At 44.8% G+C, this 72,089-nt stretch overlaps 1 protein-coding gene across 1 annotated transcript; it reads left to right on the top strand.

Annotated features, from left to right (window-relative positions):
* Positions 1-19,341: 19,341 nt before the first annotated feature.
* LY86 (lymphocyte antigen 86) lies at positions 19,342-46,494 on the top strand. Its single transcript, XM_009478431.2, has 5 exons — positions 19,342-19,549; positions 33,507-33,593; positions 35,049-35,177; positions 42,898-42,950; positions 45,896-46,494. Exons 1-5 carry the CDS (start codon positions 19,429-19,431, stop codon positions 45,989-45,991), a joined length of 486 nt encoding a protein of 161 aa, XP_009476706.1. The 5' UTR covers positions 19,342-19,428; the 3' UTR covers positions 45,992-46,494.
* Positions 46,495-72,089: the final 25,595 nt, after the last annotated feature.

The raw sequence follows: 72,089 nt of genomic DNA, 5'->3' as shown, positions 1-72,089 counted from the left end.
AAACATTGCTTCTACTATTAATAGGCTGATGGAGGTCATCATTATCAAAAGGAAACATGTGTGTCAGTTCAAACAAGCTGTTTCTTATACTTGCTTGGTTAACAAGGAAGCCATCTGAGTATGTCAGATTAAGATTACTGTTACATGCTGTCATGGGGAGTCCCTGAAAGCAACCTATGAGCTTAATGACACACAGTATATGATAGCGTTCAGAGCACAGCTTTTACCATTCCCGTGTCTTTGAACAGCACTTGACAACCTTGAATATTCTGAGCAGGCACACAGTAGGGCTATATTAAAAAGGAATTATTAATTATTGATTTTTTTTTTTCCTCTGGCATTGGGCGTCAAGATAAATGCCAGAAATTCATCTATCCTGTTGAAACTGACCTGGAAAAGGTGATTCATCAAGTTCAAGTGCATAGAAAAGGAAACAGAGACAAACAAGTGAGAAACTTTTCCATCTTATCAAAAAAGTAGCTAGTCTTTGTCAACTTTGGAGCAGATGCTTCAAAAAAGCTTCTGCAACTGGTGTTAGCGCAGACACAGTTAGCCACACTGTTCTACACTCCCATCACAGATCCATTCACTCCTGAATGCCATCCTAATATGGAGACCACAAAAAGTTTGGCAAAGAGGACTTTGGGGACTCAAAAAGGACTTTGCAAGTGCTTACGCAGTGCCCAGGAAATTTGCTGATCCAAAACCTGGCAGTTGTCTGGCTTCCCACAGAATGCAGGCCATAATCTTTTGACCAGGAATTCCTGGGTCAAACTCAGTAACTTGTGGCATCTTTCCACTAAGCTGGCATACGCTGCAATGTTCCCAGCTCACAGCAGCTTCTGCAAAGAAATTTCACAATTAACATACCTTTGCATGAGTTCTCAAACAGAAATCCTGAACTTTCTTTCTTTACTAACTGCTAACAAGAGAGTGCCCTGCAGCAATTGTTTCTCTCATTCACTCCAAATTAACAGAAAAAACCCCATGTTGCCTCCAGAGTTCAGCTCTGGATTTTAAGGCCAGCATGACTTTGTCCAGAACTGGATGAGTTCCAGGGCTAAAGGCAAGGAGAGTGCCAGCACTTGTGATTGCACTGAAGCTCAGCTGCAGGATACAGTCTTTCTGGCACCTCCAGTGCTACTGGATCCACTTTACAAAGTGAAAGCTGGAGGACATTTTAATGACTTATTCAAGCCATAGTCAGGTTGCTCACAGTTCTCTGCTGACAATGCGACATATTCCTCTGAACTAGATCTTCATCTTACCAACATTTTTCCAGAAAATTTGGAAGAACAGACCTCTTTGGAAGAGTCATAGCCCAAAGAGGTTGTACAGTTCTTGTCCTTAGAGGTTTTAAGGACCCAACTAGACAAAGCCCTGAGTAACTTGGTCTAACCTCATTTCCTACCCTACTTTGAGCAAGAGGTGGGACTAGAAATGTCCCAAGATCATTTCCAACCTGAATTATCCTATGATCTTTTGAAAACGTGGAAGACTTGCAAACAAACAGTCCCCTGTAATTGTTTTTCCCATGGAATAGGAGATGAGATTTTTTTTCAAAAATGAAATTCAAGAAAAATTAGATTTGTCCTGTACCCTATTCAGATATGCTGGTATGGACTAAACAGCATTGGGATGATCCAAATCACGGATCCTCATTTCAACCTCTTGAGACCCAAGCCAAGTTCTCTGTTTCATTTTAATTGTTGGCATAGTGGTTATTTGCTGTCTGTTTAAGCCTGGTGTCCCAAAATTTTAGGGAAAAAAAAAAGGAGAGAGTTCTTCAATGACATCTGTTGGTGAAAAGAGAGAAGAGCCCTCCCTCACAAGTCCCTTAGTAAGACTTGCTAGAGGAAGAAGCTTTCCATGAGCATCTGTTGAGGAGCACAGGGAAATACCTGGAAAGCACTGGGCTGAAGTAGGCCTAATTTTCATGTGTGTTTTGTACTGTTTCAGGCTCTTCATTAAAGCAGAAGATGTTTTCAGCTGGGAATGGGTCTAACAGCCATTTTCATATACAGGGAAATGCAGGTAGTCAGAGACAAAGTTCATTATGCATGAGGTGTGGAGTGGCAGCCTGCAAAGTTGTGGCAAAGCTGCTCGTGGTATGGACAGTCCTGAGGGAGTTTTGTTTCTGAAAGGGAGCACAAAGATGCTTGCTTGGAAGTCTTTCTGGTGCATTAAAGAGACAGTACAGATTGTGTAAGACACTTGCTCGAACTCTTGCACAAAATCATGGAACCGCAGAATAATTTAAGTACAAAAGGACCTCTGGAGGTCATCTAGTCCAACTTTCAAAGTTGAATACCTCCAAAGGTGAGATCCCACATTGTTTCTGGGCAACCTCTTCCAGTGTTTGACTACCTTGCCTGTGAAGTTTTTCTTCCTTATATCTAGCTGGAATTTCTCATGATGCAACTTGTGTCTGTTGCCTTCATCCTCCCTCTGCTTCTCCTTGTACACCATATGCTCCAGCCCCCTACATCTCTTAGTAGACTCACTCCAACTTGCCAATATCCCTCCTGTGCTAGGGACAGTACAACAGACATGGCCTAGCAAGTGCCACACAAAGGAGAATAACCACCCCCCTTGACCTGATGGATAAGATCCTGCTAACACAGCTCAATCTGCAGTTGGTCTTCAGCATGACCAGAGAGCTGCCAGAGATGGAAGTAGCCAAGCAGATCTGCATGGACTTGTAAAAGGAAGATAAACAGAGGGATTTCCTCCCCCCACAACTCCATATTTCTTTGGGGTTCTTTACCAGCACCTTTGCCTGCCCAACCACCACCCTGGAAGCAGTGGAGAACAATGGGACAATGGGAGGGCTCAGACCAGTTTACACTGAGGTCTGAAACACATTTAATGGCTCTCACAGTTCAGGCTTCCTTAAGAGATGGACAAGCAAAGACATCAGCCAGCAGATTGACTGACATACAGCATCCATGTCTGGTGAGAAAAGTGACTAATGGACGACACGGACAGGTGGAGCATCTACTTTTTAAGTAAAATGTAAAATCTGCTATATTTACTCTTTTGTGCAATATCTGAACTTACTTAACTCACAGCTAAAGTACTGTAAAATCACAGTGTGAAAAACTGGGAAATGTCAGCGATGCTGCTGAGAAAATCTACCCTGAATCAAAATTTAGACACCCTGCCTCAAATAGCAGTTTCCATTGTAAGTGCCCTCCCTTCACCAGGTTTCTCTAGAATGGTAATAATCCTTCTTTTGTCTCCTAGAGCATAATACAAGTTCATTCATTTGCTCTCCACTTTGGCAACTAACCAAGTGTTATTAAAAATGACTGGTTTTTTTCTTTCTTCAGGTACAGTTTCTGTCACTTGTATTTGTAGTAAGTAATGTTTTGCCTTATGACTAGTCTGGTTTATTTCTAGGACAGAAGTGGCAAATTTTGGCCCATAATATCTGTGTGTATCAGAAAGAGAGAGTGGAAGAGAGACAGCAAGAAGTGATTAGAGTACCATGTATTCTCAGTAACCACCCACATATGCCTGCACCCCCACAGAAGTCTCACTCTACAAAAAGTTATTAATTATATTTTAAAGATCTACAGGTTAATCGAGCTGTTTTTGGAAGAACTGGATACAGAATCAGTTTCATTCTGTCATTACAATTGGTCAAATTAAAAATCCAATTATATTAAAAAAAGTCTACTGAGAAGCCCAATAAAGGCTATGATGGAGTCTAGGACACCCTCATACTTTTTTCCATGCTGCCTGCTTTTCTTGCATTTCATGAATATTGGCATCAAGTTCCCATACACCTAACTTCCAGATGATATCCTCCTTTTACAAGCCAGCCTGTCCTTCAGCAGTTTGCAGTGAGCACTTTGTATCATAAGGTACCAGCCCCAAAAAACCATGAAGACTTTACTCAAGTTCAAAGAGAAAAAAACAAACCACAAACCAAAACCTTCCAAAACCTACTTTAAAAAGCAGAGATGAAGCACAAAGAGGTTTAAAGGAGTCCAAAAGGTTGATTTTCCCAGACATATAAGCAAAGCTTCTGGCAGGACGGAGATTAAAGTTTCCGGTCACAAAAAGTCCATCCCAGCCTCGGATGGTCTGTTGCATAAGGGCATGCTGTACCAGACAAACTGCAATATTGAGAGCAGCATAAACTAGTAGCATAGTAGTAACATACTACTGCGTAACGTAGACCAAGCAGAGATGGAAAAGTGAAAAGAAGAGGAGCTTATCTCATTTTCCACCCTCAGAAGAGTTGTGGAGCCTAGTTCTAAACTACCAACCTTTCTCCTCTGCAGCTGACTTTCCACACAACTACGAAATTTGATATATTCACAGCTTCTCTCCTTTGCTCTAGCTCTGAAGCACCAGATGACCAGCCAGCGGTAAATGAAGAGCAGGCGCACTTTGCAGCCCATCCCTGTGGTCTGGGCAGCAGAGGGAAGCTTCTGAGCACGCAGGGAAGCAGACGACTTCGAGGTACACATGGCCCCCTTTCCATCTCTTGTCTCTAACAGTTAAAATAACCTTTGTTATGGGCAGACCCCCAGAGCGTGACTTCAGCACCGCCAAGGGAGAGGGCTGAAGAAGCTTGGATGGTTCCAGGACCTCTTTGGTTATATTATTTTCTCTCTAGCGAAACACACTGTGCCCTATAGCACTAGTTATCAGTGAGACATTGTTCACCATGAAAGCCGTGCAGTCCAGAAAATCCAGGAGTGCAACACAAACTGGTTTACAGTAACATGCAACATCGTAACATGAAAACACCTTCCCGCTGGCTTTTCCCCAGTCAGCGGGTGAAGTAAGAGGCACTGCCACCAGCACATCTGCACGATTCAGCATACAGCTGGGACTTTCTGCTGCCACTCCACTGCCGTGATACAGCAACATCCTCCCTCTCAGCTGGCAGCTGCTGGGTAAACTGTCTTTATAGACCCCTGCTGTCAGCCTGGGTACTCTGTCCTAGCCCGTTTTCTTCAGTTGGCTCAGCAATAAAATTCCTAATGATGCTGGTGCCTGAATCATCATTGGACACTGAGACAAACGGCTTGGGTCTCCCCCTGCAGAACTATTGCTCCAGGCTCTTTGCGGTCTCAAGCAGGCATTAACACTGGCATGTGTCCCTTGCACACTGTGACCTGCTTCCACAAGGATGTTTTGCAGCAAGATAAATTGGTCTCCCTACGTACTCTGCTGCAAGTAGTCACTCTTCCTGGCACATAAGAGGGAGTCTCTGAGTCCAGCAAAGCCTCCCTCCTGGAGGTGTGGCACTGCAGGAAGGAAAGCCAGCCTGAGCAAATGGGAAGAGACGGCTGCACTTGCTATTTCACCAAAAGAGCCCCTTCCCCAAGCAGCGCTGATTCCAGGGATATTTAAGTAGAATCAAGGTGAAATAAAGAGTATTATTATATTAATCCATATATGTATTCCTCCCCCTTCTACCAACTTTACCTCCTCAACGTCAGCAATTAGCACGTCTGACAAGAGATGCAACAAGGAAACAATTTCAGGTTGAGTGCATCACATACTGACTCGCTGCCACAAAGCTCTACACTTCAACAGAATTCCTGGTGAACGACAATGAAATATTCATCAGCTCATATTTGTAAATGGCCCAGCAACATACTGAGTAAATGACCTCCAACGAAGCGCCTCGCATTAAAATGGAACAGCATCCAGCTGAAGCAAGGGAGCTACAAACTACGCATGTTTTGTCAGCACAGACAAGCAGCAAACACAAACAGAAAGAAATCTAGTTGGACTCATCATCCTGACAGTGAGAAACAAATGAGGAGCCAGCCTTTTTCTCTTCAGAGGGACCCACTGGTGGTACTGCCTGTGGCAGGAGCGAGTTGGGCAACCTGGGCTAAATTTTACTCCCTGCCCTCTCCCACCATCAGAAAATAAACCAGGCAAGACAGGAGGGCGAGCTGTTTTGCTCTCCCCCATATGTTGGCCCTGATTGCTCACACCAGTCCCCCCCATCCCTGGCACCTACGCTGCAAAGCACCACGCCACTAGCCTTCACAGCTTGGTCCCCAAGATGGCAAATGTAAGCCTGTACCTTCCAGAGCAAACAGGGAGCCTGGCCTCCCCAAATAGGTGCCTGGCACTGGGCAGAAATTTCCCCAGTTTGCATTTTTTGCCTTGCCTGTGCATTTCGATGTAAGCCCCTGTAGAGAGCAAGCTGGGCTTGCGAGGGGGGCAGGCTGTGGAAATGGGGGTGCTACCAAGTGCTGCTCTTTGTCTGCGTGGTGTTACCCAGTGCTGATTTAAGGAGCAGAAGGGTGGATTTTGTGTCCTGCTTTCAGCTCTCATCATTATTCAGGGGGCGTGATTTCCAGGGAGGTTGCCAGCGCTGCACTGCACCGCTTGTGACGGTTAATCCTCGTGCGGGAAAGCTCCACAACGGAAATTGTGAGAGGAATGCAAAATAAATTAGGAAAACCCAGCAAGCCATCGTCAGCCTCCACAAAACGCAGAGGCACCCAGGCCTGGCCTCTCCCAGACCTTTTCCAGGGCACTTTCTTGAAATCAATCTTAAAAAACCCATCAGTTGTTGTCCCGGCGCCTGGGAGAAAGGTGAGCTCCCACCGCCAGAACCAGGTGAGCGATGCAGACCTTTTTTTATCATTTGTTTTTTAATTGAACGCCCTGTGATCAGGCAGATCTAGATGCAGGTCCATAGCTCTGCAGGCGAGGAGCACCCACCGCGGCCGGGAACCTGAACAAACAGCACCATCAGGTGGCTCGCCTGGAAATAGATGTGCGGAGCCACCCGGGGCATCTCCAGCTGGACCCGGCCATCCCTCTGCTCTCCTTTCACCCCTCCGAGCAAGCAGGAGGGCCCACAGCCTCTCCCAGGAAAACCCGAGTCCAAAATCGTAAGAGAAAGCTTCAGCGGCAGCAAGGCACGTCTCCAAGCAAAGCCTTAAGGGAAAACTTCCAATGCGCTTCTTCCCTCCTTGCTATGCAAGGATTTTAGGTCTTGTCCTTTTCATTGCGGACAGCTATATCTATCTCAGCTTTAACTACATGGTTTAACTGACTCGTTAACAGGCTACCTGCTCTGTCATCCAGAGTGCCAGTCTGAGCAGAGTACAAGTCTCGATTCCCTCCCTCAGCCTCTTCAAATTTTGGGGGCACTGGCAAATTGATGTTTTCACCTTGAAAACTATCCCCAGTGTACAAACCCCCTTTGAGCTGGCATCCGCCTCCCCCTGCCTGTGTAGGGAAGAAGGAGGATACCCCGTTCAGCCTCAAGCAGGTGCTCTTTCACCAAAGACTGCCTTTGAAATAACTTGGTTCCTCCAGCATCTTTACTGCCTCTGCTTTCTCTTGCTGGTTACATACTTAGTTAGCGCAAACTGGGAGCAGAAGCATTTGCCACTGATGAGCCAAAGCCCCTTCCATCCCCCGAGAGTCACAGAGCAGATACAGTCCCAACACACATAAAGATAACGGATAGGAATTCAGCTCCCAGACTCCAAACCTTGGGCGTGTCACAACCTCTGCCCTCAGTCTCATGCCTGTCATCCTTACCTATCCTCATAAAGAGTGGAGAGCACTGGCTAAGACAATCTGAAGGAAAACAAAATACTTTTTTGCCTGCAGTGCTGCAGGGACTACAGCCAAACCGCACTATTGGCATGACTACCAAGGGAGGAACCTATCCCATCAGTCCCAGTTGCTTTTCTCATACCTGGATTTTAAAAGACTTTTTCTTCAGGGTATTCTCCACTCCAGTGAATAATTAGGTATTTCTAATTGTCTCCTAGGAGAACTTAGGTCATCTAAATAGAAAAGCATATAAATAAGTATTTATATTTAGTTGTTTGTATATTTATTTGTTTATACATAGGTATATTTACTCACAGAAGATAAATATTACATGTCTTACATTTATATGATATAGAAATAAATACACAAATAAACACATCTACAGTCATGTTTACAAATTTAAAGGAAAACTATTCAAACGTGGTTACTCAATTCCTCTAGGAGACATCACAGCTCAGAGTTTCAGCCTCGAGTGCTCAGAGTTAGATCTTACAGCAGCAACCCTGAAAATCGGGACCTTCCATACTTATGTTTGTGCTTATGCATATAGAAGGGTTGATTTACATATTTAATTTCAGGCCTCTCATTTTCAAAATCTGTGGCCTGATCAGGAAATCCCATGTTTCCAGTTATACTGCCCCAAGGGGCACTTCTGTACAAGGCACATCATCCAGTCACCTTGAAGTGATGTTAAAGCATTGCAAGCTGTTGACAGCCCATCTCAAAAATCTCTGCCATCTGTAATAAAGAGACCTCCCAATTCCCAGCTATGCTCAATGCAATAAAATTTCTGAACATCCCACATAAAGATGGTAACGGAGCACCTAACACAAAAGAAGAAAAAAAAAAAAAAAAAGAGGAAATAAGATTATATTTCCCATCATGGCATCTGCATTAAGCTCCATAGCTGCTTATTTCTACTATAATTGTGCCAGAGTCATTCTGAATTTCGTTTTCTTTATGCACCTCGCTCTGAAGCTGAGATATTTTGGGAAAAACAATGCACAAAACGGCACTTAAATACACAGCAACGTCTCACCAGTTGCTACTAATGAAGTCAGAGAAGGTCAGGTGGGCACAGAAGTATGAATTGTCCCTACATTTGTACATTTTTTGAGTGACTAAACAGCACCCAGGAGAACAGAAGTCTTCCTAGGGCAGTAGGAACACAGAAAACTAAGAAGAAGGAATGTCTTTTTTCCTGCCACCTTAATTCTCTTTGCCTTCAAGCCCTTGCCTTTTATTTTTCTGTAAAAGGAGAACGTAGTGCTAAGGAAAGTCAGCTTGCAACAGCATTGGTTCATGGGAAAACCTGCAGAAGCCACCTCCAAGCACTTCTGTAAGTACATTTTTTCTATGCTGGGCTGTCAGTTGTGCTGCTCTATTCTAAGCGTAGAGCCATGGAGCAAGATGCTTGGGGTGGATTTGTTGGCAGATCAGTAGGGACTCATAGTATTCCTGCCAAATTCATTTTCTCATGTGACCTGATCTTGACTTGGAACATGGATTTCCTACAGAGACAAGTTTGAGCAGTGCCAGGAATTTGAAGGCCAGGTGGTCTGCAAAGCTTCTCTCCAGGCTCTGAGATCCTATTTCCTCACGTCATTCTTTCCAGCCAGCACAGAGCTTGGGCTGGGGTGCTCACAGCAAACTGAGTCCTCAAAACCAATGCAACTGCTCCTTCCCACCATCACCAATCCTCTGGAAGAGATTGCGACAGAAGTGGGAGGAAAGATGAGCACGTTTCTACTAGGAAACCGATTCAGACAGGCTTTGACCAAGACTGCTAGTGAAACTTTTCTCTGCCAGAGGAAACTCTAAAAAAATCCCACTTTTTCATCTCAGCAACATCCAAATTGGGCTTAGCTAGTCCAAACTGTTGTGCTCTTGCTAATTCAGAAAGCCTGTATTTGACTACCTAGAAGGGAAAGCTATCACACAAAAACAGACAGATAGACTTTTCTGAAGAAAGCTATCCGTAGCCACACTGGTCTCTTGGGACAAGAAGGTCCATACATTAATTTTAGATCTCTGGCAATCTGCATACTAGAAATACCTTGTGGCTCTGATCCATACTGACTTCTATTAAGGAAACAGAAGCTAGAATGAGCTGGAAGCTCTCCCAGATGATGCTCACTGAATCTCCATTGAGAAAAAGCAGCCTACCCTAATATATTACTTGCCCCATCCCTAAAAAACTCTTATTAAAGAAAGCAAGTTTGGCTTCCTGAAGAGGCACAATAGTATTGTCAGCATTGTAATGTGATATCAAGCCAGGACCTGGACCAAAGGTGGTGCTTTTCTCACTGTTTTGTCTCGGCAGCAACCAGGAGCAATGCACAGATTACAGTTGTCTGCTGCTGGACTTCTTAATCTTCTCATACCACTAAGGAAGGAACCCTGCTGTCCCACCCCTGACACAGAGCAGGGAGTAGCAGGTAGCAGTCTCATCCTAAAACGGCTCCTGTCATTCTCCCTAGAAATGCTAGAGAAGTGGCAATGGCCCTTCATACATATAATCCCATATCTATAATTGCTGCCTTGTTGGCAAATTCCCGTCACAGATTGCACTCAGCTCTATCCCACCCTCACATCAGATGCAATCCACACCAACCTGTGCCTGCTGGAGCGCCTGGCTGAGGTAGTGGGGTAGAGAACAGCTCACTGCACTGGCACCCTTGGGAGACTGAGCAGAGAACTCAGATTTCAGCAAGTCTGAACCCCCCCCCGCTTCCGCTGAAGCCATCCCTGTACCGACTCTGACCCCTGAGGGCCTGAGGAAGGGATGGATGTAGTACATCCTTCCCCCCCACCTAGGAAGGAGAAGCCTGTACCACGCTCTGCTCCCTCCTGTCAGACTTCGATTCGGTTGCAGCAGCCAAGCTCTCCCTGCACAATTATAATAATGCTCAACACAGAGGGAGTGGTATCTTCCATCGAAGCAGCATTTGAAACAACAGCACAAGTCACTGAGTAAGTGACCTCCCTGCATTCCTGTCATTGGCATCATGCTGATGACAAGGGGACACTCAGAAACCCCGTGTTTCTACAGTCTGAGAACAGTGGGATAAACTCAGGAATAGCTTCACTGAGAGCAATTGCAAACTCCCTTAGCAGACACGCTTCTGCTGGAAGAACGTCAGCAGCAGCTATGAAATTCATTTGCATCAGACTCACCACTTTTTGGCAGTAGGCTGACCAGTCTGAAATTCACTCCTAAAATCCATCAGAATCCAATTTAAACTTAGTCTTCCTTCAGCTGTAGTTCCTTTGCCTCCTTTTTTCCATACATCCAAACAAATCCAACCTCACCACCCATCTGTCAGAAAGGAGAAGAGAAATATAGGTTAGGGAATGCTCAGGTACCAAAAGGGAGCAAATGGCAAAGTAGGTCAATGAAATCCAAAATTCTTGCCTAAGTTAAGCCCTGCTTTCTTGCCTGGAAGGGCCAAGCTGCTTGTTCACAATGTCTGTTGCTGGTAAGAGAACCCCGCTTTCAATTACTCTCCCTTTTACAGTGGTCTCAGTGAACAGACACTTCTTTACACACCTGCCAGCACGTGACTACAAGAACATTTTTCAAGTTTCATGTCAGGCCTGTGTGGAAGTCAACCGGATCATTTCAGGTGAGAAAGACTCTCAGTGCTAGGTGATCCAGAAGCACAAGGGCAGCTACTTTGGACATTCATCCCTGCTTGTGGATAATTATTCAATCCAAAACCCTGCTGAGTTACCAAGTTCCCCAACACAATACTTGGATGACTACAAGATTTCGCACCATTCCACTGTGTGCATTTAGCTATAGATACTTGATATCTATATGTAGTGCTTCCTGCCCTGTTGAGTCACCTGTAAACAGAATTTGTCTGTAGGGCCAGAAACTCTGTTCCTGACACCAAACATTACCCAGTCCTTTGCTGAGTCTGCTTCATCACAAGGTCCTAGGGCTTATGTTGAAAGGAGCACCTGGACACCGCTGAGCATTCCCCAGGCAGCAAACTGAGCTTATTCTACAGAAAAAGCCACGTCCCCATGAACACAGAGGAAACTCCATTAGCCAGGATAGAGTAACACCCATTTCCACCAGAATTACAAAAGCTGTCACCATGCCTCAGTTCAACTGTCCTGGTGTGCTGTGCCTTACTGCCTGACCAGCACCGATCTGCATCGATCCAAAGTTGCACACCAGCACCACAATGTTGGCAAACAAATTCAGTCCATCCAGGAGGACCATGGGGTTTTAATAGAGGCCATTGATCCCTGTGATCCTGATTGAACACCAATTTAAACATATTGCCTGGCCAAAGAACTGTTTACAAGCGCGGCCATGGAGTAACACAGGACTCCTGACATAATGAGACCTGACAAGTTCATGCTAGGCCAGAGACTGTTTCCTTAGCTAATTAAAGGTTGCTCACCAAAGCAGTTCCTCACCATATTGCTGCCACTGCCATGCACTGAGAGGCAGTCCACCGAAGGGACAGCAGAGCAGCGTGAAACACCCTTTCTCACCCCTTTGAAGCTTGAGGTTTCAAAGCTTCTCCCATTCTGAGCTTCATCTGAACAGAAGGAGGCCACCCCCATGGCAGCTCAGAGTCTGTTAGCCCAGGAGAAGTTCCTATACAAAAGTCCTTGCTTTGAAATCCAGCCTTGCAAGAAGTAAAAAAGTTCCTCAACCTGTACAGGCTATTCTGGAAGGGGAGCTTTCTGCTAACTGCAGTGCTTGCTCCTAGTGCTGAGAAAACTCCCCTGCTGGTATGTACACCACATATTACCAGCATTTCCATAAAAAGCTCTGGACTCAGTGAAGTGGTATTTTCTGAGAAGAACAGTATTCACTAGAAAATTCCTACCCACCTCAAAACCCGACTGCTGCAGTAATAACTGTGCACAGCTATTGAGATCGGTTGATGGAACTGAGGAGGGGAGATGCAGAAGCAGAAGAATGCTTTTCTCTTTGCACCAAAGCTGGTTTTGTTGCTTCCACCCCTACTACGGTCTGAGAGACCACATGACTCCAAGGCCAGAATTTCTTTTCAGCCTTAGGCTTGTGTACATATGCATCATGAGCATGCAATGCAAACCAGAAATAAATGTATGCATGTATCATTGCCTCTGCTCTGAGTGGTGCTAATTCTGCTTTCCTTCTTCCCATTCCCTTACTCAAAAGTGCACACTACGGACGGGTTGACAAACACAGCAACGCTCATCCAAGAGTAACATCTCAAACTCTCGGTCACTCCCTCCATACGTGGACACATGTCACCTTAACCACAAGTACAGCTACCCTCTTCAGAGGGCAACAGAACAAACTCATCCTACATTTTCTTCCTGCGTGCAAACAAATGGCAGACAAATAGTATATAAAAATCACCTTCCTGCTCCAAACCTACCATGATCGAATGGTTCTGTGTCTCTGATATACAGAAAGAAGGTGCCAAAGAGAAGAGGCCATACAGGAAACAACCCAGTTCTTTCCTTGCAAATGAGCACAGATTTTGTGTCACTACAGAAGAGTGTCTGGCACAGCAGAACAACTGAGGGCAATAAAAACATATAGTGATAAATTAAAGCTGGAAACCAGACAACTGCTCTTGCCTGGGTACCACCCATTGACTTCATACCTATGTTTCAAATGCAGCTGCTGCTGCCAGTAGAAGTCTACAACCCCCAAAACCAGAATCTTTCCATCTTGTCTTCCAGCACTTTATAAATAAGTTAAATGGAGTTTTAACAAATAATCTATGTTTTTATATGAAGATGCTATATAATCACAGCACAAAAATTTCATACAAGTCTTTGAATCATTGGACATTATAAGTGTAAGAATTCAGATATTAAAATCTAGGAGTATTCATAGAATGTTTTTTGGGACCTTTAGAGGTCATCTAGTCCAACCCCCCTGCAATAAGAAGGGACATCTTCAACTAGATCAGGTTGCTTAGAGCCCCATTTAACCTGACCTTGAATGTTTCCAGGGATGGCGGATCTACAGCCTCTCTGAGCAACCTGTTCCAGCGTTTCACCACCACCCTTATCGTAAAAAATTTCTTCCTTTTATCTAGTCTGAATGTATGTTGTTGTATACCAACATGTGTATGTTGGTGCAAATGCACACCCTCTCACTTGGTAGCAGATGAACCGTGAACCTTTAGTCCATCTCACAGGCTGTAGACGCCAGATGGAGTCCTGAAAAGTTGTAAGAACATGCAAACTTAGGTAGTTTTCTGAACATTTATTATAAATGATAAAAAGGAGAAAGTTTTTTCCTTTTCACCATACCACAGATCACTCCCTTTTCCTGAAAGCTTTAATTTTAAAAAGAGCAATTCAAATTAGCAAGGTAGCTAAGATAGTAGTCTGCTACTATTTGAGGTGTCAAAGTAATTAAAACCTGACCTGTATAAAACCATGTAGGCTCATGCTACATACAAATAGCACTAGTGTTTCACAAGGAGCAGGTACTCCTGAGCAGCAGTCCAACCCCGGACAGCCACAGAGGGTTTGTGCTGAGTGCATGCCAGGGCTCAGCAAAGCTCAGCTTTACGGTGCTCAGAGAAAGCACACAACAGCAGCCCTGTCTGAAAATCCTGCTTGCATCAAATTTTGTCACTTTGCAGCAGTCTAACCCCAGCTCTCAGTTTGGTCCTGGAGCACTTGCAGGTACAAGGGGCAATTGCAAGAGCTGGGTGCCTGCCAGGAAGGTGCTGCGTTGGCAGCCGACAGGGCTGGTGGGTCCCAGAAACTTTCCCACCCCACGGAAGGGAGAAGCCTCAGGGGCTTGAGGACCTGCTGGTCTCTGCTCCTGCAGCATTTACGCTGTGCACGAGCCCTGTCAGGCGCACTGCTGACAGCGCAGCGCACCCCCAGCACTGCAGAAATCTCAGAAAACAAAACTCACCTTCTCTCAGGTGCAGCTGGAAAGGGGTGGTGGTGGCCCATTAGCATGTATTGCATTTCTAGGGATTCTTGGGTTTTAACTAAAATATTAAATACACTATTACAAGCACAGTAGAAAAAGTTGACTTTAATGGAGAGCGAAGATATCTCCTCTAAAAAGTCTCATCTATTTGCTGAGCAGTTTTCACTCGCTAGAGATCCATGCTGAGAAATACGAAGCAGAAACCTTTTGTTCAGAAAGAATTGCAAGAAAAAGGAAGATAAATCAGTGAAGATTTTAGTGTGAAGCTTTCCCTGTGGAAATGTTTCATTGTACAATACAGGTGCACACAAAGATGCCAAAGGCAAGAAAAAAAAGATTTTGACTTGAAAGAAAGAACTTAAACTTTGGTTAGGACTCACCTTATACTGGACTTGCACAATAGAGGGGAAAAAAAAACAAAAAAAAATCTTTAAATAAAAGAAACTTAAGAGGAAGCCCCATTACTGAGATCAGGTGAAGCACTATCCAGGTCTACGTTTGAAAAAGTTTTGCAAACACAACTACTTGGCTAGGAGCATAGGAAAACCAACATACCCGTAGCTATTTTGGCAAAAGCCATAGTGTAGGTGCCATCATATAAACGCGAGTGAGAAGCCCCGCTGGAGCACAGGGCCTCATGACTAGCTACACCTCTGCAGGGAACCCAGAGAGTAATTAAACCAATTCAAGAGCAAGGATGCTGTGTGAGCATAAAACAGAGCATGAAAAACACATAGCTTTGTTGCTCTGGTATGTAGGCTGCGCCTCAGATATGAAACTACTTGCATTAATTGGAGGTAGGTAGAAGAATCAAGGCTAAAGTAGAATAATTTGCCTTAGTAAGTGTGTGAAAAAGAAAAAAAGTATGCCAGTATGAACCAGATAATTGTAGGGCAGTTTTGGGATGTAGTCTTAGGAGGCTGCCTGTGCCTCGGCAACTGTATCAGTAATACCCCATAAGGCCAACATTGCCTGAGTAAAGGTGTTGGAAACATCAAATTTGAGGACAGATGTAGCAGAATTGATACAAATGGGGCGGGTGAATTGCTTGCTTGCAAAGCATTAAGGTAAAGAAAGGGAGATGGTAAAGTTAGGAAAAAAAGGATGGGTCCTGCAACAGAAAAAAAGGGAAAGAAGATACAAAATAAGGAAAAGAAAAAAAGATCTTCTGAGTGCAGGCACCTACAAATAGCACTGAAACTACCTGTGCATCCAAGCCCATCAGGACACTGAAGGAAACCCTTGCGGACAGCCCACACAACTCTCCATCAGGTCCATGCCTGAAAGACTCAGTGTGGGTGAGTAAAGAGGGACAGGCTTGCACTCTGGCACCAAGTAGTGTGGGTGGAAAGCGTGGCAGAATTATAGTAAAATAGTTGGGTGTGATTTATAAGATCTGAGAACAAGAATTAGTTTTATATTTGGTTGTAACTGTGCAAAATGATACAATTGTAAATTAATGGTAACTGTGTATAGTATATCTATAATCAGGCTACTTAATAGTATGTTGTTTAATCAATAGATGTTGTTGTCTATTAAATCAGTTATGACTCAATATTGACTGCAGTCTAAAAGGGGAGAACAGGACCCTGAAGTAACAAGGAACAAAAACCCAAAATCAAACCAAAAAACCTTCTTTATTGCTGGCTATTGGTTATAGGTATGAGGGGCTAGGAGTATAAGCTACTTGGGCATGTGCGTGTGATTTGCTGATACAGTTATATCAGCAGTCTTGTATCAGCCAACCCAAGGAGTTACAGACATTGATGTAAGATTTGTCTGCTTACTAGTTTGCTAGCTTTTACTCTTCCCAATTATATTACAGATATAATAATCTTCTTGATAAGGAACAAGAGGCTTTTCCACTCTTTAATACTGCAGAAGCATCCAAACAAGGTGAAGAGTGCTCTAGATATATGAAGTCACTACCCCTCTTTAAGTAAATAGCTTTCTTTACAGGCATTTTTGAGCTGCTTGTATCCACGGTCAAAGCCTTCAACCAGACAGATAAAGAAACAGGCTTGTTGGCCAGCTAAGCAACAGAATTCCCACTGCCAGCACTGATACCACTTCGTTTAGATGTAGTTTCTCATCCCACAGGCTTCGGCTGTTTGAAGGGAAAGCAGTTCTCAGAACAGATGGAGTTGGTAATAAAGCTCTTTCTAGGAGATACAAGGATTACACAGGGAATGAAACGGTGAAACAGTGTCTGGAGTACACATTGTAAACTTGAAACACTCCAAGTAAAATTCCCTTCCCACTGAGAACAACATGGTGGGGCAAAGTGGAAGTGACAGCACAGCTTTCCAAAACATTAGCTATCATGGCTGTTTCCCCTCAGAACATTGGCTACCCAAAAACTACTTGAGACACACGTTCCAACCTCACACCCACACACAAAAAAAAAAAAAAAAAACCAACCCAAAACCTTGTGACTTGTCATTTTGAGTCAGTGTCAGGAGCACTGCCAAAAAAAAAGGATGAAGTAGCTGTCTCAAAAGAGCAAGAGCAAGAGAAAGTCTATGCACCAGACGGGGAAACAGTGCAGGCACTTGTCTGTGTATAGCAGAGCTCCTGAGCTCATCTACAAAGTCATATTTGGTTTTTGCTAGGAGACCTACCCCAGCCATCCTGTGCTCGGTGAAGCAGGAAGACTTGTATCCCAGAAGTCCAGTGTTGTTCCACTTTCCCAGGCTGTCTGCTTGTGCTTAGACTGAAATCTCTGCAAGGCAAGGCCCAGACTCCTGGATACCTGCAGGCTAGCTACAACAGGGCTTCTGCAAAGACAAAAGACTGCTTTGAGTCAGCATTTCAAAAGCCACGAGCAGTGGCAACACTGTCCAAGAGGTTGGGGTGGGCAGAGGGGAGGTAAAGAACAAGCCCAGTGTCCAAGTAAACCATTCTAGTCCAGACCAAGGCTCCATTTAACCCAGTAACCTGTTCCCAGCAGCGTAGACAAGCACGCATGCAGAGAAGAGTAAGAGCAGGGCAAGCATGTATGGTATTTCTCCTATGTATTTTCCCAGCTTCTAATGACTTTCATCTCAGGAGAGGTCCTGAGCCTCATTTGGTTTATTTAGTGATCCCCAGTGGGTCTCTCTTTGAAGCATTTGCCCTACCATTTGATTTACTTTGTTCATGGTTATTGAGCATTAAGCTGACATTTTAAATGAAGGACCATGATGATGTCATTCCTAAAAAAAAAAAAAAAATCTGGAGGTTATGTTCTCACAGTCGTGATCTGAAACACTTTGCATTTTGTAACAAATTGCTATATCCAGTTTTGACTGTCTTTGTAGACCTTAGTGGGAAGGGACTTTTACTGTACGTGATTCTAGTTTAAATGTATTACAGCAATCCTAGACATCGTCTCTCCTCACTGTTCCCTTTGCCACTGCACTTGCTTTCATCAACTATCAGCTGGGTACAAAGTCCAGTCAAACCAGACAGATCTATAACCCAAATCTCTTTACGTGCCTCATACACATTTCATACCTAAGGATAGTTGCCTGGATTCTCACCCTGGCCCTGGACATATAATTTACCATTATGATAGTATCAAAAAACACGAAGCAGGCCTGAGCCTCATTATTCAAAGCAAGGCATCTTGGATTGCATTGAATTGGCTTTTAAATTTAATACATCATGGCTGAAATCATGGCCCCCTTTTTAATCTATGGGATTACTTTTATTACCTTCGTTCAGGCAGGGATTTTGCCTGAAGAACATCTCTACTGGTTAGCATTATTTCATAATTATCTTGTTAGGTGCTCTCCTATTTGCTAAGTACATAGGCTTTCCCCTCTTCAACTTTCCTCAGTGGCAGAGCAAATGATACTCGCAGCCTTCAGAGCAAGAAAGACTGAGATGGCCAAAGTGATCTTTTATCCAACTGTCATGCTACAGAGCCAATTTCTCCTCGTCTCCAGCTCAGAGAAGTCTATTGCAGATATTTGCTTTAGGGTTGAATTTAGCTTGTAGCTTTTTTCCAGTTGGTGCTCTGTCCAGGAAAGACCTTTTTGGCAACTGCAGTTTGAAATTCTATTCCAATCCTGGATCTTAAATTGAATTGGAGAAGTTTACTGGAGCTGCAGCAACCCTCCCTCCTTTCCTTACTGATCATTCCCTGCCATCTGCAACAGCCACTAATTTTCGCATAAAGCACAGCTTTAAAAAAAAGCTAGTACAAATAACAAGTGCACAGTGTCACTAGGGGGGAGTTAAATAACCAGGAAGACAGAAGGAAAAGAATTAAGTCTAGGGTTACCTGGGTGGGTATACTGTTAAATAGTGCATTCCTAAGAACCATTGAACAAAATGAACAAAAATGCAGTATTTAGCATAGTCAAGCAGAAAGGATTCATTCCTAAAAGTTTCAAGGCTTGCTTATTTGGTGTCAGCTCCATCAGACACACCTCCCTCCCCTCTAGCAGACAGATTTGTTACTAAGAACATAGAAACAAAACTGTCCGCCTTGCAAAATTTGGTCTGACTTTGTGCGATTAAGATGGGGTGATTTGGATGACAATGTTTTGCGGCCAGAAGGGCTAAATAAGCCTGTCTAAAGTCTTGACCCAGATGCTTTGGCTTCAAGAGAAGAAACTGGCAGTGAGAGAAAGACTAAACAGTTTGCTGCATTGCTCCAGCAGGCACTGAGGCAGGACTATGCCGTGCAGTGAGTAGGTGTGATTAGCTCATTTGTCATTAGTTTAAACTAACATGAAGCAGAAAGCAGAAGTCTAAGCACACAGAAATAACACCCTCCAATTCTGATTAGCCTCTTGTTTATACCATGCTGTGGTAAGCTAAGGCTGCATTGGCTCACGTAACCCTTCTACAGGCGCAAATGTAGTAAACTCCTGTCTCCCTTGGAGAAAGGAAGGAACACCTCCCTCCACAGAGGGTTAGCAAGAGACAGAGAAGTAATCCTGCAAACTACCACCACCACCATGAAGACATCAAATGTTCTTGTTCTCATCTTCGTCCTGCTTTACATCAATGCCAGCACAGAATGGCCTACGCACACAGTCTGCAAAGACGACAACTTGGAAATACATTACAAAAGCTGCGGTGAGATTTTTTAAATTTCCGTTTTCCTTTTAGCTGGGCAGCAAAGTTGTTCTTATGCAGCGAGAGAGGCTTATAAGCCAGGCAATGAATGGAAGGGTTCATTCCCAAGCCAGCACTGGGTTTCTCAGCTAGACTATTTTTAGTCTTTCAAATATAGCTGGTTTGGTTGACACACACACAAATCTAACTGTATTTTGATAGAAGATAATAAAGAGGAAATAATGTAACCTAATTCAGAATAATAAACAGCTGTGAAAAATCCAGATCAGCATGAAAGAGATGACTAGGATTTTCATCTTGCAGTTAGGTTAAAAAAAAAAAAAAAAAAGAAAAGAAAACCCTAGATCTTTATCTTTTCTACCCCTGGGACGACACAGACTCTTCAATGCACTGATCTGCTGTTTTCCTAATGTGTGGTGAGGCTGTGGTGATATGCTTTCTGTCCTCCCACTTGGAGTGACAAGGGACCCAGCATGATGACAGTGGGAAGGATTGGTGTTCTCCACTATTGCCGCTGTGCTTAGCTAGACTTCAGCAGCAGCACTTAACAGAGGCATTTCCCAGGGACCGTAGGGTTTTGTTTGTTCTTTAAATCTGTAGAGAAGAAGAAAAGGAGCAAGCAGCACTGGAATGACTGAAAATGAATTCACTGAATGGTGCCTGCTTTCCACCTCTTGCTTTGCTGGCCTTGTGCCTCTCCTATTGTGCTGATCTGCTTTACAACTGGGACAAAGGGAATTAGATTCACAGACGCCTCATTCATTTTCCGCACGTGATGTGAAAAGCGATTCATGGCAAATGAGCACCCTAGAGTTTGTTTTTCTAATTCATCCTGATACAAAGGGTTTCCTGGGGGGGGCCTTTTCTCCCCTGTAACTTTCATGCGGTTTTGCACACCCATTAAAATAAAGCCAGTGAGGTACAAGAGAAGTAAATAAATATTTGTAATGCTATTCTTTACCGGCCTGCTCCTTGGAGACTAAAGTCAGGCTTCACATACTATAAATGGGTATACTGCATTAGGAAAATATTTAATTAGATATTGAATACAAGCTTTGGTATTACCTTTATTTTAGTAAGAATTCATTGTACCAGTTAATTCTGTTCTCTCAACAGGTCTCAGTTAGCAAGAGATGCCTTGACACAGAGGCACAGGCTGCAGTTTGAGTCAATTCAAATGATGATTAAATTTGTCTGCTGGGCCCCATGTCAGTCAGGCATTGCTTCTTACTATGCACACCACTGGCCTAGCTAACAAAATGCATTTGTTTACAGCTTATATGTAATTTATTTTGGTTTTCCACACACAGAAAGGTAAGAGGTACATTCATTCAGGAGGAATTCACAGCTTGAGAAGCACAAGCCAGGTGTCAGGTCAGGTCCCAACACTGAGAGTGGTTTTCTGTTCTCCCAGGCACAGCTATGGGAGATGAGAAGATTACACAGACATGGAAACAATGCAAGAATTAAATCAGATTCCTTGTTTGAAGCCCGATTCCTCGCTCCCTTACAGCTCTGGCAGATTCAGTTGTGGCAACACTCACAGCTGCTGTCACAATGTTCTGCCCTGCCTTTTTCCAGAGGCTACCACACCTGTAGTGTCAGATCAGGATGTACTGTCTGCTGACCCAGCTCATAGTCTGGTAGCTTGCATAAAGCAGAAAAGTATAAGACGTTTTGGGCTCAGCCCAGAAATCTACAGGCGGGGAGCATAAATCCAAATACACTAGTCCACATCCCCTTCAGAGAAGGCACTGGTCTTACTGACCTCAGCGGCAAGCTCACAACAGCACCAAAGGTGCCGATCACCCTTTCAGGAGAGGGGAAGCTTTGTCTCCACTTCATTTCACTGTAAACCACAACTAGATAAGCAGAATATATCTTCGCTCTTTAGCTGTGTCCCACCAATTGTTCTCTCCCAGGAGGGAACAGACATGCTAGTGCCTAGGTTTGACAAGACCCTTTCCCAACAAACCTTCTCATGACAACTTTGTAATGTCAGCAAGCACAGAGTCAATGCTAGGCAACTTCCCAAAGTTTTTAGCTATGTCAAGGGAAGACTGCCCTGCCTGTCCCTCCAGTCTGAGAAATCCCCATGGTATTTCCTGCTCCACTGAAGATTCCAGAGGATGACACATTTTTGGGATACAGTGGCCACAGTGAGGTATCCAGCATGAAATCTTGGAGAAAGGTTCCCCTGTTGGCTTCAAGAGGGTCAGGGTTTCACCTCTATTGTTGTTACTATGAACTCTAGGATGTTATCAGGGTTGAATCAAGTAAAATTTGAAGAAGTTGAGAGAATTTTAGCCAAGTATTTCACAACTTTATTTCTGGAGTTGAATGCCCTCTATTAGCAGATTAAGAGAGTTCAGTCTGAGCATTTAAGAAGGAGCTAAGTGTTCATTTTTACTTCGCAGTTTCAGATCCTTTCCTATAATGCAGTAAAAATCTGACTAAAGCCAAAAATATGAGCTAATATAACTGTGATAAATGTAGCAGAGAAGCTTAGGTGGATAATGGAAGACAGAGAAAGCATAGCAACCTCCTGTACCCAGGAGCAAGTCCCAATTCCCTGTAGCAAGCACTTGTTCTAGCTGCATCCTACCCCTATGATGCATAAGATACAGGCATGCATCAAGCCCCCAGCCTCACTCCATGTTCTGGATCCTTTAAAAGGATCCCCATTCCCACCCAGACATGTCAGACTAAATGTTCAGTGACCAGGACCCCGAGGGATGCATCAAAAGAAGAGGGTGGACAAGATCCCATTGATCAATATCATGCACTTGTAAAAAAAGCCATTTAAAAGAACTCAGACAAAAATTCTCAGCAGCAAGTCCACAGTGAGAAACTGAGGCTGAGAGATGGGTGGTCTAAAAGTAAAGTAAATAGACAGTATGCTGCCTCCTCTATATAACCGCAGGAGACATAACACTGAGACAGTCTATAAATAGCAAGACATTTCCCATCAGTGCCACTCTTCCTCCCAGCAACAAGTGACAAAATGAAGGAAGATCTCAAATATGACCACAAATCACTTTAGAAACCTGGGCAGGGATCTTGAGATAAAAGCATCACAGGTTAACATCTCCGACTGAGAAAAGAGAACCGTAATTGGCAAGTCTATGCAGAGACATGAAAAGAACCTGCTACACAAAAGGTTGATTCCTATCCCTTTTAATTTCACAGTGATTTTTACAGTAATAACACTTTTGATCTTTCCAGCTACATTTTGAAAGGCAATTGTCTGGGAAGGGAAAGGTGGGAAGGCGATGGTAGCAAAGTGCCCCGAGCAGATTCCAGTGCTATTTGAGTATCAGTCACCCACCTCAAAGTGCAGTGCAGTGAGAGACTGCAAAACATAACTCTTCAACACATCTACCAGCATCTGCTTCCAGACCATTCATGTAAGCCTAATTGTCTTAATTAGCCATGAAAACATTCTTACAATGTAGCCTTCAAATGGGGCCCTTTTCATAGGGTAAAGCAGGTGATTGCTGCTGCAGATGTATGAAAAACATTTTCCAACTATTTTTACAGCTCTTTCTTGAAATGTTAGCTGGGCCTACATCAAGAAATCAGTATTTCAGAATGCCTGGTTTTGTTTCGACCAGCAGACCCAGACCAGTATGCTCTGTGATTAATAAAGCTCTACGTTTAGATTAGGACATGGGAGATTTCAGAGTTGTCTGCTGCCTGAAACTGTAGATTTCTTGACAGTGCAGAAAAGGTTACTGGTAAAGCAGAAGGTTCTTAGAAAGGGTCTGGAGAGCATCAACTATTAAGGACTCTGTTTTCTGTGCACAGGAGGAAATAACAGGAAATTTCAGGGGATCTTCAGGAGAGTCAAAGTAGTAGTATTTGAAGATGACGTCTTGAGAGATATTCCTTAGGCTTTATAAAACACTGTTCAGACCACATGGGATTTTTTTACTACCACAGACAAACACATTTCCCAATTAATGTTTGACATTCTTTGCTTTTTATTCTTTTTTTCATCTGAAGCAAGGTTAATAGCTGAAGTTTTAGGAGAAGGAGCAATCAGTCGGTATTCATTTCAACCTCCAGAACCTAAACCTGACAACTGGTTGCACCGTTCTTTACAAGGTTTATATCTGCGTATCAACAGATTTAAAAATAATAAAACATATTTAGGGATATGGGTAACCCTCTGCTTTAATTAGTGTCTTCTGCTAGACAAAGAAGCAGGGCCCTATGGTCACGTGGAGAATTATTTTTACAAGCCAATGCTCCTAAACAGAGCAAAGTCAGACTGAACTTATGTCCACTGAGCTCTATGACTACTTGTATAGCTCTGTGTCACACTTCAAGCAGGCCATTTCTATAAAGCTTTTTCCTGCCCTACATTGGTACAGTAGGAAAGAGAAGCACTGCCCACTTCAGTACAAGCTTGCACTGGATTGCATTTACAGGTAGAGAAACTCTCATTTGTATGGCTTTTCTTTAAACTTGTGAGCTCAGATTTGAATCTCTGTAAAGTGGTCCCTTGATGTCAACAGGGTTATTCTGATGTAGAACCTGCTCTGGTCAGATAGCGCAGTATAGCCACCCTCCTGTTAAACTCTGCTTTGAGGGAACTTTTCAGGGCTTTAAAAAAAAAAAAAAAAAAAAAAAAGTGGAGACTGATAGACTGGTTAGATTACAATTTTCTGATGATTTGTCTGTCCATGCTGAATAGTTTCAGTCTTACTAGGGTCCCCCTCATACACTCAGCCCATCATATCCTTTCCTTTCTCCTACATACTGAGATCAAATATACAATTTCTCTTAAAATCTTCTTCTTCCTTTTTTAAAAATAGACCTGTAACACCCATCCCTGCTCAATCAGAATAGCAACTTGTAAACAAACCTGCTAAATTGTCATCATTGTAGCACTAATTTTACAGCACATCACTTTGTTTTCTGTATCAACCAATGTTACTAGTCCTTTTTCCTCCCTGGCCACACACACTTACATCCTTTAGTCAAAGGATACAAGTAATCCGATAGCTTCAGCTGGCAAAGAAAAGTCTGAAAAAAATTCTCACTTCATGCATCTTCAGGGCAAATGTTCTTCTAGACACTTGGTAAAAGAAGGTTCTTTTTCCATTATTCTTTGTTTTTTTGGCAGACAGATTGAGCCAGATGCTTCTCTTGGACTTATTTATTTATTTCCCTCAAGCAGTCTCCAGCAATTGCTTCTGCTTCTGAATTATTTAAAGACACACGACACCGACTCCCCTCTGATCTTTTGTTGCATAGATAGCAATGGGCAAACAATCAAAGAACTTAAGGATTTCACTTGAAAATGTTTTGTTTGTTTGCTCTGTCCAAGCCATCTTAGGGTCATAGTCTTGCTGCTATACTCATCTGGTATAACTTACTTATTCCAGGGGGAAGGCCAGATGTTCACATGCGTATTTCTGGCACCAGATCCTAACAAACAGAAGCTATCATCAGAATCAAGGTAGCGTAGATGTAAGCGCACATGCAAATCTTCTTTTAAAGTTTTGGTCCCTCCATGAATTGAAACTACCTTATCTGTTTCATTCTCTGCTTCATTAGAGAGGATTAAAACTTTCTTTTCCTATGTGACCTCTTAAGGTGATTCTGATTTAATTTTACCTCTTCTTTCAGAGAGGGGAAAGTATGTAGTAAATTTTAAAATGTAAATTGTAAGGAGGAGCAGGAGACAATGTCATACCTCCAAGGTACCCTGGCAAAAATGTTAGGTTCAGCATCTAGACTTTGAACCATTTAGTAAAATCAATATTAATGTTTTCACTGAGACTAGTAGTGGAGAGAATTAACCTCAGCTGAAATTTTCCCACCATGCTTTAAATTTTTCCATCTAATTTAGTTCTAAGAGGTTTCCTCACCATGTCCATTTCTTCACCAAATCAGTGAAGGTCCAGCATCATGGACTGCAAAAGAGGGTTGTGTGCGACAGCCCCTCCTGCTTATTTCCAGCTGCTAAATCTAAACTAGTAGACATGTTTTCCACCTACTGACTTTTGCCATGTCTTCAGTTGTTGCAGCCACTGAGTCACTAAGGAGTCACAAGCAGGAGGGGCAACAGCCCGCAAGGCAAGTCATAGGAAAAAGCATTCTCCCCTTTGGAAACAAATAGGAGAGACAATACCTAGAAAGCTGTATATTGCATTACAGTCAAGAAGTACTGTGGGCAAGGCAGAACTGTCATTTGCTACTGCACGCTAAATTTGGGTCTCTATGGAAGGAGCGGTCTATGGAGGGAGTGGTCTAATATACTAAAGAGGTGAGTCACAGCTATGTTAACAGTTTGATGAAAATTTGACATTAGCTCCCTGTATTACATAAGGTAGATATTATCAAAAGGCCCATTCACTGCATCAAGTCCGGAGCAAGAACAGTTGCTCATAAGTGCTCCAGTGTAAAGCTTTCTGTGTAAGCATATGAAGCATTGCTAGGTGTTCTTGACATTGCCACACCATCTCATCTAGAGCTGTCACTGAGGCCTCAAAATAGCTCTGGACCCTACAATGCTTACAGTTTACCAAAGAAAATAGAGGCAGAAGATCAGATTCTCATAGCAACTTAACATCCATCAGCAAAAATATCCAGAATAATCTAAGAAAAATTAACACACCTCAGAAAAATGCAAAAAGGACTTCAGAAGTATTGTGTGTTGGTGTCACTGCACCAACTTCAAGGAGGCTTATAGCAACCTAAAACTAGGGACAAACAGTGGTCATCAGGGACAAGATACCTAAATACCCTGTACAGAACCATGTACAGAACCATGTACTGAATCCAAAACCTCTGATCTGTCCCAGATGCTGCTTTTAGACTCAGCAGAGCTTCCAGTTGCCAAAATCTAGGATCTTGAAAGCTACCACAAATTAGTTCAGTGCACCAGTTTCCTCTTCACCTGAAGATGGATGGCTCCTGTCAAATGATCCAGCAGTGATCGGGCAGGCAGGAACCCAGCTAGTTTCCTCAGCAGAAGGAGCATGCCATTCCAATTATAGCTTACTGCCACACTCCTGTGGTGGATTTCAACTCATCCTGGGAAAATAGGAACATTTAGCCTATTTATATGCTGCTGATTACTGTTCTGTATAATCAGCGGTAAAGCCTGCTATCCCAAAGCATGGCATGTGTCTAACAGCAGGGCAGTTTCTAGTAATGTTTGGTTCTATTTCTGACACAAGTCTGCAAGTCTGTTGTGAATCGCCAGTCATACTGGCAAGCACTGATGTCCAGAAATCTCTGTCTCAAGTAGAGCAGTATAAAGAAAAGAAAGACACATTAAGAGAGAAGAGACAGATCTGATTAGGAATAACAGGCAGTTACTGTATGCATCTTACTCATGCAGCGCATGGTGTTTTCTTACCAACAGAACAGAAGAACAAAGACTTTCTCTCTCTAATACATTCCCTGCTGGGCCAAAATTAATGCAGCATTTTCTTGTTACACTGCTGTAGCTGAAGCCTGCCCTGCCTCCCTTTTTCTCTCAAGTTAACTAGGACAAATCAGGATTATCAAATACAAATACCTATCTGTATGTGCTATCTCTCAAAGCCGGCATCTTTCGGTTTTGTCTTCTCAAACAGGATTAGACAAAGCTTTGTCATACCACACAAAGAACAGAAACCTCCCTTTCCAAATATCACCACTGGCAAAAGGAAGGAAAGTCTCCATGAACCTTCCGACACCGGCCCTCCCCTCAAGCCCCAGCAAACAGCTTTAACAAGCCTGCTGTCAAGAAAGGTGGTTTGGGCAGGAAAAGGCAGGGAGACTCAGGTCAAGTCTTTGGCAAGGCTGCTTTATACACGCTGGTGACACCCCATCCCCAAACACAGCCCTCCAGCTGCAAGGAGCCCCTCACACCTGCCGTCTTTACAGGGGCTTCCCTCCAGCTCATCACACCACACAGCACTTCGCCCAGGCCACCAGCAGCTCCATGGCCACAGGTGGCAGCTGGGTGACCTGAGCTTGGTACCAGGAAAGTCTTTTCCTCTCTTCTCCATCTGCCACCCTTCAAGCCCTTTGCTCACGGGCTGAGCCCTCCATCCCGCATCTGTTCCTTGTACCCCAAATGCTGCTACTATTGCAGTCAGTGCCCCAATAACTCATTTGGAGAAGCTACTGGCCTTCTGAGTTAGTTTCTGAATGCTTGCAAATTTGGACATCAGTTATAAGCAACAATGAGTTTTATTTGAAATAGTAATAGACAAAGTCTTCGTCCTTTATTTAGAATAATTTCATAAGACATGAATCGCCTTGCTTACAGGCCAGTAATGCCTGTGCCTTAATCTAACTGAACTGCATATAATTGTTCTTTGTATTACGTGTGTTCAGTATTCTTGAGAGGGGAGTGGAAATAATTTAAATATTGCATAAACACCTTTTTTTTTTTTTTTTTAACCCCATACTTTAAGTTTCTCTTGCTAGTGTTCTGGGGTTTTTTAGCTTATAGATTATACTGAGACCAAATCTTCAGGCTTCCCTCTACAGCCATGTAAATTTTATCATAAAGGAAGCAGTTATTCACTCCACCAGCCATCTCCAAGAGCTTCAGGTTTAAGTAGACCTCAGAGACCACAAGTTGATAGCGCTGTTTCCAAAGGGAAATTCCCACAGTCTGTACCCCCAGGACATTAAGGATACATGAACTGTAATCTTCCCTATTCCTTCACCTCCATGTTGCCTAAGTAAGCCAGAAAGGTGCAGGAGATAAAACATAGCATGACTTCTGCAAAGGAGGCCAGAGTGCCTGTCCAAGCTAGGCAAAAGCCCAGAGCTGGTCATGTCTGAGGTGAGCATTTTGGGATAAAGCATCCTCATGATAAACTAGCCACAGCCAACATGAGTCTCACAATTTGTTCTGCTCCCCTCTGAAGAGAGGGTCACTGCTTCTCCCAGCCACGTCTGGCCATGGCAGTGGCACGTAGGGAAGGCAGGCCCAAAGGGAAGCTTATTAAACTGAAGGTGCTCAGGGAAATCTAGATGCACAACTGGAGGGCTGCTAATTCAGCTCATGCGCCTTCCTCAGTACCTTATAAGTAGATTCCGGTGTCAAATATAACCTTGAGCATTCAGGTTAATTCATTTAAATAGACATTAAAGAGAAAATGTTCAGTGAATACATAAAGTCTGAGATCCCAAACAGTTCCTCATTCTTTCCCTCTCCTTTCATCACCTTGAATGTTATAAGAACTAATGATTTAATTTTATTAAGAGCTTTGAAGGTGAGGTAGTTGGGTAATTACTAAATATGTTTCTTCCTTGTGCTAATTTCCAGCTCCTCTAGCACCAGTCTGTCCTTGCATGACCCTAGACAAGTGCAGCTATGTCATTCCGTTCAATTATGTGGCCTATCTGCTCCTAAAAAGTGTTATTTTGAAACACCCAAAGCTTACCAATTTGGAAAGTCTTCTTACCACTGCAGGACTTACAGATGTGGGCTTTTACAAGCAAAGCTTGCCTGGTTACTGCTCCTATTCACTTGTACTTCTGATTTTCATGCTCATATGGAAACAATGTGATTTTAGAGCAGATTCAGGTGAGAGTAAAGCCAGTAGAGGATAGTTAACAAGACAGGGGGAGGGAGAGAGAAGAATAAAAGACAGAGACTGCTGTACACCAGCCCAGCAAAATTCCTATAACAGGTGCTTCCCATCTGGCCACAGAGTTTCTGTAATGCCCAGTTAGTCATCTGGCAGCTCAGGCTCTGAGGGACATAACCGTAGCGGGTTAGCACTTTATCATTCCCAGCTGTCTGCTTCATCTTCCTGCTGGAGATCACCTCCCAGAGCACAGGAGGCTGAATGGACACGTGGGGTGTAAAGGCAGCCCCAGCTCACAGCCCTGTGGCTTGGTGCACACCCATGTCCAGCAGGAGCAGGAGCTGGTGGCCCCACAACTGCAGTAACTGAGGCATGAAAGTGTGTTCCCATCTGTTGTCCCTGTTACTGGGGTAATAATCTCCATCAAATGTACAAGGTTTGCAGCTAGGAGGGTGATGTACACCACTTTAATATATCTGAGCTAATTTACCTATGAACCTTCTGCCAAAAAGAACAGGAAAGGAAACTCCAGGAAGAAGAGGTGAGGAACTCATCTGAGCTTCTAGGCTGTGCTATGCACATCTGCTCATTTTCTTCTAGAAAAATGCAGCCGAATTCATTGCTGTGAGCGCCTCGCAATAGTAAGGCAGGCTGAAATCTTGCACTATGGTGCCACTACAGGTTGTATCCATGGAAAACCACATACCAAGCCAATATAGCAATAAATCTCCACTAGGTGCTTGGGTAAGGGTGAAATGGGAAGTGGGATGCATGGGGTCCGCTGGCACTGTGCTGCGTAAGATGGAATCAGTGGCAGGATGCCAGGTACATCCCAAATTTACCTCTCAAAGCAGGACTGTACTACAGAAGCCAGTCTTTGGCAAGCGCTGTATATTCAGTGCTAGACACAGTTGAGGACTCAGCATTAGCCACAGCATCAAGTCCAAATAACAGGTCTAAGAGATCTTATGGTGCATTGACTGTTTACAAAAGCCAAAGACTTGCCTCTTTCTCAGAACAGTCGCCTGAAAGATTTAGAACTGTCTAGAGAGAAACTTCAGTGAAAATCCTGCTCCCGGGCACCTTCATGCTAGCTACAGATATGTTGTGAGAAGGGCCTGGGCTGCATAGATACACAGAGACAGAAAAAAAATGCCCTTTTTCCCCCCAATAAGCAGATTTTCACTGAGAAACCTCAACATGTTTGCAAAATTTCCAGCAACATTTTAAGTGTTGGTAATATATCAAAGCTGAACTGGAAAAGCAAAACTCCGTAACCAGTTGAAGAGTTTCTAGTTTTAATTATGGAAGAGGGAGCAGATTGAAGGGAGTGGGTGGAGGGAAGTCTGGGAACATACAGTACTGTGCACTATGAAATGTGCAGGGAAGTGGAAGGCTGAAGGGCAGCCCCACATATTTTAGAGATTTAACGGTAAATGTTATTGCTCTGCACATGTGAAAGACATAACATGTATTTTTTCCAGTCTAACCAGCTCACTTCAGATTGAGGCAAACAAGGAAGAATAAGTATTAAACCTCCATAAGAGACACACAGTGACTCACAGTTGTGCTTCTGAGATGAAACAAAAATGGCAATTGCCTCGAGTTGGCTTTGCCACACGAGGGATGACTCAACATTTAAAGAAAAAGGGGTATAGGCACACTACCTTAGATCATAGCACACAGCTGAATTTACAGACATCTTTACTTATCAAACGGTTAAAAATCACTATTTTCTTTAATTTCCCTTTAGCAGCAACCTTTCTGCCTACATGTTGTGGAATCCAGACTCCCTGGCACCGTAGCTTTAGCAACACAGCTATCCTTTCAATCAATTTCAGCAGGAGGCCCCTACATAAGAGGTTGGACTGCAAAGTCATAGCCTGAATTTCCCACAGGGAGATGGTCAGAAAATTAATTGGGATTTCTTTTGCCAGTGGAAAAGTTTACATTTCTCAGCAACAGAGTAACAACACAAAATCCATGTGCTCTAATTCACAAATTTTTCTGGAATTTCGCATGTGAGTGCTTCCACATTCTCTTGCTCTCTGTGGACCACACAACACTTCTCTGGATATGTCAGAGTCCTATGCTGCATCACTAGTGGTGCAGTAAAAGACACCAATGGCTACAACGCACCATGAAATATGTCATTTAGCAGAAGAGCTCACCCCATAGGAAAAAAACAAAAAGGCACGAGACATCCAAACTAAAACAGCCCTGAGGTCAGGTTTGTTGTAAGAAACGTATGCTTTCCAGAGAAGCTAGGTTTCACAAACATCCCCTTTCCATCAAAACAGTTACTGATGATAAATTTTGAACTAAAAGTTCAACTTCTAGCCCTAACACCACAATTTAATTTGTTGACTAAAGACAGACTAATCTCTTTGAAAGAGAAGAGCATCATAAATGTTGGAGTGCCATTTTTGACCATAGCTCCCTCTGGAAATTACAGAGCAAACAATTTTAGTCACCTAACATTCAGCACTGTTTGTAGGCATCAATGCCCAGGTTGCTCTAAATCTGAGCAGCTGCTTCCTGAAGTTTATCATCGCACCACACACAAAACAGAAATGAGAAGGGCTCTTGCAGAAGTCCAGAGGAAAGCGGAAACCAAGCCCTGAGAGGTGGTAGAGACCAGAGGGGAAGCAGGCGTAACGGTCCTGGAGAAGAGACAAGCTTGACACGTTTTCCGGCTGGAGCAGGAAACTGTTCTCCTACCCAACTGCAACAGCTTCTGAAGCTGCAATAACAAAGTGAGAACTGACAGGAATATGCAAAGGGAGGAAAGACAACCCTCTGACTCTTGTCACACTTGAGCTGATAAACAACTCCAGGCAGCAATTTTTTGTCCCAAGTAGATCATGCAACTGCAGAGACTGCTTTAGTGGTGTGGAGGACAAAATCCAGCACAGGGACACAGAGCTGTGGGAAATACCAGTGACTTTTACCTCCCTCCTTTAAACAGTTATTTTCATTTACCAGAACCTAGGACTCGGGAGCTCCTTTTGGACCACACTGACAATCCATGTTCTTGCAGAGCCTAGCTTAGTTAGAGCCCCCAGCTCCTCCCAGCACTTTCCTTCATTTCATGCTCCCCTCTAAGCAATCAAGCTTTGGTCACCCAAGCTTGCTTCCCACCAGCTGCTACAGCTGTGGGGCACTGCTAGAAAAATAGGGTCAGACTACAGAGATGCTAGCTCAGCCTCACAGAGGACACAGATGACTCAAGTTTCACCACAGCATCAAAGGAAAATTCTTCCAACCCATTATTTTCAATTCAGTGAGAGGATTACCTCAAGCAACAATAACTTAGAAACAGAATTCAATTCCCAAATTTGTCACCAGCAGCTCTATGTAAACTGGGGAGCCTACAGCTGCTTCTGCACGTGCCACAGTCATCTCTCTGGTTTCCACAGAGAAGGACATTAGATGCACAGGCTGGCTGGAAACCCACCACAAAGAATAAACCTATGCCTAAAGCAAGCCTTGACACTCAACATGATATGCTGCCAAACTGGCCAAATCTTTCACCTCCAGCCACAGCTCTGGAAAACACTTGCACGCTGTTGGTTGCAGCAGCTGAACTGTCAGTTGTTGCTGCCAGCTGTCACCAGTGTGACACATTGGCAAGCCTTCAGGCATCTCATGGAGGCTAGCAAGGAAGAAGGTGGAAGTGGGGGATTGCAGTTATGTTTGTACAAGAGTTTTGGAGCTTGATGCAGAGAAAGGGATACTGCAGGAACTGGTAAGAGCCATGTTCACGTCAGTCATCAGCTGAAGGGCTCCCTTCAACCTCAGCTCTGCTAAAGTCTCCCAGAAAGGGAGACGTGTAGAATATTTCCTGGGTTAGAAATATCCCACAATCATAATAGTGGGCCCAGCATGGAATACTGCAGGATCTCAGTTACACAATTTTATTTTCATTTTTCAACTTTTCATCCCACTTCAGGATTCAGTTTCCCAGACAGTCTTGCCAAGCCATCCTGTGATACAAATGAATTAAAAAACATCATCATAACCAATTACTCATCAGTGCTGAGGAAGGAATAGTGATGTGCAGAACCTGGGAAGAGCAGCTGTGTTAAGACTTCCCTGTTGAATGGGTATCGACTACCCACCACTGTGGGGAACTTGCTTTCCCTGAACTTGGCTCATTTTCCCACACAGTACGCTTTAGGCCACATATAGGCTATCATCTGAATGTGCTTCAGATTTAAGTGGCAGGAAGGACAGAAGTAGCTATTAAACATGGGCTATGGGAGCTTTGAGCACATCCTGGAGAATTTCTAAGGAATATGTAATCTCTTTTTTACAACACTTCTACATTTTATTCTTTTCTTCTATACAGTAAGTATCTCATTAAAAATACAACTTGTTACCCACTGCATTCTGTTTCCAAACAGATCCACAGCAAGATTTTGCTTTCAGCATCGACCGTTGTTCTGATATCTCCACCCACACCTTTAACATCAGAGCTGCAATAGTCCTAAGTAAGTGAATTGCTATTTTTTCATGCCATAAACAGGTAATTCATGTGAGTGCTCATATTAAGTAAGCAAGGATGACAACCTCCTATAAAATATGAATGGGCTGCATTTCTGAGGAACTTCAAAACCTGCGTGGGGCTACAGAAATGTCAGTTCTGTTATCAGCTCTGCCTCAGACTACACATGTCACCCTAAGCAGGTCATATCAGCCCTCAACCCCTACTCCTCTCTTACCCTTCACCTGTACATATGGATAGCCAACATGGGGGCCGCTCTAGAGCTTGTCTTCACCGCTAAGTCTTCTGGGGAGAGTCTTGTTGAATGAGACAACTACAGCACCAGCAGTGCTTACCAAATCACCAAGGCTGACCCTTGCAGGTGGGAGACTGAACTAAGGGACTCTCCAGAGTAAGGTGGGGCCACCTCCCTGCCATGTAAAGAAGCATGCTGGGGATCCAGAGCATTGCTGGAGTGCTAGCCTGAAACAACAGTCATGCCATCAGCTCAGCACCTGTGCTAGCTGAAGTTATACCCTCCAGCACTTGACTTACCAGTAATAAAAGGTCAAAAGCAGAACTGCATTTGCTCTAATGGTCTGGGTGCACAAGTTAATATTAGCCATAGCTTGACTTGTGATCTTTGCACATGAAAGCCACCTTCTTACAACCCTGTTGGTCCCAAGCTCGCCTAGAACCTCTACTACCAGAGCATAAGTACATGAGCACTGCTGCATGCTCCTGGTGCTGAAAATAAGTTTGTGTACCAAGTATCTTTTAGCACTTGGGAATGCTTCCTTGTGTGCAAAAGGTCTCCCTCCTGTGAGACATGCTGCCCTTTTGCCTGGGGAGCACCAGTTTTCAGGTGGCTGCAAAGTTAAACAAGCCTGCAAAATCGCATTACAGGCATTTGCAAATACTTTTCCAACAACTTGGAGTACAGGACCTTCCTCTAAATCCAGTAGCCTCACTGGCTGTATCTATGTTAGCAAGCCAGGCACAAGCAGGCAACCTCCCAGCACTGCCAAGCTGCTGTGCTGGTCCCTGGCACAGGTTTGGCTCGAGCCAGCTACCGTTTTCCCAAGCAGCAGGTACAGGCCACAGGCAGCTCCCAGGGGTCCATTGGATATGGTCCCTCTGCTAGGGACAGTAGGAAAGAAAGTTTAGATATATGGACACAAGATTTACTGTGCCAGTTGGCCTCAGAGTGAGACAACAGTCATGGGCACAGTTTATCTAACAATGAAGATATATGCTATTATGTTCACTGTTATATACACCTTAAGATACTTAAAGACCTGTTCCTAAAGCATGGATTTCTATGTATCAAGAGTTCTCAGTGAAAAGAAAACATTCAATGGCTTAAACAGCAGGAGAAAAAAATGGAATCTTTTTAAAAATAAAGTAATAAACCTGATTACCCTTGTACTTTCTCTGAGCTCTCCTTCTGCTTTGTGTGTAGGACACAGCATCAAGGAACTGTACATCAAGATTGACCTGATCATAAATGGGAAGACCGTCTTAACCTACTCAGACACGCTTTGCGAGCCGGGTCATTCTAAGCTTATTTTCTGTGGAAAGGAGAAAGGAGGTAACTTAAGTAACATTAAGTGTTTGATGGCTACTGAATAGCCAAGTTGGCCAAGAAGGCCAACAGCATCCTGGCCTGTACCAGGAATAGTGTGGCCAGCAGGAGCAGGGAGGTGATTGTCCCCCTGTACTCGGTGCTGGTGAGGCTGCACCTGGAATACTGTGTCCAGTTTTGTGCCCCTCAGTACAAGAAAGACATTGAGGTGCTGGAGCGTGTTCAGAGAAGGGCAACAAAGCTGGTGAAGGGTCTGGAGCACAGGTCTGATGAGGAGCAGCTGAGGGAACTGGGGTGGTTTAGTCTGGAGAAGAGGAAGCTGAGGGGAGACCTTATTGCTCTCTACAACTACCTGGAAGGAGGCTGTAGTGAGGTGGGTGTTAGTCTCTTCTCCCAAGTAGTTAGCGATAGGACGAGAGGAAATGGGCTCGAGCTGCGCCAGGGGAGGTTTAGGTTGGATATTAGGAAAAATTTCTTCACAGAAAGGGTAATCAAACGTTGGAACAGGCTGCCCAGAGAGGTGGTGGAGTCACCATCCCTGGAAGCGTTCAAAAAACGGGTAGATGTGGCACTTGGGGACATGGTTTAGTCTAGGCTACCCGTAATTGGTTTAGTGTGGACTTAGTAACGTTAGGTTAATGGTTGGACTGGATGATCTTAAAGGTCTTTTCCAACCTAAATGATTCTATGATTCTATTCTATGAATACTGCAAGCAGAATGCACCCACTCTGCTGTTGAATGCACCAATACATCGTAATGTTCTTTTTACTTCAACAGCATGTTAATAGATGACAGAAACACAGTAGTACAGAGACATTTTAATTTCAGAGTCTGTTTTTTCCCTTAACCTGTTTGCTTGCTTTTCTTTTCATCGCTGAATATTGCACGCACATGGGATTTCAAGTCCATAAAAAAAAAAAAAAATGACTGTGGTAATGTGACCTCATCCAAGAGCAGAGAGGTTCATAAGCCCTATTTATAGCCACATAGTTGTCATGTGAGCAAGAAGTTTGACAAAAATAAAGGCCAGTTCTGTAAAAGAAATGGCTGAGCAAACAAACAAGCCGTTCTGAACACGTTCTTCACTATTAAGCAAGTAACACTTCCTGTCCTTAAAGGCAGTTCTTAACTCACTTTAAGAGGAATTATGCTTGAATAAGGATATTTGGACCAAGATACTATTTGATACCATCTACTGTTTGCATCTTGTTTCTGTTCAACACGTGCCTATGCAGCAGTCAGATTATTTCAGTTCACGCCAGTCAAATTGCCAGCTGGAGCAGACTTGCACTAGTTGGTTTACAGTGGCATTAGCTGCCCCCAGAAAGTAGGCATCTGTGGTTCCAGGTGAGCCTGGGCAGCTCAAGGTCCCTTCTGCCACGACCCACGCCAGGTAGTGCAAACCTAGCCATGGTATGTCCAGAAGAGCTATAGTCATGCCTCTGGACTGTAATAACCATGTATCTTAAATGGTTATTTTGAAATCCTTCTTAGGTCATGATCACCTCTTTAAGCTGATTTTAAAATAAACAGGTAGAGCTGCAGGGAAGTTTCAGAGTTGTTAGAGCACCAATTAGTTTCAGCTCTGCTTTCCTTCCATTCACTTGCATGCCTGTACTGGTAACACTGCAATAATTCACATGCAAGGGCTATGAGTTTAAAGACCATGCACAGTACTACTGCTAAGACAGCCCCAGAAAATTACTAAGACATTTCACACAGCATAGAAATATCACAAAAAATAATAGAGAAATTCTGCATGAGCAACCAATTATGTAAATCCTGTAAGCCAGATAGACAAAAAAAATTAAATTCAGAGGTTTCTTCAATTGTGTACTGAATTACAAGGGGAAAAAAAAACCCACCCACAGACCTACCGAAAAACTATCTTATTCTGAAGTACTGAATAACATCCTTTAGAGAATAGATTAAGGGGAAGTAGAGTCAGTCCTTAGCTGAGCACAAACTGCTATTCACACATTAAGTCACAAAGCCAAAAACCTCCTGGGGTTTCCGAGTCCTTTAATCTTAAACTGACAGGTGATTGTTTCTACTAATTGAAGTACATTATGATATAAACCCATGGTTGGTTGTTTAAATAATACTATATATCTTCATTTAGAAGCATCCTTAAGTTAGTGCAAGGACCTCTGCCACACACTTTTTTTGTACACACCCTCTTGTTCAGTAGCTGTTTTTATTTAGTAATGAAGTCACAGTGGGAAAGAAGTGAACTTTCTCAGACTAAGGTTCAAACTGAAAACGTGGTATTTCTTAATTAGTTGACATTTGATACTAACCCATGTTTTAGGACACAGAATTGAGCTGAAGACCAATTTGAGGCAATTCAGCACAGCCATAATTTACCATATTAGCACAGCTGTAAATGTGACCTAATAGCTATGCAGAAAGGACAACGTTGTGAGTGGCCAAGTATGCAGCCTAGCAAAGGTACAGAGGAGCAGATAGCCCTTTCAACTGAAGCTTTTCATGCAGAGCCCCTTTTTCCCTGTTGTACAGGCAACATTTCCAACATCTGGCCAGACCTGACCTGAGTTTAAGTATAGTTCCAGGCAGAATTTTGCCTTCCACAAGGAGGCCAAAAATTGCCTGTTCCTCCTCTCCCCAAATGAGACAGAACATAGTTCTATACAGGCTTCGTTGGTTCACTCACTCATGAGAAGTTACAAGGAAAAGAGACTTATAAGAGCTGGATGTGGCAAAGTCTTGGGTGTTTGGGGTTGTTTTATTTTATTTTGCTCTCCTATAATACTGCAGTTTTGCCATGACTGGAAATACTTTAGGAGCCTTATAGCTGGAGGTTTCATATTCATCATAGTCATATAGTGTTTACTATTTATGTTAAGCAAAGGTCACATATGGCACACTGGGACTCCTAAATAGTATTCCAAGATCTTTTTCTTTGAACTATATGCCTGTTGTGAAGTTGTTAGCTCAAAGGTTGCAAGGAAATGGGACGTTGTCCATTTAAGAACAATTAGAACGAAACTGCTAAATTCTTTGTGGCATAACATGAACTCAGCTCTTCCCCTTTTTTAGTAGGAAGTGCTGGTTATTCCCCATTTCCTCCAAAGAAAATAGTTACATAATATTTAACAGATTTCCCAATGCAATCACCAAAATCAGAGAAAAAGACCTACCGGGGTTGTATTTAGCAATGTGCCAACCACAACTTGCGGGCTTAAACGATGCTTCCTGACAAAAGATAGTTGCATCCTCTGCAAGTCCACAAGTTTTCTTTCAGCCCCAACTGACAAAGGCACCATCAGAGCACTTGTATGATTCCCTGTGTACACTCCCAAACCATAGAGAAACCCCCCCTTGCTTCAGACCTCTGTTCCTTTACATTATTGCCTCTTCCAGTAGGTGTTACAGTGAACAAGTTCCTAAAACAGTATTTGTGAATAAAAGTAGAGAACATAGCATGAATTACAGAACTGGTTATCACATTAAGAGTTTAGATATATGTTTCCAAGGAAGCAGCCACACCGCAAAGCTAGGTCTTTGGGCTGATATACAATGCCACCTTTCTTAGCCCCTTCATCTCACTTTTTCCTCCCCAGTAAAGAGAGTGGATGTTTCTCACCCAGCTATATATTTATATACATTTTTCTCACTCAGCTATAAATCTATAGCTAGCAGTTATTCAGATCATTCCTGCATTGCTAAAACTCACAGAAGTTGTGTGTTAGTTGCATGGGTACAAGATCACGTCCCAGAAGAACTCCAACATGGAGCATTTAAGTTCTAAAATGATTTAAAACATAGGAAAAGGAAGAGGTGGGTGCAGATGTACAGGGCCTTTATATAGTACAAGAGTGTGAGAACACTTAAAGATTTTTCAGTGCAAAGAAGGTTTGAGAAAGAGGAGTGAGAATTTCATTATAGGTGTTTTGTCAGGAATGAGAGGCATCTTCATGATAAATGATAACTAGTAACTCGAAGTAATCCTCAGGAAGTTCTTACACATTTGAAAGCTCTGCATCATACTGGAAGCTACTAGAGGCCTGGGAAAAGAACTAAGTTACTTTTGGTAGAAACAATAGCGAAAAGCTGCTACAACAATATCAAATACAATAATATCACCTTGTAGTAGCAGTGCATTAGAAATGTTTTCCAGGATGCTCTACAGAAGTCACCTTCATTTAAGTCTTTAAGAAAAAGGGCTGAAAAATGGAAGATGGACTGAAAGCACATCACAGATGACAGCATGCTTGACAGATACCATAACTTATCAGCAGACCAATGAAGACATACAGAAATTTTTAATTGGAAAAATACGCTCATGATTTATGCTGTTCCCAATGTTCGTACATTTTTGCAACAACATCTGGGTTTGCTCTAAAAAGACGACAGAATTCTTTCAATGAGCTAGGCTCAGTGTTTGTGACAGTTACACTTACTGCAACAGATGCGTTCATCCTCTTTCAATGGAGGAATGCAAAAATATATGAATATTTGGAGAAAAATGTATGACTATATGAAGGATGCTGTGATAAACTACAGTCTTAAAGCCCTGGAGGACGTTTACACTTCTGGAATTTTAGCAGAAACCCTCATGCTAGAGGAACATTGAATGGGCTTTGAAAAGCCTGATCCAGCCAGCATAGGCACTGAGGAGGTTGCTATGGTCCGAAGTGAATATGAATGATAAAATTCAGGAGATCTATGGATCCATATTATTTCCTGGCAGGTCTCAACTAGCTGAAAGTGAAAGCTGCCCTTGCTTTCCTATCAGGACATAGTTTCAAAGCAGCATAATCCTTTTTACACCACACTGTTGAGGCAAGGAAAGTCACAAGAGTTTTCTAGAGGCCTGGTTACAGAACCACAGAACAGTTGAGGTTGGAAGGGACCTCTGAAGGTCATTTAGTCCAACTCCCACCTACTCAAGCAGGGCCACGTACATCTGGTTGCCCAGGACCATGTCCAGGTGAGGGTTTTGAGTATATCCAAGGATGGAGACTCCACAATCTCTCTGTACAACCTCTGCCAGTGCTCACTATCACAGTAAAAAAAAAAAAAAAAAAAAAGTCTTTCCTGGTGTTCAGAAGAAGCCCCCTGTGTTTCAGTTTGTGCCCACTGCCTCTTGTCCTGTCAATGTGTACTACTGGAAAGAGCCTAACTCCACCCTCTTCACACCCTCCCTTCAGGTATTTCTACATACTGATATGCTGTCCCCTAATCTTTCTGTTCTCTAGGCTGAACAGTCCCAGCTCTCTCAGCCTCTCCTCATTGGAGAGATGTTCTAGTCCCTTAATCATCTCAGTGGCCCTCCCCTGGACTCTCTTGAGTAGCTCTATGCAATTAATAACTGTGAACCACTGCAAGACCCCTGGTTAGAAAGAGCTAAGTAACAGCAATGCTGAAGCACAAAGCAGTAAATATACACCGCAAACTGGACACACAGCACCCAGCTCTACAGTTTGAGGCTCCCTAAAAGATAGTACAGCCCATGAGAGTGACTCCATTGATTACCAAGCAAAGGCATAGCTGCCACAAATCAGAGCAATCATGGAAAACTTCTCAGAGGGCTGAGGCAGAGCCCTAAGACTGCATTCATCTAGCTCTGATGTAGTCATTACTTTGTCACATCAAAGTAGGAAAAAAATAGCTTCTACCTACACTAAAGGAGAGATTAGCATTGCCATCATTTCAGAAGCAAATTTATGGCCTGGTGACTCCTACTGCATTTTAAAATATAGGCTTTGCAGAGCTTGAATGCTGCATCTGTATGTTTAGATGCTGGATGGCTTTCCAACAGCCTTGGTGAGACCCTAACAAGCCATGTGATCCAAGAGGAGTTTTCATGTCTCTGTGGAGAAGGACTTTGGGGAAGGGTGATAGCTCACAGCCCAGTTTCCTCTTTACTCTCCTCTGCTGCCATCCAAGATTTGCTAGTCTCAGAGCTGACTGAAGGAGAGACAATCAAACAAGGATCTCAACAAAAGGACACACAAACCACACCATTGCATGGTCCACACCACCCTGAGGGGCAGCTCACAATATGGCTTAGCACACATCAACACACACTGCTCAGGTCCCAAGGGAGTCATCACCCAAGTCATGCAGTCTGCAGTGCCTTTAACTCCCATTTAGACTCCAGTAAGTTGTGAACTGGGAAGTGGGCTGTACTGTATTTTTAAAATTCTTGAGTCACTGCTCTCCACGGCAGAGAAGTGTCAGACTCCAGGGCTCTTGCTTCATGCACAGAAGCAAGCATTGATGGTGACTGCTCTTTCAAAAGCAAAAGACTTCTTGGTGTCCAGGTGAAGTAGCCACGGACACAGAAGGGAATGAGTACAGTATGAGTGCTGCAGCATAGTTGATCAGTTTGAGTGACAAGCCAAATCATACTTATTCTGTTCTCTGTTTTGGTACTAGGTTTTTCAGGGCAACACTGAGAAGCTCTGCATCTTCTCCACCTCCCAGGAATATCAGGGCATTATGTTTAACAAACTCTGCGTTAATGCAGACTTGTAGGACATTGATGTCGTCTCAGGTTTCTCCTATTTTTTTCCTAGTTTATCTTACAGTCATGATTCTTTCATATAAGTTTGTTATAAGGCATTGACTAACATTTCATAGCATGTGTGGGGAAGACCTTCTGTGGACTCTTTTCCAAGTCAGATGCCTACTGTGTGGTGGGATGGACCATATGACTTAAACATGCTACAAACCTTTTGTCCAACCTTTTCCAAGAAACAGTGTAAACCAGCACAGCGAGACTGGACTAAAACAACTCTCTTGAAGTGACAAGCATCAAGATGCCAGCACATACTCATAAATATGATTAAACACTTACTCCTCTGTCACTGTCAAAGTAAAGAATATTTCATGACACCTTCCAAAGAGAATCCTTAAACAGTTCCTAGACTTTTCCACGACTTGTGGAGGGCAAGTTGTGCAAGAAATTCTGAAATACTGAAACATCTACAAATTTTATTTTCAGTCAAGTCTGCACAGTTTGGCCCAGTAAGCTATGAAAAAGTAGGAGGAACTGCAGAACAGCTTGCTAATTCTGTCTATTAATGCCAAAGTTTCCCTTTCTTCAACAGCAAAAAGCAAGCATGCCTCACGATTAGGGAGAAGAGGATTGGAAGGTGGAACTCCTGGGCTCTATTCCAGTCACCAACACAACTTGTGATGGCTTTAGCACATCATGTAACTTCTTGGTGAACAGTCCCTCAGCAGTGAGGCAGACATGTTCTTATTACTTTAAGGTCATGCTCAGCAAGCAGTCAGAAGTCCACACCTACAGAAACACTCAGCTCAGACTGGTTTTTCTTAAAGTTACCAAAACAGTATAGTTCAACTATTGCAGCTGCAGGTGTTTGACAGATCATGCTAAAGGACTTCTGTCTGACAATCCTCCTCCCCTTTCGTTTCCCCATTTGCAGGATGCAGGCTGACATAGGAACACCCACCCAGTTGTGCAAAGCCATGCCCACATCCTCCACTCAGACAGGGACTGCAGGTCCTCCTTTAGCCCAGGCTTTGCTCTGCTTTCCCCATAAGGCAGTAAACATCCTGACATTTCTTTCAGGAGGGTTGTTGCAAGACTGTGTATAGAACACTTTGCAGTTCCATAACACTTGTCACTGGAGCACTTTGAAGTGCTATTACAAAAAAGCATTATGATCAGCTGCTCGTTTCCTTCATGTGTTGCATGTCTAACCACCCATCACCATTTTTGCTTTTCAGAATACCTCTACTATGAGGGACCAGTCACACTAGGGATCAAAGAATTCCCACAGGTAAGTTGGTCACGGCTGTGCTCCCAAGCAGGAGGGCTTTCTGGATGAGGTATGGTCAGAGGGCTATCAGCAATCACACCAGCATATTCCAAGCTTCCCCAACTTGCACACTGGATCTGATTGTGTTTACATGACTAATCCTTTTCAATATGAAATTAAGTGGCTTTGCTTAAAGCATTAAAGGCCACCATTATCCAGAGAGACAGATTTTCTTAGGATAGCAGATCCCCTCTACCAGCACTAAGTCATGCAGCCATACAGTTCTTTAGTAGGCTCCCTGTCTATTACTCTTAAAATGGCAACAAAAGAAGCAGCTCCAAGGGACTCCTGAGAGACCAAGGCTGCAATTCAGCTCACTCCTTAGTGGGCTGAACGATTTGGAGCAGCTCATTCATCCTCACTGGCTATAAAGGCAGTTTAGATAACTCTTCCACTGCATATATATGGTGTTAGACAGAGACAGGTATTCTAGGTTGCAATTGAAAGTACAAGTTACTGTGCCAAGAACACTTTTTCTGGACTTATGGAGCCTTAAAATAAGAAAGTAATTTCTTAGAAAGGTGAGAAAACAGGCAGGACTCTAGGCACTGCTCTGAATTTCCTGGTCACCCATTACAAATGCTCTTTACAAGCTGACTTCTCCACACTCAGCTAAGTCTCCTTCTTAAAGGTCAACGAAATCACATTGAAAAGCAAGATAGGTCCCAAATGCTGAACATGCCACAGTGTCTCTTAACTGGGCACAACATGAAGCTATATTTGACCAGTAAATAACAAAGGATTTTTAGCCACATACATTAAGAGACTGGATTGAAAGGGAGAAGGCAATATCTGGATCATCAAGGCATCTGTTTGAGAATGTGGTGAGGAAAGGTCACCACTGCAGAAGCACACAGTTCCGGTGGTCAGTCAAACACTCCTTAGGTTTACTCACATAGAGAAGCACAGCATGAGCTCTCAGTTCTTCAGCAGCAGACATAAAACCTATGTCACAGCCTCAAAGATGAGGTCTGAGGTTGCTGAGCACTGGATTGGTCCAGGTGCAGGAAAAGACGACAGGATCAGAACAGGGATACAGAACAAGGACATGAGTCCCAGAGAGCCAGACTTGCCAAGACCTGCAGAGGTGATAACAAGGATAGCTAAATTTTGGGAGGATTGAGCCTCCATTACAGCTACCATCTCATACATCTCAATCTTCCCTTGGTGATAGCAGCAACCACAACCTTCATTTTCCAAGGCATTCACACAGGGAGCTGGGCCCCCTTATGCAGACTGTTATCCTACCATTACTAGCCTTTAGGGAAGCAAGCTGTGCCTAGAGATGCTGTGTTTAGCAATGCCTTTTGTTGTCTCACACTGTAGTGCCCAAGCTCATATCAGTCAGCATCCTGCTCCAGAAACAGCTTTACCAACATACTGAGGACACTTCTGTAGTAAACACTCTAGACAAACAGAGTAATAGGTCTTTAGACCAAGAGGAAGCCCTAGAAATGCCCACATAGAACAGTAAAACTCCAGTTCTGGGCAAACTAGCTGTATTTGGAGCCAGAAATTCTATTGTTCACAATCCTCTTTTAATAACAATTTTTACCCATGAGCAAAAAATTATTCTGGAGGAAGGAAAAAAATCTAATCATTAATGAGCAATGGAAATGAGTTGTTATAAACTCCCTTCAATGAATGAAACTATAAGCTTTTGGAGAATTAAAATGCTTGTAAGAAAGGGAATAGGAAGCCTTTTTGTTAATTAATCCGTTGGGCAAATAACATCATCCTTCCATGCCAGCAATAAGGAGTTATTCCATGCAGCAATTTTCTTCTGCTCATTACAAAGAACAGACTCATCTGAGCAGCCCAAAGGACATTTGCACAGTCCACACAGTGATTACAAGGCCGTATTCTCATGAGTATGTTGCCATTGGGCCTTTCTCTAAATTTGGATGTTACACTTAGCTTGAAGCTCTCTGTGAGGACACAGGCCAGTTATTACTTTAGAAATCCCATGGTAAAAGGCAAATACCAAGAAGCCTGACTCATTCTAGCTGTGCCTCCTCGTAGTCCACAACCAGAAGTGCCCTGAGCAGGGCAAGAGCTTTCTATGGTTCCAAGCCAGGAGGCCACTTCTGCCAAGCTCTCCTACCCCAGGTTTTGCTCCCCTCCATACTCCAGAAAAAAAAAAAGAAAGAAATACTGCAGCACCAGCAATCTAGAGTGAAGGAAATCTAATTCACCTCTTTGTCAAAATCTGTTAAATGAGCATTGTCATCTTCTCTGCCCAGTGCTTCTCCTTCTCCAAGTGTCTGGAGAGAGCAGTTTTGACCAATACAAAAAGGCATGGCTTCTTTAAGGTTGAGATTTTTTGCGCAGCAATGATACAAGTTCTCCCCAAAGCCTGAATTATTAGTAGTTTTAACTACATAATTTGAAATTAAACTACCTCTTGTTTTATTATATAGGAATTCATCACAGATCAAGTCACCTATACACAAAAATCCCCAGGATCCTATTTTTTTTATAAAAATTCGTATCAATAACAGTGTACACACTGAACAAGATCCAAGGAAGAGAAGTGCCAGACAACTGAGCACCTCTTCCCCTTCCAGTTACTAAACAGCACAGGCCATACTGTGCTTGCTCATAAGAAACATAAGAAGTTATACAGATTTGAAAGGAATTTTTCTGCATCAAAATATTTTGTTCCCCTTGTGTTGTTTTAATTTTGAATTTGTGCTGTCAGCATTGATATCCCTGATGAGATTATTTTGGCAAAAAACATGGGCAAGTCCTCTACCAATTCTGAAATATTTGGACATGAAAGGTTTTGGAGGAACTTGATGGGAAAAGTGTTACTCTGTTTCTAGGAAGAGGGGTCCTTCACAGAAACAGAAGTAGTTCTATACTACTGGTGGACTAATCTCTTGCTTTGTGTTTGTCTCATACAGGGAGATTACACTATTTCAGCAAAGCTGACTAATGAAGATCGTGCCACTGTTGCTTGTGCTGATTTTACTGTGAAAAATTATTTAGACTATTATTAGCAACAAACCAATTTCATGAAAGCTACAGACTACCAAAGTTATTGAAGCCAAGTGAGCTGTTTGCATGCTACAGTGATTCTGAAAGAAATAACCCCCACATGGTGGTTCTGATGCTATTCCTCTCTATAATTCACTATTTTCAAGAAGTCACTAGACCCTCTAGTGGTAATTTTATCTCTAAATGCACGCTGTAGCCCACTTTTTGCTTCTAATATATATAGCTGCAAGTAGAAAGTATCTGATACCAACATTCTCATCTTAGGATGAAAATAGCATGAGGCAGAACAGGCTAGAGCCTAAACTTTTTTTTTTTTCAGTAAGTTGTGGAGGTATCCATTTCTAACACAGGTTAAAGATGACTTTCATATGTATCACATATTATGCAGTTACAGCAGTCAACATTTTCAATCTTCCCTGGGGCCTGTCTGGATCCTCCACTAGAATAGATTTTGTTATAACCGCAGAACAAAAACAAAATAGGATGAACGTGCCTTTTTTCCAGTGATCCATGTCCTGTCACTGGATTCATATCACTTGAGTCTTCTGGAGTCCACCTGGAATTTTTTGTTCTTTTATGTCTTAAGTGATATGTGAATTGTTCTGTACTTAAGCTATGTGCTTTTCTTGCTTCTCAATAAATTCATAATGAGAGAATACTTTTTTCTCATTTTCTCCTCATGATTCTAAGATCTACCCAAAGCTTAAAGGGGGGGGGGGGGGGGGGGGGGGGGGGGGGAAATCAAGGGAAACAAGTTAGATGAGCACTTTTTCTTTTAATATGAAATATCAGTCATGTTGACACACATTTTATGTTAGCAGAGGACAAACCATTTCTTGCTTTGAGCATGAAGCCCCAGGAGAAGTAAACACAATTACACTCCCAGGTGCAGCACATTCCCCAAACCCTCTCATTCCAGGAGCCTTTGCAGCTGGCATAGCTGATGGGTAGGCAGATAGAGAACCAAGCACAGGACAGCACATGGGATTAGGATCTTGGGTTGGAGAGAGTGGAGGCCTCTTTGGAACACTTGAAGTGTAGGGGAAGAATCAGGAGTAGGGATGAGTTCCCATTTGGGAAGGCATGGGCAGGAATCAGAGCCACAGGAGGGTCCTGGAGCTAAGCACAGGCTTGTGAAGGATGGTAGCAAGCACTGGGCTGCATGCCTCATCTTGGAGAGGTTCAGCATGTACAGCTAGGGCAGCTGTGGCTCACAGCTGGCCACACAGGAGCTCTGACACATGGCCTCCATCCTACACACCCACATGCTGTGGCTTAAACAAATTCCTGAGCAGCAAGACCATCCCTGCTGCACAGATGACCAACACTGCAGAGCAGCCAACAGCTAGCGGCAAGGGATGGTGCCTTGCTTCCCTCCTGTGCAGCGAAATTCTCACCTGCCATGCCAGCACAGGTGAGCTAGTCTTTGAGGCCTGACTCACATTAGGGAGGCTTACCACTGTTGAACATGAACCAGCAAGCACCACAAAATGGGATAGAGCATATTTAACAAACACACTGTTGTTTCAGCCCATTTCTGTTACACCCCAGTTTGGGGGGGGAAGAGAAGAAAGGCGGCCAAGGGCGTTCATCACAGCTTTGGCCACTACTCCTCAGATCAGGGTTCAGCTTCAAAGTGCTGATGCTGTCTTGGAAGCAGTTCATCCAAGTCACCACCATTGCTGTGTTTTAGGTCTTCATGACTAATAAAAGAGTATCACAATACAGACACAAGCTCAGTTTTTAATTCTCACATCAGTAGCTCTTTAGATTCACCTCTCTCGCCGTGATTCCCATAAGACATCAGAAGAGCCATGCCTTAAGGAGAAGCTAACAAAACTGCATTCAGCAGCAGCACTCACACAAGAGTCCACTTGCTCAGCTCCATTCCACCACAACCACACAACAAAAGCATGACTAAAACCCAAATTCCTTCCACCAAGACTTTTCATCTGATAACAGATGAAAAACAAACCCAGCACTAGTTTAAGCACTTCTACTTAAAATGGATCCCATAATAGCCAAGATGCTCTTAGCTAAATTTGCCAGGCGCATTACACCCTGGGGCACACCTGGAAGGGACTCCAGGCCCACCACAGCAAACAAGCCAGCCTTCACCTCCACATGGTGCAGGGGCTCCCCTAGAGCATCTATAGCAGAAGCTGCTGTAGGTCTCAGCTGCCCAAAAAGCAGGCATTTAATCTCTAAAGCATCAGACTTCTGGCCCTTGAGATCTTCCATCACTGACCCTTCACCACCCAGCTCACACAGACATTGCAGAGCCTCACTCCCAGCACCAGCTGAACAACGTTTAGCTTCCTATCACAAAAATTGCTCGCCCTTTTTCTCCTGGAATTACACTGAAGAACCAAGACTAAATCTTAAACCCACGCTCCAAGGCTTTAACTGGAGCTTTTTCCATAGCAGGAGAAATGTATGTTTGCCATACCACAGGGCCATGGAGCTTTCTTGTCTAGAAATCATTCAGGGCTTAGCAGCTCAAGGCCTCAGCTGCTCTCTAAATTAAAAAGGGTTCTGCCCCTTCATCCTAAGAAGCATCTGTTTCTTCCGTGAATTCCTGTTTCTAATCATACACCATTGTGCATGGTCAAGCAACAAAATCAGGGCTCAGCTTCACTGATCCCAGCACAGCTAACAAATCCCTTGCTGTCCCAGAAGGTCTGTGGTGTACTCACACTATCACACCAGAATTCAAATACATTTGGTAGCTACTGCAGACGTCTTTCTGAAATAGCCTCAAAAAGCTTAGTAAGGGCACTGGAGCAACATCCAGGCTCTGAACATAGCTCAGCTGCACAAGGGTGAGAACAATATCCTCCAGGGATTTGCAGCCTGAGCAAAGAGGCAGTTGGGTTTTGCCAAAACAAGGATCTGCACCTTTTCAGCCAGCTCTCCTTGAAGTTGGGGAGATGAGGCACAAGTGAACCCCACAGCCCGATTCTGGGCTCTCAGCCCTTGCTGGCAAGATTGCCCGAATTGGAAATATCTTTATGCTGTTGCTTCTGTTATGTTGAAAGTTGCTACTCTTTCCATAAAGATCCATTTTTTAAATTTCTCATACACCATCTTCTATACCCTCCACTGTAGCCCTAAAATAATCCCAGAGTGGCTCCATTTATTCTTTTGATAGTGCTCTGCAGCATGAGAAAGGGGAGTGAGGGAAACAGGACACCTAAAGGGTGTTATTCCAACCAAAATCAAGTTTTTGTCCCAGAGGACCCTGGCAAGGTAAAGCATGAAGCTATCTTTACCCTCAGCTCTCATGCAATGGAGTATGATGGAGGATCTGCCTATAGACCCCAGTCTCTTTCAGGGATTATTCTGAACTAACCTTCCCAGGACTAACAAATGCCTCAGTGAGACAGATGGGATGGGAGTCTGGTCTGGTCCCCAGGAGTTCCCACAGGGCTCAGGCAAACACAATGATCAGTGTGCTACGAATACACTCAATAATCAGTTAAAGCTGAGATAAAACAGGGACTACAATGTTTCTACCAAGTCATGCACAGCCTAGTCAGAGACTTCTGTATCTCAGCAGGCAAAGTCCAAGATTGGCAGACATGAACAGAGCTCCCACCACTCCTTTACACCAGCTCATCCCCAGATCACCATGAAAGTCCACCCACAAACATAGCTCTTGCCCACCCAGCCTCACTACATGGCTGTACATTGCAGAGACCCTCATTCCTGTGCAGCAGTAGGATGGGGCTCCCCTGGAGGAGAGCTCTCAGGCTAACATGACACAGGCCACAATGTTCAACCAGCCTAGAAGAGGAAAGCCTTCCTGGACCTCAGAGCTGGCCATGGCAGATATGAGGACAGAAAGTCACATACAGTCCCCTGAGACAGCAAGGGGAAAGTCTTGCTTGGATTGCTCTGCCAGCCTTCCAGATTGCTCCAGCTTATCTTCAATACCCACACCTCCAGGAAGGGCCCCAAAAACAAGTACTCTGGCTGGATAATAAAAAATAAGAATTGTAAAAAAACATTCTGAAGCAATCGTCTGCAGACAACACCCACAAGGTTAACTTCCTGCTGTCTGCTCTCTTCCTTTGCTGCTCCGCCTGGCCTCTCCTTCAAGGCAGGGACACTCTGTGGTGTTTCAGCACTGCCCTGACCCGGTGAGGAGAGCCATAATATTAGCAGGTACATCCAAGCCCAGCTCCCCACTTGTCTCTCAGGCCTGTCTAGCATAAACACATTAGGAGCTGGCCTTAAACTGGCTCTGAACTCAAACACGCTGGTGTCTACAACAATCTCCCCAACAGAGTACAGAAAGGACAAAAATGGTAAAAAAAGAAACCATGGAAAGAAAGTCTGAAATAAAATTGCCCTTATACTACTTTTAATATATGAAGTGAGATGCAAGATGTTTGCATAAAAAGATCCTGCTCATGAGGCCTTAAAACTTTCTCCTCCTTGTGCCTCTCTCCATAGCACCGCTGCATTCCTTGCCCATGTTACCTCCTCCCAGAAGCTCTTTAGGTATTTCCCCCGCCAGTGAGACCGCGTGAGAACACCACATTCACCAAGTGAGCCCCCCTGCCAGACACCAACCATGGAGCCCGAAAGGATCAGAGAGGAGCAGTTCATTTCAGCCAGGAGACTAATTGCCAAGAGGGATTCAAGCATTTCTAGTCGGGGAAGAAGAGGGGAACCCTGAACAAAGAGATCAGACAGAGAAGAGGCTCCCAAAGGGCCCACCCAGCCTGAGGCTCAAGGGGATTTCTGCCAGCGGGGTATTTCATTGATAAGAGTTGCAGAGCTACTCAGTCTGCCAGGCATGAGCCTGCAAGATGGTAAAGCATTCCCTGCTGGCCCTGTGATAATGCCTGTACTATCTAGTTATACAATAAGCCTTAGGTTGTTTTCCTAAACCAGGCAGCAGCTGGCAAAGCTAAAAGAAGCTACTGTTGTCTCACACTGCAGAAAAGCAGCCTCACGCATACTTCCTTCTCCCTACTGATACCTTCCTTCTTCCACTCAGCTGCACAGAGGCTACTGATGCCATCAATGCAAGAGCAGGGCACTCCCAGACCAGGCAGGGAACAACTTAAAAGAGGTTCAAACTCCAACTGCTTTGATCAGGAGAGTGGCTCCACTAGAGCCAAAATAAATGTTTGCCAATAGTCCCATGCCCTCTGTTCACTTGTGCGGCTCCCATTTTATTAGCTTTCCTATGGTAAGTTTTACAGCTGGGCTTAGCAGAGTGATAAAATGCACAGATTATTCTTCACTGTTGCTGATTTGCTTCTCCCCAGTTTAATGCAGCTTTACCTTGAAAAACCAAATACTTTGATCCAGGATGCTCTCTTGCCCCTTGCAAAACTTTACCTCCTTCTACCATCTGACAAACGTCAGTTTGGGAAACAACAGGCTGCTCCAGGGAAGGAGGAGAGCAAGTCATAATCAGGTTTCCCTACTGAATGCTTGAGATGCTCTTTACTAGAGCACCCAAATCAAAGATCCTCCTCAACTTTTGCACCACTGTGCTGACAATGATTTACCCCCCTCCCCGCTGCCTCCCTCCCAGCAGTGCTCTACCTGAGCTCCCACAGGACCCTTTCAGTGCTGAAACAGAAGTAACTGCAGGACCACATCAAATCATAGGATGCAAATAATTTTTTCTCACCCCATCATCACCGAAGCAGAAACTCCAGTGTCTGTACAATAGGTTTTAATTCAGCCCAAAACACAATGCCATAACTTTCATCTGTTCTTTCTACTTGATTTATTCAAGTTATGCCCCAGCTATTTCCCATTCTGAATGCCAATACAGAAGCCAACAGAAAGAAGGGTTTTCATTTACCTTTATTTTTTCAAGTTCAAACTGCTCAGATTTGTGTAGTTCCCAATCTGCATCACTTAGCTGGAAACACCTTTGTTGTATCTAGACAAAAAAAAAATCAAAGCTGAACAGATTTATTAACTGTGGTACAGCAAAAGCTGAAGAAGCTGTCGGTAGCTTTCTAGTCCCAACACGGAGTTCTTATTGCTTTGCAGCAGGCTGAGAAATTACTACTCAGTTTCTACCATGGAATTTTATGAATGGAAAACTGTTTTGCCCCAGAGCTTGTATTTATTATTCATAGCTTGGTTTGTTCCCTAAGAAACAGGAAATTAGCATCAAATTCAGGGTCCCCCTGGATGTTAGGGAACTGGAGATCCAGGTCAGGAATATACAATACTTTTCCATCCCTAATTCTTCCATCAATGTCTCCAAGGGTAAACACAAGAGACATGAGAGTTCAAAATACATCAGTACCTTGTGGTTGAGGAGTACAAATAAACAAACAGGCCTAGAGCCACTACCACAATGAGCTTTAGTACTGCAACTGCAGCAGGTGGCAAGCAAACAATGCAGGATTTTTTCACCTCCAAGTCACTGCTGCTTGCTTACACAGATCTCCCATATAGTTGTGTCTACAATGGCAAACTGCTCCAACTCTGGCATTTACTGGCCAGCAAAGAAGAGCAACATGGACACAAATCCCAAGTACAGCTGAGGTAAGAAACTTGATCTCAAGTAGACTCATGGGTACCTGAGGGTTTAACCACACCAGAGTATTCTGAGGCAAAAAGAAAAATCCCAGTCTACCTGTGACTGTTCAGAGAAAGTTTTCTACATCGGCTTAGAAATCACAGTCTCTGTGCAGGCCTTCGCAAAACTGATATTGCCATCAGGATTAAAAGGCATTTTCTTGGCAAATTTTCTGGGTTTTTTTACCTCTCCCACTTGGGATGAAACCCCAAACATGGGTGAGACAGAGCTAACAGACAAATACTAAGGTTTGAAGATCTTCTACTCAGTTTCAGGGGAAGCAGCCAGATCAAGCAAAGCAGTTTGTCTGGAAAGGGTGGTGGCTAAAGGATTGATTAAACAGACAACCTCCCAGACACAGACCGGGGTCACACAGCAGAAAGAGCTGGTAGGAAGAAGGCTCACTCATGAGTGATTTGGAAGAAAGTCCAAAACTATTAAGTTGTACCTTGATGACATGGGAGCTTCAGCAGCAAAGCTGGCTGAAGGAATTCCCAGTTGTGTCACACTAGACTTGCGCTGTAACTTCATTTTAGTCTCAGCCAGTTCTCCAGCCTGGCTCATACCATAAATCCCTCAGCCCAGCTGAAGGGTCGAGATCCCAGGATGCAGCATTCCTCATGTCAAAAGCATTGTGGAGGTTTCTGCATTGCCCCACCATGGACTGAAGTGCCACTCAGGAGGCACTACCACACTACCAGGTTTTTCAATCACAGCCATTTCAAGACATTCCTGCTGCTCCTGCTTCCTCAGTAGTAACTACACCCACAGGAAACAGCATAGGATGAGATGAAAGCAAGGAGGATGGGGAACACCATGAAATACAGATATAAATCCAAAGAACTTGCCAAAGTGGTACAACAGAGGGAAGATTAGAAAACTGGTCTGCTGTATTGCGTAAAGCAAGTATATTTTTTGTACCATCTAGAGAAAAAAAAAAAGAAAAGAAACCACCCCACGCTGTTACTGGAACCTCTGCAAAGATAAATTGTTTCCTTAGAGAGGGAAAAATACTGCCTATAAGGTTCTGAGCATCTTTAAGTGCTCTTGAGAGTACACCAAGGGAGCTGATGTGCTTCAGGAACTGCACGCTGCTGCTGAAGACCTGCCCCAGCCGCACTGGGGCCATCACAAACACAGCACCCAGGGCAGAGCAAAGCACGAAGTTCACTGGGGCTGTGCTCGTGCCCTTGCCAGCACAGCTATGTGCTCCTGTCCCCTCCCTCACACCCACGCTAGGTTCACCCTGCTCTGCTGCACGTCCATTTGTGAAACTGAACCAGCAGAAAGCTGCTCACGTCTGCCTTGAGCTTTCTGCTGGTTTAGCTTCTTGAACTGGCTCTGCAGGGGTCATAGGAGTGCCGTAGCCAGGAGCAGGGAAACAAGGCAGGAGGTTAAGAGCTGCCTAAACTGCTGCAGGACTGCCACCCACATGCGATGCAGTTGTGGATCCTGCTCAGCTTCATGGAGACTCAAGTGCAGTAGTAAAAATAAGGCTGCAAACCCAACCCTTTGGGGAAACCAAGGTTTCCTGCAAAGCTGAGACCCTATTCTGCTGGCATTCCTTGGGACAGCCTTTTCCACAGTACCCCAAGCTGCAGCTCCTCAGCCCCAGGCAAGTCCTCACTCTTCAGCTGATACCCCATCTCCAGGAGCCACCCAGCCATGCCACCCTCACATCATCCTGGCTCAGGAGGCATTTTGCAGCAGCACCCAGTGCAGCCCCAGCAGGGCTGCCTGGCTACCTCCATGCAGCCTTGTGCAGCAGCACACGTCCTGTGCTAATTGGTGTTAATAGGGAGATCAGGTGCCTAGAGGATGGGGCAACAGATACCCCCTCACACCAGGAAATCCTGGCCTGTTCCTAAGGAGAAAGCTTTACAACAGTGCTATAGGAAGGGGCTTTTCATTTCAAGATACCTTTCTAACTGTTGCCTTTAATTAACATTTTATGAAATTTAAATATCAGCATTTGGACAATTGATCTGACCTTAACAAAGACGACCCGTCCTGCCCTGCTATGAATCAAAACGTTGTATTTTCTGAGCCCCCCCCATCCCTGGGAGAGGAGGAGAGATCAGGACTTCTTTTCATCCCATGCAGATGAGAAATATTGAAGACTTGTGGGTTTTGCATGAAGTGGAAAAATCCTGCCTGGGCCAGCCTTTGCACAGCAAAGACCGTTCCTGGCTGCTGCCCTGACTAGGTGCAAGCTGCAGCCGATTTTCCCTCTTCGCAGCCCCGCACCGTCCAGCGCTTGGCGAGAAGTCCGTGTGTGGGACCTCACAGCAGCTGCTGGTAACCAGGCAGTGCGGGACACGTCAGTGCAAAGCTGGGACATCCCTGCCTCGCCCGGCCATCCAGGAGGTGGCACTGTTAAACTACGGAGCCTTGCCACCAGTCTTGTCTTTTTTTTTTTTTTTTTTTTCGTTCCCCCTACTACCTCCCCCCAGTAATCTTTTTTCCTGCCTTGGGGATGGGAATACACCATTGCAAAAACTTGACTTAAAAAAAAAAAAGAAAAAAGCTTCTTAAACAGACGGCGGCTTTGTGATTGCACGAGTATTCCTCTCTCGCATCAAGCTTTTAAAGAGCTGGCTAGCTAAGACGGTGATGATTACTCGGTGTAAGGTGATGTTATACAACTTTCTCCCTCCAGCAACTGCCGGAACTGTTCTGTTTTAACCCTCTGACACCTGGAACCAGCCCATTCAAAGTTTCTTTTTTAATTTTTTTTTTTTTTTTAAACAGCCTACACCCTTAACGCACAGCGATGCAGAACACCTACCTAGCTCTGACCGAGCAGGCAAACAACAAAAGCACTTTATCACGAGGGACACGTTATCACCCTGACTCCCGCTCCCTGAGCAAACAGTAGCAGTGGCCGGGGACAGCAGCACTCCTCTGCCCAGTGCCCAGGCTGCCAGACAGTGAAATGGCACAGACCTACCCCCTCAGCAGTTTGCACCAAGATTTGCTGAGCTGAGGGGACATACTCTTTCCTGCTGGCACTCAACACGTCCCTAAACCCCAGGGAGGAAGCAGCGATGCTGCAAGGTTTGCCAGAACTCATCTGTCCGTACTTTCATGTCCCAGCAAGGCCCCATGGGAGCATGGCTTGTTCACTGAAGGAAGGTGACTGAACAAGCTGCTGCAGTTCACAGCAGTGCTTTGAAAGTAGGAAAAACATTCCCAAAACTTCCTGAAGTTATCTCCACTAACACTTCGATACTGCAGACACCAGCTTTCCTCATAGACACCCCCCACCTCCCATTTGCAACACTCACAGCAGTGCAAAGCCCCATCATTCAGGAATTACTGTTATGCCTGCAAATATTTTGTTGTTTGTAGGAGAAAGATGACTGAGAATCTATCTGCTGGATTTTTGCTTCTCAAACTTGTTTAGCAGCAGTGGAAACAACAGGTGGGAAGAAACTACCCAGCCATGACCTGCTAGCTCTCCCTAAGCTGCATCTGGCCTTGGTTAGAGGGAAATCAGTGGTCAGAGGCTCAGCATGGGAACCACTCACCTACACCAATTCTGCTTTCAGGGCTTCAGCAAGTTCACAAATGAGTGGTGCTCTCTTGAGCAAGGAGGTCCACAACTGCTCAGCCTGCCTTTTTCAAATAACAGCCCAGATGAGTCATAGCAAAGATTGCAGTGTCTGTGTCTTTTTTTAGTGATTTAGAAGTTCTCATGGCCACTTTTTTCCTCCCTGAAACTTGGCCCTTCTCTACCACAATTGCAGAAACTACCAGCAAACGAGGCTTTGCAAGCTATGTGCTCTGGGACAGCGGTGCCCAGATTTCTAGCTAGAGAAGAACTTGCAGACTGTCTCACCACATGAGTACTACACAACTGATTATGCCTGAACATCATATATCACACAGAGGTGGAAGAGCTGACCTGTGTACATGCAGTCAGCTCAACACCTCTCTGAAACACTGCCTTTGCTGCAGGCATTCACACAAGCCTGTACCCACCCCGCTCCCCACCAAGGCCATTCAGGATGGTCCTCGGCTGGTGGTACCAGAGCAAGCCATTTTCCAAGAGCTCCTGATATTCATTAGAAGAGCTACCCACAAGCACTAATTTTCTGGAAACCAACCCAGTTACCAGCTTTCCTGAGGACCTGGCAGCCCCACTTCTCCCATAGAAAGAGCTCACACCTGGCTTCCTGATACAGGAAAGACCATCATGAAACACAGATGGGGCTGCAGTGCCTCAGCTGCTACCTCTGCCATCACCAGCAAAGTAAGAGTGGCCTGCTGCCTGCTTTGAAGGACCCTCCAAAAAAGGTGACAAGGGCCAGGCCACAAGCCTTATGAATTGTCCTGCTGGGACCTTACTTGTTGGGGCATGTCTAGTGTCATACACCAACAGAGTGCAAGTGCCATAAACATAGAAAGTTTCCAGTTAAGCAATCTTCTTGATTTTTATCAAAGCCACTTTCCTAGGACTTGATCATGTGAGGATGTATTTATCACTGAAGTGTTAATGACTTAAATATCTTCTGTGTCCACAGTATGAGATTATTTCAGCCTATGTTGACAAGGCAGAGCTCCCTCCTCATAACCAGAGAATGCTAACCCCAGCGCAGTGCTACTGTTATCCCTTCTGACCTCAGCAGCCAGCCAAAAATGTAGGGAGCGGCAAGTTTCCGTTACAAGCAGATTCGGTAGCTGAATAAGGTGTTCCCTCCATCCCTTACAAAGAATGCACAAATTCCTTTTTTCTCCCCCCCCTCCTTGTGAACACAGGAGAGATCAAATAACACAAAGCTATGTATTTGCTCACATTCTCCTGTCCCCTTTTGAAATTCATACTCCATTTAAAAGCCTCTTCAAACCTTGACAGTGGCTCGGGCTAGTCCTACTGCAGGACTCAAGGACACTACCAGTTGCGGGCTGCCAACCCCTTCTCTGCCAAAGACTACTGCCTTGCAGAGGGGACAGCTGAGCATGGCATGTACCTGCTCCTGAGCCCCCTCCAGTAACAGGCTGGTGCACTACCAAACTTGTCAATACCATGCATTAATACAGCTGCCCATCTGCTGCTGCAGATCCACAGCCAGTTCATTAACAGCTTCAGCTGCCAGCACAAGACTCAGCAGATGTTTTTTTTTTTTCCCTTCCCCCTAAGAATCACCCTCAGATCACTGCTTCTTACCTCCTCACAACCGCTGCCTGCAGCTGTGCTCCTCCCTCAGGCCAGTACAACCATCCCTGCCATCCCACAGCAAGCTGATCCTACTAAAAAAAAAAAAAAAAAAAAAATCACTGTTGGGAGCATGAGGGGTGCTGGGTTTGTTTGTGTCTCCCCAAGTAGCTTGCTTCAGAGTTAAGAAGGAGGAACAGAGGAAAGGGGAGAGCTGGATGGTGTGTTCAGCAGCAGTCAGGCATTAGGACAGCCTTCCTCCATTATTAAAAAGGCACCATCATTTTTCCCTGCTCTTCTCAATCCTTTCATATTTGGGTAAGTCAACAGCCAGCTGAAGCCCCTGCCGCCTGTCATGAGTATGCATTTGTGGCAGGGACTCCAGTATTTCCACCTTTCAAGTTCCTTTAGGGACCTTATCCATTTCCTACTCCTCTCAAACAGGAGGGACACAGATTCTCCTCCACCACCAGTTTCAGCGAGGTTTAGTCTATTTGCAATTTCACCTCAGTCTATTAGTGTCTGCAGCAGCCCTCACTGAAAGAGATAGGAAAGACCCCATTTGACCAATTAAGGTGGGAATTAAATTCCTTCTCTTTCCAAGCAGCCTTGAAGTATCACTTTTGCTCCTCAACACTGTTGCATCCTAGAAGCAGGGGCTGAAATGACCCCTTCTACTTCTGCTTACTTTCACAGAAGTGAAAATGAGGGAGGACAAGTCTGACATGAAAACTGTGCTTCAACCTATGTTGCCCCAAATAAGGTCAAGGTGATGTTTTCAAGAAGTTTAATTCTGTCTCCTTCTGTTGAGATTTTAAGGCTGCTTGCAAAAAAACATCATTATTAAATTGGGTTTCTGCTCTTTTTCAGGGGAGTTTCTTGGGGCTTGAGAAATACTTGATCTTTTCCCATGACGGGGGGAAATTAAGTGTGCTTCCTTTCAGGTCTGGGGTGGGATTTCCCCCCCTCCAGATTTAGGAATACCAAGAAAGCTAAGCATAGCCTTCTCTGGTTTTGCAGAGATCAAGATGTTTTTAGGGCTAAGTACTGAGTGCTCTCATGACTTGTAAAAAAGAGGAGTACTGAATGCTTAGGAAAGCATCTCTCCTAAATACTTGGGCACCAAAAGCACTTACCACATTAGTTCCTCATTGCCAGGTTGTCTTTCAGGCTGGTCAAAACCTCTGTGTTAAGATTTAATAATAATAAGGACCTGTTCAGTGCATGTTAAGAAAAAAGGGTACACCCTCTTTTTTTCTGTGACTATGGTACAAAAACTTTAAAGAAAGTCTTAATCATGCTTATTCTCACCCTGCACTAACAGCTGATGCAGAAGACCCTGAACTATTTTGTCAATTGTCTTGAGCTCAGTAAAAGAATAAGCAAGATACCCAATGAAGAGCCTGTTAGATCCCCAGATTATTCCCATTTTAATAAGTGCCAGTGTTGCTAATCAAAACAGAAGTGACAGTCTCATGAATACTCCCTTAAGTAATGTTCAATATTCCAGAGCTTGAACTTCCTGGTAGAGTAGTTATTAGCCCTATTTTGTTTCTAGGGGAAGCTGAGGCCAGTAGCGCAGCTGGGAATCTCTCCTACACTTCCAGATTCCTAGCCCAGCATCCCCACTAGAAGCTAGCAGTCCCTTTCCTGTTTCTAACATACCTCTGGATCCTCCGTCAAGGAGTTGCCCCAAGAGTAAGCAAGGAGCCAGCCTGCGACTCAGCTGCCCCCAGCCGAGTTTCATCCATCTCCCTCCTCCAGCAGGGAAGGAGAGGGGCTGTGCCAGCTCCCCACCCGCGCAGGCTGGGGCAACGCAAGACCTCGTAGCTGCGCGAGCTCGCAGGCCCGCTTGCGGCTGAAGCCCAGGTGAGCCGCGGGCACGCCGTCAGGGGGCTATGCCAGCAAACACCGACGTCTTTCCCAATCGCTGCCAGAGCAGACAGCACCAGGTGCGCTGCTTACCCAGCCCGGGTGCGGCTCTTATCCATTACAGTCAGTCCCCGAGATACTTCGCCTTGAGTCAGCCGCTGGCAGGGCTCCCAGGGAGACGGTCTGCTTTGCATCTTCCGTCGCAGGGCAGCCCTGGCAGTAGGGAGAGGATGGGCACGCAGCGGTACACCTCTGTTCTGGGACAGCACGACACCCCCTTTTTGCTAATGTACACTTTTATAGGAGGGAACAAACGACATCTAGAAGCAGTTGAATCAAAACAGGGTTTGAACTGTTGGGCTAAACATGCACAAGCCCATATGAATGCACTTATGCGAGCCGACAACCAGTTTTTATCTGGTTAGCGCTCATCAATTAATTACAGACCAGCATGTCCACACCATGGTTTCTCTGTGATTTAGCCAAGTCAATTTTCCAAAACAATTTTAAGTAACCCAGTCACAACTGAATATGTAGAAATATATTTCATGATCTGGGACAGCAGAATACAGTCAGGACTCTCAGGCACATAGTGCACATAAATGCAGGCCTTCCAAACCCATTACAGAAACTTGCTGGGGCTGCTTACGATATCCATGCCTACCCCAGCCCTCTTGCAGGGACTGCTGCAATTCCCAGCAATGCTGGGGGAAAGGGGTACATGCCTGGGTCTTATTTGCTACAGGTTAGAAGCTGGTACATTAAGCCTAAGCTGCTAAGGAAGGTTTGTGCTCAAACCCCAGCCTGCAAAGGGAAGGTAACAAACAGCTGAGGAGCAGTAGCATCTTAAACAGCTGCAGCTGTTTCCCCAGTGAACGTGATTCAGAGCCACAGTGTTGAAGAGCTGAAGCTCAGAACATAGCAACAATTCTTGCAAAATATTTTGCTTCTTGTCTTTTTTTTTTTTTTTTTTTTCTCCCCTTCTCCCCCACACAGCTTTTTAACCTCTTGGTGCCTATGCCGAGTTCCTCCCTAAAATAGGTTTAAGGGTGGAACATACTTGCCACTTGATCCGTGGCTTGCTAAATTTAGCCAAACACAGACTGCCTGTATAAGATGGTTCTCTTGAAATGTCAGTAGCCACACATAAAGTTGCCAATGTCATCCAGGAAGTGGGACACCACGGCAGTTATATTTTTTACTTAAAATAATAATAAAAAGAAACTTTCATACTCTGTGGAGAGGCAACCATAAATTTGATTCCAAAAAAATAGAGAGGGAAAAGACAGACCTCAGCAAAGCAGCACTTGAGCCAGAAGAGAACCTTTGTATTTAACATATATAGAAGAGATTAACTCTTTGAATTTGACTAGAGTCACTGAGAGCTCAAAAAGAGAACACCCCGTTTCAAATGGCTTTTGGCATTACAGAGTTAAAGTAGAAAACAGACTGGTAGTCTAGAGGAAGGGAAGACATGAAGGAAAAAGAAGAATACATGAACATAACATACAATTCCACCTTCTTAAGTTACTGAGTGTTTGATGTCAGCATCTGACTTTGTAAATACGTGACTTCTGAAAAAGTATCAAATACCCAACTGCTCCTCCATCCAGCAAGGCACTGTGATTCATGGAAACAGTTTTCCCAGGATCTTTGCAGGGGTGACTCCATTGGCTGCTAAAGACCCTTTCTTTTGCAGTCTGTAGGCAGCTGTTTCTCCCTGTGCTCCTTGCAGCATCACAGAGAGCCAAGTTCTGATACTGAGCACCAGCCTAGGTCTAAGTATTCCCAAAGTAGCTTTGTTTTAAAAAAAAAAACAAAAACAAAAAACCACACCCACCCAAAACAATAAAAAGGACAATTGTCTATGAACTTAAGCCCATACTTAGAGAATTAAAAATAAACAATACACTTCTTTAAAAATTGCCTGGCAACAGTACCTTCAGAGTCAGAGAAGCTCCTGTAGATAGAGGGAATATCAGGTCAGCTTATCTCTCCATGAAGGAGAGAGCAGGAACCTGCACTAGGAGCAATGTTTCCAGCCACCTCACCACCATCCTTCCTAAAGGGAAAGCAAGAACTGCAAGCGAGACCAAATCCAAACTCTCTTCCCTGATTGCTGGAGGGCCAAACATAAAGGTGATGAAAATGGTGGCTTGCACCAGCTGCTGCTTCATCACTTGACTAAAAGCAGGTGAGCAACTTGGGACAGCCCTAAAGGCTGAATTAACCCCATTAGCTCCACTTTGCAAATCTCCCCCTGCTGCCACAGAGGAACCTCCTGCCTAGGCTCTGTTGGACCTTATAGCTTGGAAATCATCCCAGCTGTAAATAAGCTCTTCTCTATCAGCATGTAAGACTTGTCACCTACCATACTTTCAGGCACATGATGAACCACATGCTGTGAGCTCAGCTAAGCTGAGCGAAGGGGAGGAGGCATGTAAGTGCAATTAAGGGCTTGTTAGCAGGCAAAATCATCATGGTTCCCACCCAAAACCTATAGCAAAGCTAAGCAGAAGCAGAGCTAGGCTGGTCCAGGGCTGCTGAAGTTCTCATCCCAAGATGTACAAAATAATGAGGGGCCCAAAACTTGGGGGAGGTTAAGAAGTGTTTCTGGACGTGGGGCTCTGAGAGGAAGCTGGGGTATAGGTACAACTGGGCTGGAGAACTGGCTCACTGTGTTGGTGGATGCGGTGTCTTGTGTCTGACCCATACTGCAGTGAGAAAAATGTGATATTGCGCCCTCCTGGTAAACACAGTCCCCAGCCTTAATGATGCTTCTATGGAATAACCTGTTGCATCTCAAATTTAGCTGTCTGGGCAACACAGCTATTTTCAAGGCTAAGGTGCCTGAACTTTTCCTCTCAGAGACTGAGGCAAAGGAATGAGAGATTGACTGTGAAAAATGTGTGCATATGGAGAAACAGAGCTGTTGTTCAATATCATGCAACGTCTTCCCATTTGAAGAGTAGCCTGACTCTCCAGATAGATAAGCTTTTGGCTGTGATGGGATGGCTGTGGGAAGGGATAATGCAGGGTTTTGGACAGCAGTGGGACAAGAAAGTGTTCAGAATGCAGCCAGCGGTACAGATGCTGTAGTGTTTTGCCATCAGTATTTTGCAGGACTCTCCATAAACTGAACTGTTGACCTACTTGCCCAAAGTCACGGGTAATTATCTTCATATCCAATATAAATTAGCAAGATGTGGGTGTCACTGATACTGGGACAGTGTAACTTGCATCATTTCTGGCACTCAGTGATCTGTAAAATAATTTTAACTACGTGCAGAGAATGATTACAGCAGGAAAAAGGGGAAGATGCATGATTAAAACAGGTGGGTGGAGCCACCAGCATCAGAATTGTGCTGATTCATCTTTCTCATATTTTACATTTTAAACTTAAGCTCTTTTCCTCCCCCTGCTAGATATCCCTAGGGTCAACTGAAGATCCAGGAGGTATATAGTTTCATTGTCCCCAAGGCAACAACATAAAAACATTCACCTTTTTTTTCAGCTTACTTAGAACTTTTGGAGTCCTGATGACTGTAGCACAAATCAGAAAACTCAACTGAGTCCCTTGGAGATGTTCACCAGAGTAAAAGTTGCAAGCTAAAAGGGAAGCAGGGCCTTTATTCTTAATTAATTTTTATTTAACTCAAATATCTAGCAATCAGTTGGATGAAAATCTCTCTTTGTTTAACATTAAACAGCTGCTGTTCCATTAATGCCTGCATAAGCTACTAATCTGGGTTCCCCAAGGAAGACCTCCAGCAAGAAAAGCGTGAAAGAAATATCAGATCCTAAAAACTGTGGTCTTTTTTCTTTAAGAGGTGGGAGGGAGGGAGCAGGGGGTTCAGAAACTCTTTCTTCTCCAAAGCTTTCAGAGGCTTTGCACAGTCACACACTCTCTTTAAATTCAGAGCTCCTGGCTGGGGGCTCCCACTTTTCATGGCCAACTGCAGCAGCAAGCTGCGTGGATGCATAAACCCCCCAAAACCAGCATGAAGAGGGTAAGCCCGGCAAGGAAACATAGGGCATAGTCTCAGCAGGTACTCAGATCTGTAGACCTGCAAACCTGAAATTATAAGAAACAGACCTGAAGCTTCATCCTGGACCAGAGCTCCCCCCCCGGGTGCTAATGGTTTCGAAACCTGAGGCAGAGCCTTTGACTGCAAGGCTCCTCCTGTTCGTGGTGTCAATCTCACTGTCTGCTAAGAAGAGAGAGAACTGCCCAAGCCATGGCAGCATTAGTCAGGTTACACTACCGTCTTGGCTGACAGCGGGGTAAAACAACCATCATTTAGTCCAGTGCAAATGTTATCCTCATTAAGCCTGTGCCAAGCGATTTGCTAGTTCAGCTAATCTGAGCTGGCTGTGGGTATCCGAATGCGAAATAAGCACTTTCCCCTCTTTAATTATAGTCTTTATGTTTCATGATTTAGGTTGCTCCTGTCATTGTTTGCGAGAGGATGGGGTTGCATAACAGTGTGTAACACGATACAGCTGCAGACGGGGCTGCTCAACCAGCGCAAGCCCAAATAGAAAACAGCTTCTGCTGTTAACCAACAGCTGAACAACAGCAGGGAAATCTCACCCATCCCTTTTCCACTGGTAGGGGCAAGGGAAGGCCTGTGGGCTGTCCCTTTGCCCTGTTTATATCCAGCTTATTACAGCCACCAGCATCTTGGCAAGATGCGACAAAATTCTCTCTGGTGGGTCCTGGCTGGGAGAGGAAGCCAAACTGGTTCTGTTTGGAGCGTTGCTTTTGATGGGAGTGTTGTCATGTTTATTTGAAGAAAACGGGAAAGTCACCCCAACAATTTCACTTTTCATTCACCAAGTGTCAAACCTGCTAGGTCTCCCTCAGGCAAAAATCCAGCCTGTGTCAGCAGGACTGTTGGGTTTGTCTTTTTTGTTTTCTTCTGTTTTGTTTTAAACAAGGCCTCTAGGATCCAGTCCAGCAACTCTTCAGCCATCATGTTTGGGTCCAGGATTAGTCTGTACTTGACCAGATCCTCATTCTTCTGAGGAAAATTCTGCGGAAAGAAGGGACCGTGTTGCACCATACAAGCATCAGTGTTTGCTTTGCACACTTCTGGGGCCTACAGGAGGTTCTGAGATCAGAGCCTGGGACCAAATTTTCTTCTTGTGTTCTTCCATGTGGTTCCTCTGAAGTCACTGCTGCCAGATAAGCTATGGAACATAGCACAACCTTATGTGGACACTTGGGCTGAGTGACTTATTTTTAGCTCAAAGCTCTACCTTAAGAGTTGGCCTGTTCTAACAATAGAGCAACAACCCTTGGTGGTACCCATGAAACTTACCCTACACAAGGTGCTATGCTTGGGTGGTACAATATTAAACTAAATGAGTTTAAAATCATACAGCTGCTTTAAAGTGTTGCAGACATGTGTGGATGTTCAGGTTAGTTTGTCTGGCACCTTGCATCCCAGTGTTTCAGCAGAAGCTGCACAGATGTAGCCATTTTTAAAATCAGTGCAGCTTCTGGGGTAAAAACTACACTGCAACTTATTGGTTTCACTGTTGTACCCAAAATAGAAATTTCAAGTATGTTGACTGTTATTCTGGAATACGAGGTGCAGGATTTGTCACATGAAATGAACAGCTGCACATGCTCTTTGCTGCGCAGACACAGACTGGGGAATTTAGAAGCTGATGAGTGCTACTAGATATAGAAAGACCACCTGAAAACCCCACGGGTGCAAATTCACAGTCACAGGGATGTGACCTAGAAATCCTTTTCACACATGGCTTCTAGTTCAGTGTGTTGCACTGACCTATAATGGCAGCTTAGAAAAAGCAACCTGTCTAACAGAGCAGTTTTTTTCACCTGGTGCATGCCCAAGCCTGATCCAAGCACATCCCATAGCGCCTTGGCTACCAAATGCGGATTGCTATTAAACCGACTGCTGCCTACATTAGTCAGGAACATTGCTTACTAAGTATGTTCAGACTTCTGGTTGTCTTGCACCCGCCTATTATCTGATCTTAAAAAGCTACCCAGCAATCCCCTGCCGGTGAAGGCATTGCAGATGGCTGCGTGTCAGAACTGCAGCTCTCTGCACACCAGGTTGGTCTGTAGGACATCATTCTCAGTTCAGGCAGCAAAAGAGAAGATGAAGAGCACAAAAAAAGCATCTAAAACACGGCCAGCTGAACACAACTTCTATGCCAGTTCAATTTCCTTGGGACTTTCCCAGCATTTTTACCCCAACTGTTTGCAACAGTGAAAAAAAATGTTGAGATTCAAGACTTCTTTTTCTGGCCCAGGCATCCTAATAGTTCTTCAGCCTGGCTGCAAAACTACATAAACAAGGATGAAAATCTGGCCTGTACAAATCATGGCAAAACTCCTGCTGATTTGAATGAAGCCAGGCTTTCACCCCCCACCTTCCAAAATGTACAAACCCAGATTTAAAATACATTTTATAAATAGAGCACTAAAACTGTTCTTTCCAGGCTGGATAGAAGAGGGAACATCAAAGATTGCAGCCTTGCTATTTTCATTAAACTTTCACCGAGGCTGGCTAACTGTGATGAAACAACAGTTGTGATCCTGTGTTCTCATTGAGATTGTTATCAAAATTAGCAAAAGTAGTTAAGTCAAAAGAGGGAGAAAGCTGTGAATGAAGTTAGGCTCCAGCCCTTGGAACTTTCCTCCAAGAGCTCTTGCAGTGCTTGTTTGTCTGCTTAACTGCAATTCATCTTTCGTTTTCCCCTGTTGCTTATGGCCTCCAGTCCTCAGTAGGATGCTAGATTCCTTGGCAAAGAGATGCAGGCTGTGTCGGTACCGTTCTCCGTACTCCACTGATCCTTAACCCATCTGCAAAATTCTTTCCAGATATCTTACTGCTTCCCTTGAGCTGCTCCAATACAGCAGTGTACCTCCAGACAGTCTTAAAGGTTTTGGTTTGGGGGAGAAAACCAGAAGAACTCCGCAACACTGGATGAGCATCAGGCTTTCCAGGGAGCCCGTGCTGGTTCCGGAAATGCTCCTGAGGGAGCAACATGCTGTACCTTGCCCGCAGATAAGAAGCAGCAAGCCATTCAGCAGGGAACTGCACGGTCCCCGCTTGGTAAGAAACGTAATCCCTCTAAGTCAACAAGGCAGGCAGGGCACCCATAGCTTTCTCAGAACAGAGGAGACATTATTACACGTCTGGTAGTGAACTAGCAGAAGTTGACACTATGTGTCTCCGTTACCACAGTAAAGCCTTTCACAAATAGAGCTGTCTGAACTCTCTCCAAGTGTTTGGCAAGTCCATAGCAGTGTCTCTCCGACCATGTTCTGCAGGTCTCCTGTGGTCTGCAGAAAGCTGATGGAGTTCAAGGGCTGCGCTGTTGTTTTTCTTCTTTGTCCACCCCTCTAAACCGCATCTAAAGCTCTTAGGAGAGGCAAGTACTTCCTTAACAGGAATCAAAGCAGAATGGGATGTGGCAGAAGCAAGGAGCAAAAGATGGGGTTTGCACTGAGTGCGGGGAAAAGGAGGAGGCATAGTATACCATGAAGAGTAATGAAGAGATCTCTCCACACTCTCTCTGCAGAGATTTGCCCCATGCTATGAAATCGCTGGAAAAAGCTCTGAGCTAAGCAGATTTCTTTCACTGAATGCACAAAACCTGTGCTGTCCCAAGGCTCGCAGGGACAGGCAGCCATTAGAGGGCAGCAGGTATCTAACACATGCATTGACGGGTCCTTTTCTGATACAGGATGTCCCAACCAGCAGAACTCACTGGGCAAAGCAAGAGAAGAGGTATTAAAAAAAAAAAAAAAAAACCTCCCCTTAAAGAAGCACTGTCAGCCAAGCAGCCAAGCACCTACCCAGAGGCAGTACAGCGACATACCATCCTATGCCAGGAATAAAAGTGTTGTAATGTCTCGTCCTGAATGAGCCATCCGCCATCCTGCCCAGCTATTATTGTGGAGATATAAGAAAGAATTACATTTCTGGCAAACATCCTGACTTAACAGATGAATGGAAGCCCGGAGTGAAATATTCATCCCATGGGCCACCCTGAGCCCCACTCAATGAAAACAGAAAAGGGTGGGAAACCCTGAAACACACAAGCTGGGATACTTGTGACCACGAAGTTATTTGTTTTGCAAGGAGCAATAAAAGCCAACCCTGCCAGCTAGGTATGGTCTCCATTGCTTTATGTCACTTGGTCATCAGATGGGTGGCCTGGCCACCGAAGGTGGGGTGTGCTCGGAGCACTGTACCGGCAGAGCATCTGGAGAGCAAGCAGCAGCATCTTTCTGGGGAGGAAAGGCAGGGCTCCTGCCCTGGCCGAGCGCACTTCAGCAGGAGGCATGGTTTCAATGGCAGGTCCTCTCCACCCCACTGATCCGAAGGTGAAGTCTCTCAGCAAGCATATGGCACAGGGTGGAAATAAAACCGGACTGGCAAGCCAGCAGCCACTTGGCTCCCATCACCAAGAGCAACTCACTTGCCCGCTCGCGTTGCCAACATTTCTAGCCAGCGAGATCTGAAGCCTGAGTCAGAGGTTTGAAGCACAACATGATGTGAGTGATTTCAAGTGACAGACACCCAGAGAGCGCTTCTCAACCGTGGGCTAACTCCAGCAGCTGACCACGCTCTGTGCCAGGAACAAAATGTCCGCGGCCTCCTGGGGATGCCCCACGCTGCTGCAGCACCAGCCCTGGCGAGCCGGCTGCGCTCCTGGGCCCCGGCCCCACGGCCAGCAGCAGGCCAGGACAGCCGCCTTCTTCCATACCCCAAAATCCCCCATCAAAGCCATTACAGGGAAACCTCTCTCCCTCGGCCGCGAAACAAAGCGGGTGCCAGCGTGCCCCATCTCAGTGGCTCTTCCTCCCTCTCCAGGCAGGCTTCAGCAGCCTGAGACTACTACGGCGGATGGGTGAAAGCCCTGCGTGGGGATCAGCACAGCCCTGCGCTGCTCACCCCCAGCAGCAGGGCTAACATGGCTGGCGGGTGCCTGTCCCACAGGCTGCAGGGAGTGGAGACCGGCCCTGCTGCGGCATCGCTGGGGCAGGGGCTGACAGCCCTGGGGGCTGACATGGCGTCCCAAGCCATGGGGGAGCGCTGGGGGGCCAGGCAGGGACATGGGGGTTGGAGGTGCCCTCAGGGTCCAGGCAGGCTGGGAGCTGCAGACCTGCTGTGCCACCTCCCTGGCACCCCACCGAAAAGGCTCAGGCAGGTGTCTCCTGCTGGGTCCCACAAGCCCGTGGCTGCTGTGCCCAGCCCGTGGCACGGGTAGCCACAGCTACGCAGCCTCCCGCGAGCTGCCTGAGCCCCCTGCCCTCACCCTGCCAGCAGCCATGCCTAACGTCTGCCCAACTTCCCACCTCGGCTTCTGCGTGACAGGTTTATGATGCCCATTTGCTTTTGTGTCAGCATTGTCCTTTAACTGAAATAGCTCCTCTTCCTCCTTAGCATTAACCTCCAGGATGTATTTATAGAGAGCGATCATATCCCTCTCTCAGCCTTCGTGGTGCTGGACTAAATAAGCCAAGCTCTTTTAGTCTACTTTTATAACCTCAGCTCTTCAACACCCTAATCCTCCCGCTGCCTTTCTCTGCACCTGTTCCAGCGTGAATCAATCTTTTTTGGACATGAATGACCATAGCTACCCCGCATTGTGCGGATGGCATGTCACCTCGCTTTCTACAACGGAATTAGTATTTCCCTCTCTCAAGCACCAGAACATTGCGTCAGGCAGCCGGGGACCTCGTTTGCCTCTTTCCTCACAGACTCAGAATCAAAACCAGGTCCTGAGAGGACCACAACGTGCTGAGGCAAAATACCAGTAACAGTGATATGAAGAAGCACATGATATAAACCCAGGAGCATCACATTTTTAACAACTAGAAAAATTATTTGGGTGCAATGCTGTGGAAAAGATTTTTTAAACGTTCAAGAGCCAGAAAAAAAAATCAAAATTCTTTTTCTGTGACAATCTTACACTTAAAAACCCGTCAAGTTTAATATGGAAAAAACATTGTGAAAGGGCTGTGTGGAAAAGGAGTGTCATGCAAACTGTTCACAGGCGGTAAAATTATTCTTACAACAGAAGAGCTAACCAAGTAAGATGCGTGCTATAAAGAGCAAATGATGGCCGCTGTCCCACATGCCTTTTGCAGCGGCTCTGAGTGACTGCATTACTGTTCCCATGCGGCTGCTGTGCTTCTTTATCTTCTAGCATCCCTTTCGACACCCACCACGATCAATCCCAGTAGTTCCATCTTTGATCCTTCCACACTGACTGGTAAAAGGAGCCAGTTTTCTCTCTGTACGTGTAGGATCCTGAACATCCATTGCTTAGAGCAACTCCAGGGCTTCTCTGCACTCCAGTTTCCTGCGGTGAGCAGCTAGGGATCCCAGCCACAGCCCAGATGCACCGCACTGGAGCTCCTATCACATCTGACCAGACAGCTCCGTTCCTTTCTGAGCCCCCCAAACACCAGATGCCCGCATTGATAAAGGAGGAGGACCGTTCCACATGCTTTCAGCTACCGTCCTTATACTAATCCATTAGGATGTTTCAAAGGCCTGGAAAAGTCATGCAACACATGGACTCTTTTCCAGCGCAGCTGGGGAGGAGATGGGGCAAGAGAACTTCTGGCCAACCTCCTTGAGACCTCCCTGCCCGAGGAAACGGTCTTAGTGCCACCAAAAAAGCTTAAGGGTAATAGTACAATCTTTGTACAACTGCATCATCAACCCAAGCGTTTTTCTTCTCCCATTTGTTTTCTGTACTAGATGGGTCCTGTTTGTTTACAAAAGGTGACGCTGGGGGTAGCGCCCGTTGACCCCCCGAGGGGCCGTGAGTGCCCTCCATCCTGCCACGCTGCCGTCCATGCCCAGCCCGCTCGGGTGCTGGGCACTAGGGGCCACTCTCAGAGCTGCTAAGAGCAGCCAGCAGCTGGGTCTTGTCACTGTCCTCCCCTCCCACCCCTGCCTGCTGCCCTGCTCGCTGGAGCTTAGCTGGGAACCGGAGGGGAGAGCTGGGAGGGAGGCAGAGACAACTGGCAGGGATGAGGAGCAGGGCTGGTACTGGCTGGGAGCGGTGGGAGGGGGGAAAGGAGAGGAGCTGAGGCTGGGAGAGGAAGAAGAAAAACATGCCGCTGCAAGTCCTTCCCCCATGGAGGCTGAAGAGAAGAAAGCTGATTGCTGACAAGGAAGATTAGGAGGCCCTCCCTCGCCCGTGCCAGCCCATCCCTGTGGAAAACTGCTGCTTGGGTCCTGCCCTGGGACCTGTGGCAGAGCAGAGAGCTGGACCCGGGCATGGGAACAGAGGGGCCTCCGGCTTGCTTGGATGCAGATGGGGCACAGGCTTCGTACACCCGGGTTTCATCTTCCCCCAAAATTCCAGCTGGAGGTAGCACCCCTTGGGCGGTTCATCACCCCACGACTTCCTCAGCGAGGGAGGATCTATAAGGGAGAAAAGGGGCAGAGGAGGGGGAGGCTCTGGGGAAGGCAGAGAGCAAGTGAGGCCAAGACGGGCCCTTGCCCCCGGAGAATCCCAGCAGACAATTCTGAGACGCTCTCCTTAATATAGCACCATCTGCCCAGCTATTTTCTCCTCTGGCGCACGCATAGTGATCTCCACATTACAATCAGCGTGGCTGGCATACTTGAGCTAGCTGCAGCCGAGCGAGGTCAGGCAGGGAGCAATCGCAGCAGAGGCACAGCAGCGAGGACTTCAGCCCCGGCTCACAAAGGCAGCCAGTTCTCCAGGTCCCTGAACTGCTTTTTTTTGCTGAGCGCCATGCTGCTCCCTCTTCCCTGCTTTGACCTGTACGGACTAGATCAGCCAGCACGTGCTGCCTTGCACCCATTTCAGACCAGTCTGGTCCCTGCGGAGCCTGGCTTCGTGCAGCAGGGGCTGGTACATTGGATGGGGAAGAATAGGTACACTGGACTGAGAAACAGTTTGACAGGTCTCATGATTTTGTCACAAGTCACATTATTCCGTGTTTTTTCATCACACCTCAGAGACAAGAGCTTCATTCTTCTGCACAAACATCACCTTGCAAAAGAAACCAGTAAGAAGAATACCACATTTGTGGTTTGCTGTTTATTTATTTCTCCGAGCCTTGCAATTTTGAAGGTAAATTCATTTTTTGCTGGTTCAGGATGGTGGTAGAAGGAATATGAAAAGACAACACATGTCTGTTCTTGAAGGCTGTGCTTGCTTACATCTTTTTTATCTTTTTGCTTCTTTTATCTACGCAGACTTTGTGCTCTCTGGTGCAGAACCAGGGCTTCACCTGTTTCTGTGTTTACCCTGCATCTCACAAAGTTGAGCTGCTGTGCACATAATAATTGCAACCATTTATATGGCTGAGCAAAAGCCTTATTTTTCTTTTCACTAAAATGGGTGTGACACAGGGACAGACTGGGCAAAGTTTGCGAAACATTCTGTACTGTGTGCTGATTGCTCCTTCTTTTAGACCAAGTTAGGGCTCCTGAGAAGAGAGGGGATTTGCCAGGGAAGTTCCAGT

The sequence above is a fragment of the Pelecanus crispus genome, chromosome 2 (genome assembly GCF_030463565.1).
Source record: "Pelecanus crispus isolate bPelCri1 chromosome 2, bPelCri1.pri, whole genome shotgun sequence".
Taxonomy (NCBI): domain Eukaryota; kingdom Metazoa; phylum Chordata; class Aves; order Pelecaniformes; family Pelecanidae; genus Pelecanus; species Pelecanus crispus.
Note: the sequence above shows the minus strand (reverse complement) of the source record. Positions and strands in the feature narration are given on the sequence as shown.

Coding starts and splice junctions, on each gene's coding strand:
- LY86 (XM_009478431.2), top strand. CDS start 19,429: ATGAAGACATCAAATGTTCTTGTTCTCATCTTCGTCCTGCTTTACATC. Junction 19,550..33,506: donor AATACATTACAAAAGCTGCG/GTGAGATTTTTT, acceptor GTTTCCAAACAG/ATCCACAGCAAGATTTTGCT. Junction 35,178..42,897: donor CTGTGGAAAGGAGAAAGGAG/GTAACTTAAGTA, acceptor TTTGCTTTTCAG/AATACCTCTACTATGAGGGA.